Raw genomic sequence first — 72089 nt, 5'->3', positions numbered from 1 at the left:
TTTTTTATTCTTATTAGATTAGATTAAGGTGTTAAAATATACTTGATATCTCAAGTATTATTGACTAAAAAATCTCAATGTTCAAAGTTTGAGTAACTTCGTTTATGCTTCGTTTGTTTATATAAGCAAGACTAATAGAACGACGTATTTATTTTATTAAATTTATTTTCAGGTGCAATTCAAATATATATATATATATATATATATATATATATATATATATATTGGGTAATATCCGAATTACCAAAACCCGACCACTACCCGAATTTAATGGGTCGGGTAACGGGTATTTTTTTAAACATGAAAACCCTGAATTACCCGAAACCTGAAAAAATTACCTGATCAACACCCCTAGATATTGCAACACCCTCATCTTGTAGTATCATATTGTGTAGTATAATACATCTGTACATTACGTCTCGTGTTTTATTCGTCGACATAAACTCCACCGATAATTTTAATATGTCCCAACATCCTTTAAGGACCCCAAAAGCATGTCTTACGTCCTTTCTTGCCAAATCTCGTGCGGCCTTAAACTATATATTTTCATCGTTTATGTTGGAATAGTGTCTAAGGCTGCAACTATATTAGGCAAGTATTTGACCCGATTGTGCATGGTCCTTTTGGGTTGCCTTCACCATAGCAACATGATAGGATGATTTATTATGAGAGAATAAATATTATTTATATATATTATGAGAATAATATAAGGAATAATAATATTGTTATTTGATTAATATAAGTCATAAATTAATTAGTATTAATTTGGTGACTTAAAGAGATTAATTAAATAAGAGGGTATAAACTGTCAATTGTTTGATAGTTACACTTTAGACTGTAAATCCTTAAAGGATAAGGGTTGGACGGATTCTAGGGCTTAGGATAACTCAAAATCGTCCAAAGCTTATCTAAGGTAAGGATTTGGACTGCTTTAAGGAAAGATTATCCAGCTAGGGTTTAAAGGTGAAACCCTAAGAGTCTACAAGTATAAATAGACCCCTTGAGCAAGGGAAATCGGCATCTCTTCAAAGAAAAAGAACCCCTTGCCGATTTCTTCCCAACCTCTCTCTCAAATCATCCTCTTTGCTAGTTGGTGTTTGTAAGCCATTAGAGGAGTGACAATTGTGACTCTAGAGCTCCAAGACAACAAGATCAAACAAGAGATTCAAAGGTAAACTTCTTGATCTGATTTTGTATTGTTCTTATACCTAATTAGTCATTAAAAGTCTTGGATTCAAAGCATGTTTAATTAGAAAGCCTAGATCCAAGCATTAGGGTTTTGCATGCGCACATAGGAAAGTTCTTATGGCTAAAACCCATCAGTGGTATCAGAGCCTAGATTGGTTTCTATTAAATTGTTGCTTGTTTGTTTGAATCTTATTTGCAAAATTCGTTTTTTGTGTTTCTAAGTCATGGACTCGGCGAGTCCCATAGTGGACTCAGCGAGTTGGCCTGACTCGGCGAGTCCATAATGGGTACCCGGCGAGTCCGAGCGTCAGGAAGGGCTAGATTCGGCATTTTTTCATATTTATCTTATGGAAACTTGCATTTATCATATTAGATCAACCCTAATCCGATTTTTTGATATATATGACTATAATCTTTATCTAATTAAAAATATTTATCAACTAATAAAATATTTAATTTCCTTATATGATAATTAATTAATTATTTTGATTAAATTGGTAATTATCTTGCAAGAAATCTTGAATAAATCAAACATGGATAATTATGGAATTAATTGTTAATTAAAGTTATTTGTTATTTGATCCTCCATGTTTTAAATGTTTAAAACTTGTCCTCAAGTTTTGAAATTTATGATTTGTGATTAAAAGTTTTAATTTAGACAATTTAAATTTCAAACCCTAGATTTTTTAAAGGTTAAAATACAACCCTATACTAATATAATATTACAAGATTAATATATATATATATATATATATATATATATATGTATATATATGTATGTATGTATGTATAACTAAAATGCTAGTCTTACCATTAGTAGACCTCATTCACGAAGCCGATCTATAAGGTGGGTATAAGGTTGCGGCCTATAAAATGGCGCTTAATGGGTGTACAGTCACACCCACCGCTTGCTTGATCGGTGGAGGGTCGTTAGCTGAACGGGTAGGATAGGGCAACCTCATCCTCTCATTAAAAGTATAATATGAAATACAAAGTAACTACATGTTTTTAAAATTTCCCAATCTTAGTTACTTTAGGAAAAGTGAATTGATGCAATCCCATGAAATTACACTTTGCACCCTTGCTAAGAAATTAGTGGAGCGTGTGTGGTTTACCGGCACACTAATTGGTTCTAAGCAAAGGTGGCAAAGGGTAATTCATTGTTTATCATAGTTCGATGGAGCGTGTGTGGTTTACCGGCACATCGAATAGGTGATCGTTACAATGAAGGCACCATGTGAATTTGCATGGTAATTCACACCCGCTTTGTGATCCTCGGTATCCCAGTCACAAACAAGAGGGGCATATCGAGATTTAAACATGCCATTGAATAGTTTCAATGAATCTCATCCGAACCTAGGAATTCTCAATACATTTATGACTTTAAGTTATGTTTTTATGGTGGAGAATTAGTGAATCGTCATTCACTTACCTTCATATTATTTGCATGTTGGATTACGACATCCCTTTTCTAATATGTAAATATTGTTGTTGGATCCTAGCCTTAATTTTTCTTATTGGGTGATAATTAGGGATTCATATTCTAATATATCTTTGTCCTTTCTATTTGTAGATGTCGAACGCAAACAACGTTGCTGCTAGTTCTTTCACATTGATGAGCCTTTGTCAAAAGGTCACTTTCGATGGGATGAACTTTAGCGAATGGATAAGATACATTCGCACTATTGCTTGCTATGAGGATAAGGAGTATGTCCTCGATGAGAAGCTCGAGAAGATCAACCCTAAAATTGCTACTCCGGCTGAAATGACCGCTTTTGAAACTCATGAGAGCGATGCAACGAAGGTGCATTGCATCATGATAACCACTATGAACTCCGAATTCCAAAAGTCCTATGAGGACATGTACCCGTATGAGATGCACCAAGACTTATTGGAGAGATACCACCAAAACGCGAGACAAGAGCGTTATGAGATTTTCACTAACATGATTTTCGCTAAGATGGGTCATGGAGAGTCTCTTACCGTGCACCTGCAAAAGATGCAAAGGTATGTCGACCGTCTTCGCAAGTTGAATGTTGACTTTGGGGAAGACTTGGCGATCGACATGGTGCTTCACTCTTTGCCTCCTAGCTACAATCAATTTAGGATGACCTACCATAGGAACAAAGAGGAGGTCACCCTAAGCAAACTCCAAGGTCTCCTGAGGGTCGCTGAAAGCAACTTCAAGGACAAGTCTGTTGCACCAACTCCCAATCCAACCGCTACTCCTTTCTTGGCTATTGGACAAGGAAAGGGAAAGAAGAGGAAGGCTTCATCTAAGAACTATCGCAAGGTTAAAAGCCCGAGATGGTGCCTCTTCTAGTGGGACCAAAGTTGATCCTGCTAAGCCATGCCCTAACCCAAAGGAGGCAGAGTGCCACCACTGCCACAAGATAGGACATTGGAAGAGAAGCTGCCCAGAGTACCTGCAAGCCATCAAGGAAGGAAAGATCAAGCCGTCTTTCGCAGGTATATACACAATCAAATCTAACGATTCATCTCATGCTATTTCTTGGGTTCTTGATACCGGTTGTGGTTACCACATTTGTTCAAATGTGCAGGGACTAAGAAGAAATAGGGATGTGGAGGCTGGAAGAATTAATCTAATCATGAGGAACAGAAGATCGTCGCCTATAACCAAGATTGGTGTATATTCTTTAGTGCTTAGGAATGGTTTAAGTTTAGATTTGAACAATTGTTGCTATTCGCCAAAAATGGCTAGAAACATCATTTCATTTCATGGTTTATTTAGACAAGGTTTTAGATTTTCTTTTAATAATGAGAATGGTTCTATTTTGGCTTATCTAGATGGTGTCTTTTATTTTGAAACTATACCATGTAATGGAATTTATGAAACTGTTATGATTATTGATAACTTAGGAAATGATGTTTTGAACATAGATTCTTCCAATAGTATGGATAGAGCATCTTTGTGGCATTGTCGTCTTGGACATGTGAACAAGAAACGCATAGCCCAACTCCAAAAGGATGGAGTGTTGGATTCATTCGACCTTAGGGAAGATGACACATGCGAGTCTTGTTTACTTGGAAAGATGACCAAGTCACCCTTCACAAGTACATGTGAAAGGGGTGAGGGTCTATTGGACCTAATACATACCGATGTATGTGGACCGTTTAGATCAACCACGAAGGATGGGAACCGCTTCTACATGACTTTTACCGATGACTATAGTAGATATGGGTATATCTATTTAATCAAGCAAAAGTCATAAACTTTTGAAAAGTTCAAAGAGTTCAAGAATGAAGTGGAGAATCAATTGGGCAGGAAAATCAAGATGCTTCGATCCGATCGAGGAGGAGAGTACCTAAGTCTTGAATTCCACGATTATCTCAAGGAGTGTGGAATAGTTTCACAATTGACGCCTCCTAGGACACCGCAGTTGAATGGTGTGGCAGAAAGGCGTAATCGAACCTTATTGGATATGGTTCGCTCTATGATGAGTCGTGCTTCACTATCAATCTCTTTTTGGGGGTATGCCTTAGAGACTGCCGCCCATATCCTTAACCGAGTCCCTACTAAGAAGGTTGCCAAAACACCTCACGAGATGTAGACAGGGAAAGCTCCCTCGTTGGCACATATCAAGGTTTGGGGTTGCGAGGCTTTCGTAAGACGAGATACTCATGACAAGCTCGAACCTCATAGTGAGCGATGTATTTTCATCGGCTACCCACATAAATCCTTTGGATATCTCTTCTATAGACCGAAGGACAATGTTGTCTTTGTTGCGAGGAGAGGAGTTTTCCGAGAGCGAGAACTCATAAGCCAAGGAGACAGTGGGAGGCAAATCGAGCTTAAAGAGATTCAAGAATCGATAGATGAAGAAACCTTTACCGCTGGCACTCAACCCGAGGAGGAAACTCCGGTTGAACCGATTGACGAGTCCTTACCTCTTAGACGTTCCGAAAGAGTTAGAGTTCAACCCCAGTTTTATGGTTTTCATATTACTACCAAAGGGGACACGTATATTAGTGATGGTACACTAATAAATCTTAATGAACCTCATAGCTATAAGGAAGCCATGGCAGGCCCGGAGTCTGCAAAATGGAAAGAGGCAATGGATAGCGAGATCCAATCCATGTATGATAACCAAGTTTGGAATTTGGTTGATAATGTGCCCGAACGTAAGACCGTTGGGTGCAAATGGATCTTCAAGAAGAAGACCGACGCGAATGGAAACGTACACACATATAAAGCGCGATTGGTCGCGAAGGGCTTCACTCAAACTCCCGGAGTTGACTATGACGAGACCTTCTCACCAGTTGCGAAGATAAAATCTATTAGAGTGATGCTAGCGATTGCCGCATTTCATGATTATGAGATTTGGCAAATGGATGTCAAGACCGCTTTCCATAATGGGAAGTTGGCTGAGGATGTTTACATGGCTCAGCCAGAGGGGTTTGTGGATCTGAAGCATTCGAATAGAGTGTGTAAGCTTGAGAAGTCCATTTATGGACTTAAGCAAGCATCTCGCAGATGGAATCTTTGCTTCGATGAGAAAGTCAAAGAGTTTGGATTTGTACGAAGCGAAGATGAATCTTGTGTATATGTCAAAGCCATTGGGAGTATAGTAAGCTTCCTCGTTCTATATGTCGATGACATATTACTCATAGGAAATGACAACCCGACTTTACAGGAGGTTAAGTCCTGGCTCGGGAAGTGTTTCGCTATGAAGGACCTCGGAGAGGCTTCTTACATTTTGGGAATAAGGATAGTGAGAGAAAGAAGTAAGAGACTAATAGGACTTAGTCAGAACACTTACTTAGAGAAGGTACTAAAACATTTTAGTATGGAAAACTCGAAGAAGGGAGAATTACCGATACAAAGTAATGCCAAGTTGAGTAAGACTCGAAGTCCGAGTACCGAAGCAGAAATAGCATAAATGAGCCGAGTACCATACGCTTCCGTAGTTGGCTCAATCATGTACGCTATGACTTGTACTCGCACTGATGTAGCCTTTGCTTTGAGCATGGTTAGCAGATATCAAGGGAATCCTGGCAGAGCCCATTGGATTGCGGTAAAGAATATCCTTAAGTACCTTCGGAGGACGAAGGAATGGTTCTTAGTCCTCGGAGGGAGTGATGACTTGAAGGTGCGAGGGTATAGTGACGCCAGCTTTCAGACCGACAGGGACAACTACCGTTCGCAGTCGGGCTGGGTCTTTACCCTGAATGGAGGAGCAGTGACTTGGAAAAGTTCCTAGCAGGAAACTGTAGCTGATTCAACGTGCGAATCAGAGTACATTGCAGCGAGCGAAGCGTCGAAGGAGGCAATATGGCTGAAGAACTTCATCGGTGATCTTGGAGTTGTACCTGCCATAAAGGTGATGGGTTTTGGTTATAAGGCATCCTATGTGCTCATACAAACCCTAATGCTTGGATCTAGGTTTCTCAATTGTACATGCAAGTTATCCAAGGCTATAAACCCTAATTCTAGCATATGGAAATCGATATTAACATATAATTAGGTTTAAGATATTACCTTGATTGTTATGTAGTAATAACAATCCCAATTCCTCCTTGAATTGACTTTGGAAGGCTGAGAGTCACAAGTGTCACTCTTCTAATGGCTTACAAACACCAAGAGCAAATGGAGAAGATATAAGGAGAGAGGGGAGGTATAAGAATTCGTCCCTAAGAAGCCTTGGGAAGGTCTGGACGAAATCAAGAGCCAAAGGGGGTTTATATAGGTGTAGAGATAGGGTTTCAGTCCTTATCCTTATCTAGTTGCTTGCTTACCAAGCAACCCATAAGATAAGCCTTGAATCCTTATCATAGTCGAATTCTAAGGTCCTTATCACCTCAAATTCGTCCAACCTATCCTTAAGATAATCCTTACCTTATTTTGTAACTATCACATAATTACAATTCAGCCCCTCTAGTTTAATTAATTACATTTGACCACAAAATTAATTCTTAATTAATTATTGACCAATATTAATTAAACAAATATGATTTCTCCTTTAATATATTATTCTTATAACATATTAATAAATCATAATAACCTCTCTCTCTAGTTATTTCTCCAATCAAGTTGCTTTGGTGAAGGCAACCCAAAAGGACCATGCACCATCGGGTCAAGTACATACCAAAATAGTTATGGACTTAGACACTAATCCAACAGTCTCCCACTTGGATAAGTCTAATAACTATTATGCGTATGACTTCAGATCCTGATCTACAATCGTAGCTTTCCAAAGCCGCTATCAACTCTGATCCTATCAGATACGCGTGTCCTTAGATAAGGGATCATATATTCCTCCATTCTAGATATCATATGAGATATGATTTCAAATCATTCTCTTTGTACTATATCTCGATTCCCGATTTATGACGACTGACTAATTGAACAAATCAAATTAGCCCTAGCCCGGCCGAGCATTTACGTTTGTCATCACTAAATCATCGAGGGGCCCAAAGATATCACTTTTATCCTACTTTGGATAAAAGGAATGGGTAAAATATTATACAATGCTTGCTTGCACTCACTTACCGAATTACACACAACAATATGTTTTATAACACCAAGTTACTAGTGCGTTTACATATTATCAATGTGCAACCGATTTGCAAGATACAACTCACACATCTCGGTTTCAAGAATATAAGATGTTATCGTCTCACCAATCACTCGTGATACAATCCATGGAGTGATCCAAGTGAGCATGGGTTTAATCCAATGCTCAAATAATATTCATAAGCACTCATGAACGTTGCAGCAAACATTTGCTTATGTCTAATACTCTTTTAGACATTCCACACACCAATTCACGACAATCTTCATTCATATCTACTTCCAACATATGAATGACTATGGCCCGTTCGAATAATTCGATTATTCTTAATAAATTCAATTATTCTGGAAGTCAAAACATGCAAATGTGAAACACAAGAATAATACTAATCTCATATGGCCTCAAACCTTTGAGTATAAATAAAACTCCTTTTATTTATCACCATATCGATTACTCATTATTTGTCGTTTCGGGTAATCAACTTCTTACTTGAATTATGACACTTGTCCCATGCTCTCAGCATGCACACAATGTTTACCTATGGTTCTTACTTTGTGAAATAGATCAAATTGAACACACTTCCAATCATTCTCATTTCACAACTCCAAATCCTTTTTCATAAGTGTAAGAATATCAAATTCTTGCCACTTATAGAATATGTTAGATTCTAACATTTTATGCAATGATCCTTTCGTAATGTCACTGCACCAAAGTCACAAAGACTATTGCCAATGATATTATAAAGTCCTCTAACGGAGATTGTTACAAGACAATTCCTTAGATATGATGTCTCTCACTCAAAGTACATTCTTTGAACATCCTTTTGCATAAAAGTTTCTAATCTATACATAGATTTTCAATATTCAATTCCCAATATGGATACATTTCCATATTTTCCATATGACAACTCATTCTTAATAGAATCTCATCTATTCGTAATGATGTCGATATGGTCCATCCAATATGGAAACATTTCCATATTTTCCATATGACAACTCATCCTTAATAGAATCTTTTCTAATAATGTCGATATGGTCCATTCAATACCATGCTTCCAACCACTCACAAGCAACCAATCCTCGTCAAATTTTGGATTGTCCTTTGATAGTTGTTTAATTATTTTAGTCAAAACCAATTCTAGTCCCTTTTCCCTCTAAATGCGCTCGACATTTAGAAAATTTTAGAATGGTCAAACATTAAAGCATTTGCAATCGATCCTATACCCGAAGCGTATGGGACACGACGCATAATGTTTTATTTGCTATGTTCTCAAAATTCGAATTGTGAAGAGGAATTCCGTAATCATAATCGAAATTTTAAGAACACACTATGTACCCTTGACTAAATTTATTAACATTTCTCAACCTAATCCTTTAGATTTGAAATGAAGCATAATATTCTCTCCCTTAATTATAGCAAAACAACTTTACAACCCTTACTACTTTGCAAGGTATAACTCTTGTTTTCTATAATTAATATTGCCAACTTGCAATACGTGCCTTAATAATCATACAATCATAACATTTATGCTCCCACTATCATAATGATTATTATAAAACATAACACTTATGCTCCCACTAGCTTTGACATGTCTTTAGAAACATCTTAACTTTCAGAAAAACAATGCTTATTGAATTTCTTAAGTTCATGTTTCTAATACTTAGTGCTTTGATAATCTTTTATCAAGGCTTCTTGAACTTATACACCTTTGCCTTAGATAGTTTATATGTGTGTCTAAACAATTGAGACTAATTGCCAAACCTCACAATTCAAATTATGGAAAGGGATACCGTAACCATAATCGAATTCGAGAATGCAATTTTACAATCACTATCTTCTAAAAATCTTTCTTAGTGAAAGAATTTCGTCACAATCATTTTCAAGAAGGAGGAAATCTTATGACACTTAGATTTAAATGGTGTATTTGTTCCTATCCATGTGAATTTGTCAAAACCAAATTTTACGACAAATTCAAACTCATATGGATCGAACTCTCTTAATCTCGATTTCTTGCCTTATGGTAGCACAGCTGCCCACCATGTCTTCCAAGTAGTTAAGCAGCTCACCTTTTCTTATCAATGTACTTTTCATTGATCAAGTTCCTTGCCTTTTATGCATTCAAATGAGAACTCATAGGACTCACATACATAATTAACTCGATTGGACTGGCACAGAAACAAAATAATGTCAACACGATAGGCTGTAAACCTCAACTCGTGTGCTAGTGATGATTGATAAGGTTTATTTGATTTGTTCTTGAAACCTTTCAAGACCATTAAGACTCCCACTGACTCCTTGACATATAAGATTCTCTTGTCAAAACATTTCTTGACAAACAAATATTCAAGAGTTAGTGTAGCTTTTATCAAAACTCTTCATAAATTGGTCCTAGTTAGTCTTTGTCTTATTCAAGACATCACAAATTTCCACATTTGATGAATGTTACAAACCTTCTTGATACTTTTCACTCAATGTCACAATCTTAACTTTAAGACTTGTTATTGGAACGAAGTATGATTGACTTCTTGATTTACCTATTTCTTCAATCCTTGATTCCTCTTCTTAAACATACAATTGTACTAAGACTCACTTAGAGGATCAATTGAGATATGGTTCTTAATCATTAAGACTTATCATAAAGCATAAAAGGTACTCTCCCTTCTTCTTAGAATGGAGAAACTTTTATCTTTCTGTCTACTTGATTCTTCTTATTCGCTCTGCTATTGATTTAAACTTTTTCAATCAATTCATAATTACACTTAATCTTGTAAGTATAATCATATTTACTAAACCTTTAGTAAATCATGACGAATATCATTGTTACTCTTATGGTGGACTTGATCAACACGCAACTTTGTGTATTCGATCTCCAAGTCCTTCACTTGACACTTTGTCAATGAATCAGTCTAATTTCCAAAATATGAAATTTCTCATTCATCGTGCAACCAAGTTGCATGATTCCGGGTTTCTGTCCAATTGAAACTTGGGCGATGAGAAACTCTCCCTATTTGGTAAACTCTCGACTTTCCATAAATAACATAATAAGAACCAAATCCATTATTGCTAATAATAGAAACATTCAAACATCAATTTTTCATATACACCATTGCAAGGATAAATAAATAAATAAAATCAAAATTTATTTTATTGCGGAATTTTTTTTTGTCCTTACAATGCAATTCATTGAAAAACTATGCTAATACATCTTTCTTAGCAATCTAATTCTAACTCTAAGTAGTAGCTCAAGAATCTAATCTTCGAGAAATGCGATCGAAATCCATTCCTTCATGGTTAGATTCTGCTCACTTCTTCCCTTAAGCTTCCTTTCTTTTCTTCGATTCTACAAAACATCAATTGCAATCTTATCACATTATGTATTAAGAATCTAGAATAAAAGCGTAAAAGAGTTAGTTAATGGATTTTACCTATATTAGAGCCATACGTTTCGACTCTCCCATCTCTTAGATCTCTTAGGTAAATAGGGCAGCTTCGTCTCCAATGCCCTTTCTCTTGGCAATAAAAGCAAATTGATTCTTGTAACGACCCGAAAATCACGACTAAAAATTTCTTTTAAAAACATTACTAAAACTGGATTTATAAAACGTATCATAAGTCAAACATAACTTTCGAGTATTAAATTCAAAACATAACATCATTATCAGAGTCAAACATTCCCAGGCTAACTGACTATGGTGTGTGCTCTGCAATCTTCCCGAGCTCCTCTTCTGAAAACCGAGTACCTGAAACCAAAACTGAAAACCGTAAGCACGAAGCTTAGTGAGCTCCCCCAATCTACCACATACCACACAAAAACATATAAAGCACATACTGGGGCCTTGCCCCCTACATCGAACCGAAGTCCGAAGCTGACATCGGACCGAAGTCCGAAGCTAACTGACTGGGGCCTTGCCCCTACATCGAACCGAAGTCCGAAGCTGACATCGGACCGAAGTCCGAAGCTAACTGACTGGGGCCTTGCCCCCTCCATCGGACCGGAGTCCGAAGCTAACTGTCTGGGACCTTGTCCCCTCCATCGGACCGAAGTCTGAAGCTAACTGACTGGGGCCTTGCCCCCTACATCGAACCGAAGTCCGAAGCTGACATCGGACCGAAGTCCGAAGCTAACTGACTGGGGCCTTGCCCCCTCCATCGGACCGAAGTTCGAAGCTAACCGACCACAGCATATCATAACATATCAACTGGCATAAACTCACATATATTGCATACTACATCGGGCCGTAGCCCGGAACACATAACATATAAATCCTGTCTGAGCCACGAAGGCATCAAACATACTAACTACTGGATCATATCAACATCTGAAAACTACTGCTAGCTAAACGGGTCGGCATTGTGGCCTTAGACCCGTTCCTACTGGAAAGAAACTCACCTGAGACTGCTGAACTGATGCTGCTAATCCACTTGACTACTACTTGACCTCTGACTCCAAACTGCTGCTCCACTAACTCTTCGAGCTTCAAAAGCCAATAAAACACTTAGTCCAACTGACCTCCAAAGGTCACTAGGTCAACTCTGGTCAAGGTCAAAATCCTGGTCAACGTCAACCTTCCAGGTCAACCCTACTCGCCGAGTCTACCTACTGACTCGCCGAGTTCATACGCTCAGGGTCTTTCTTATTCGCGACTCGACTCGCCGAGTCAGTCTATGACTCGCCGAGTCCAACTAGTTCCAAGACCTGTCCTGTCCAACTCGCTGAGTCACCACCCGACTCACTGATTCGAGTCTCAACTCGAAGGGTTTAGGGTTTCGCGATCTGACTCGCCGAGTCCAAGAACAGACTCGTCGAGTCCTAGACAATCTTCAACCAACTCGTCGAGTTGTTCGTCCAACTCGCCGAGTCCATGCCTAACTTCAACCGACTCGACGAGCTGTTCATCCTACTCGTCGAGTTCCTCCTCATCTTCAAGCTACTCGCCGAGTCCACTCGAAGGACTCGCCGAGTCTATCCAGTCCTCAATCCATGCAGTGGCTTTTCGAGCCAAACAGAGCTTCCAACTCATAGATCCATACTTCTAGGGCCTATCCCCCACGTAAAGTGGCAAACTTTACGTGTAGATTAAGAGATCTAGGCTCAAAACACACTAGGGTTTATGGCAAACATACTCCTTCAACATACCAAGGGCTGATACTTTTGGGGATTCAAGACAAAAACCAACATGGATCTGAGGTAGCAACCTCAGATCTGAACCTCCAACTCGAATTGGTTACATATCATACCAATAATGAGCAAAACTCACACATAAGAATAGATCTAGATGCAAAGGGAGTCCAAGCAACAACTTATTACCTCCAATTGGTCTGAAATGACTCCTCAATCCCAGATCTACAATCCCTTCTTGCACCTCCAAGGTCTTTCTTCCTCCTCCAAGCTTTAGTGCACTCTTCAAGGCAAGATCTAGCTCAAAAACGGATATGGCGGCTAGGGTTTGGTGTTCTGGGGTAAAGAGGCAGTAAAGGGACCCTAGGAAGGAGATTGAGACGCTTAAATAGGCTCAAAGTCCCGGATTTAGGGTTTTTCCTCGTTCAGACCCAACTCGTCGAGTCTCCTTGGCCGACTCGCCGAGCCGGTCGCTTACACATCGACCCGGATCCCGCTCGGACTCGCCGAGTCCCTCCATGGACTCGTCGAGTCTCTCCTAAAACTTGAGGTCTTCTTTCTTTTCTTGACTTTCCAAACTTTGGGGTGTTACAACTCTTTTGGAACATGACATGGAACTACTTTAGACATTGCCTTTCTCTTATGATCAAACCTTTCGATCATAGCATGTCTTTTATTGCCATCGTCTATATCCATAGAGGTCTAGAAGGCAGATTCACCAATCAACTTTGCTTTTCTATTGCGCCAAACCATTGCTGATTCAGCAGCAATAAGCATATAGGTGAGATCTATAAGGGTCACGTCGCGGTTCATCATATAGTACTCTCTTACGAACTCACTATATGAGTTAGGAAGTGACTGAAGAACCCAATCAATAGCTATTTCCTCACAGACAACGGATCCCAACATTCTTAACCTATCAATGTGTGACTTCATCCCTAGGACGTGTGCACACACCGACTTTCCTTCTTTATGTTTATTTGCCAAAAGGGCTTGAGTGATCTTGAACTTTTCAAGCCTTTGAAATTGTGGGTTAGGGAGAATAATTGGAGGATGTGGAGGAAGTGAAGCATGATTTCTTGTTCCTCGATCGAATCGTGGAATACCATTTTCATGTGGAAAGCTTGTTCCACGGGATTTGGGAATACCATAGTTGTCGAACTTTGACATCTACAAAATGGGAGAAAACGAATTCAAGTTAGTTGATTGATTGAGTCCTTAGTAAATCACCCAAATGAAATACTAAGTCTAGGACCCAACACAATATTCTACAACTCGGGAGAGGGATGCCGTAACCCAAATTGCAGAACATTTGAAGGTAAGTGAATGACGATTCACTAATTTCCACCATGAAAAACAAAAAAAAATTAAGTTTTAAATCTATGAAAACTCCTAGATCCTTTGAGATTCATTGAACTTTCAATGGCATGTTTAAATCTCGATATGCCCCTCTTGTTTGTGACTGGGATGCCGAGGATCACAAAGCGGGTGTGACTAACCATGCAAACTTACATGGTACCCTCACATGCTACAGTCACCTATTCGATGTGCCGGTAAACCACACACGCTCCACCGAACTATGACAAACATTGAGTCACCCTTTGCTACCTTTGCTTAGAACCATTTAGTGTGTCGGTAAACCACACATGTTCCACTAACGTCTTCGCAAGGGCACAAAGTGTAATTTCATGGAATTGCATCAATTCACTTTTGCCTAAGTAACTAAGATTGGGAATTTTATGAAAACATTTAGTTACTTTAATAATTCATTATACTTATAATGGAAGGTTTCGTCCTATCCTACCCGTTCGGCTAACGACCCTCCACTAGTCAAGAGTGTGGTGGGTAAGAGTGGATACCCATTCAATCGCCATTTTATAGGCAATTTCCTTAAACACCCCTTATAGACCAGCTTCGTGAATGAGGCCTACTAACGGTAAGACTGACTTTTACTCATACATATATATAATGTTAGACTTTTAATGTTATATATATAGTATAGGGTGTATTTTACACTTTTAAAATATTAGGTGGTTAAATTTAACAATTATACTTTTAATTCAATTAAATTGTAAACCTAAAGTTTTATGGATTTATTAAACCTCTTTTAATTATACACCTTAATTAATTAATAAAACCATAAGGGTGTGATTTGAACTTTTTCAAAACAATACTAGGGTTTTAGAATTTAACATTCCTAATTAAACTTTTAATCAACTTTTAAATTCCAAAACTTGAGGGCAAGTTTTGAAACATTTCAAAACATTAGGGTTTAGAATTTAAATATACATCAAAATTAAACTATTAATCAAAATTTAAATTCCGAAATTTGAGAGCAAGTTTTGAAACCTTTTTCAAAACATTAGGGTTTTAACTATTTAAATTTCAAAACAACAAAACTTTTGGGTTCAAATTTAAAATATAAAACCTAAGGGGAAAATATGAAACATTTCATAACATAAGGATCAAAATAACAAATAATCTAAATTAACAATTAATTACATAATTATCCATATTTGATTTATTTAATGATTTCTTGCAAAACAATTTACCAATTTAATCAAAATAATTAATCAATTATCACATAAAGAAACAATTATATTATTAATTGATAAATATCTTCAATTAGATCAAGAATATAGTCAAGTATATCATAAAATCGGATTTATATGGATCTAATATGATAAGGTAACTATCCCAAAGCAAAAACAGCAAGAAATCCCTAGATATACTCCATCTGACGAGTTGACTCGTCGAGTCAAGCTTGGACTCGTCGAGTCTGCATGGACTCGGCGAGTTCAGCTATCGACTCGGCGAGTCCAGCCTCCAGAAACTCAAAAATCGAATTTTTTTGAACATGTAATGCATCAATACAATTGAAACCAGTCTAGGCTCTGATACCGCTGATGGGTTTTGGTCATAAGACATCCTATGTGCTCATACAAACCCTAATGTTTGGATCTAGGTTTCTCTATTGTACATGCCAGTTATCCAAGGCTATAAACCCTAATTCTAGCATATGGAAATCGATATTAACATATAATTAGGTTTAAGATATTACCTTGATTGTTATGTAGTAATAACAATCCTAATTCCTCCTTGAATTGACTTTGGAAGGCTGAGAGTCACAAGTGTCACTCCTCTAATGGCTTACAAACATCAAGAGCAAATGGAGAAGATATAAGGAGAGAGGGGAGGTATAAGAATTCGTCCCTAAGAAGCCTTGGGAAGGTCTGGACGAAATCAAGAGCCAAAGGGGGTTTATATAGGTGTAGAGATAGGGTTTCAGTCCTTATCCTTATCTAGTTGCTTGCTTACCAAGCAACCCATAAGATAAGCCTTGAATCCTTATCATAGTCGAATTCTAAGGTCCTTATCACCTCAAATTCGTCCAACCTATCCTTAAGATAATCCTTACCTTATTTTGTAACTATCACATAATTACAATTCAGCCCCTCTAGTTTAATTAATTACATTTGACCACAAAATTAATTCTTAATTAATTATTGACCAATATTAATTAAACAAATATGATTTCTCCTTTAATATATTATTCTTATAACATATTAATAAATCATAATAACCTCTCTCTCTAGTTATTTCTCCAATCAAGTTGCTTTGGTGAAGGCAACCCAAAAGGACCATGCACCATCGGGTCAAGCACCACTGTCGTTGCCGTCACAACTTCCACCTTTGTCACCACCTCCACCTGCACCTTCTCTCACACCACCCCTACTGTAACATCCCAAAGTCAGAATCAAGAGTTCGGGGGTAAAAGTGTAAGTTGGAAGAAAGGAACTCGGCGAGTAGGAGCTGCAACTCGTCGAGTCTAAGCGGGTGTCGGGCACATGTTAAGTGACCAGACTCGCCGAGTCAGAGGCTGGACTCGACGAGTCTGTGCTGGAATGAAAAACCCTAATTCCTGGGGTTTGCACCCTATATAACCCACCCCAGCCTCTTTAGCACCCCCTTTTATGTCCAGAAGCTTTCCACATCGTTTCCAAACCCTGATTTGAGAGTGAGAGGGATTTAAGTGTTTTGTGGAGCTTGGTGAAGAAGGATACTTGAAACAAGAGTTTGTGGGATCATAGAGGAGCGAAGTGGATCTGATTTCCTTGCTTGTTGGCATCAGATTAAAGGTAAAAGTTGTTGCCTTGGCTTGGTTGTGCTTAGATTGTTCATGAATGAAGTTTTAGGGCCAAATTGTCATATATGAGTCTCTTTTCGAGTTTTAGGTTCAAATCTGTGGTTGCTACTACAGATCTAGACTGGTCTTGACTCATGAATCTGGAAAGTGATAGCTTTAGGGCTTATTTGAGAGTGTCCTTGCCTTAAACCTTCATTTTAGCTTGTTGAAACTTACATGCACGTAAAGTTGGAAACTTTACGTGTGAATCAGGCCCTTGGAGTCCAAATCTATGTATTGGAAGCATTGGAATGGCCTGAAATCGTCTGGATGAAGATGTCACGTCTGGACTCGGCGAGTCACATAGGTGCACTCGACAAGTTGTATGAATATGTGCATGGACTCGGCGAGTTGGAAGAACAACTCGGCGAGTCTGTTGAAGATTGTCCTGGACTCGACGAGTCTGTTCTTAGACTCGGCGAGTCTGGTCCTAAGGTCCTAACCTTTTTGGTTGAGCGGTGAATCGGTGAGTCAAGGGACGACTCGGTGAGTTGAGCAGGAAGTGACTCAGAGTTGGTTGGACTCGGCAAGTTGAGTCGTGGATTGGGAGTTTCTGAGGATAGGGACTCGACGAGTTGGCGGGTTGACTCGGCGAGTAGAGTCAGTCAGGAAGGTTGACTTTGACCGAGGACTTTGACTTTGACCAAGAGTTGACCAATTGACTTACAGGGGTATTTTGGTAATTATTGGTATTTATTGAGTTCAGTCTTTTGGTATTATCAGTGGTGGATTTTGTGTCGGAGGTTGGAGCAGCGTGATCTTATCTTTTCAGTCAGCAATTGCGAGGTGAGTTATCCTCACTATATCGACAGGGTCTAAGGCACCAAGGCCGGCCCTTTATCGGATGGAAATTCGGGTAGTTGTTATGTTATTGCTTTGCTATATGTTTGCATCCTAGTAGTTAGGATGGTATATGTTAGAGACCTGGTTAAGGTCGGAATCCTGGAATATAGGATGATGCTATGCTAGTGACCGGTTAGGTCGGAATCCTGGTAGGGATGTGTTATGTATGTGGTCTGCTAAGATCGGTTTGATTAGTTGAGAATTGATATATGATTATATGTTTATGTGCACATGGTTGTTGGACTGGGGTTGGGTTGAGGCGGGTCCTGCTTTGTGCTGTAGGCCAACATATCCAGGGTGGATTAGTTATCCTGAAGGCCCAGCGAGCGGTCCGGATAGGCTGTAGGCCCTGCGGGGGTGGACCAGACGTGCCGAGGCTCGGAGAGTGGACCAGGCCGACTGAAGGCCCGGTGCAGGCGGACCAGTCATACTGTAGACTCAGAGAGTGGACCAGGTGGGTTGAAGGCCCGGTACGGGCGGACCAACCACACTGCAGACTCGATGTATATGGCTAGACTCAGAGGGTGGACCAGGTGGACTATAGGCCCGGTGCGGCGGACGAGTCACACAGTAGACCCGAAGTGCATGGCTCATCTGTTCTGTTATGATATGACATGTTATGTGTATGGTATATGTGGTTGGTATTTTGGGGGTATCTCACTAAGCTTTCGGGCTTACAGTTGTGGTTTAATGTTTCAGGTACTTCAGGGGACTGTGGCAAGGCAAAGGCGTGATCGTACCGCTCCTCATGTTTTGGTTTTATGATATGGTTCTGGGAATACTCTGATAATAAATGTATTGAAAAATTTTTTGTAATAACTTGATGATGTTGGGTTGTTTTTGAAATGTTTAAATTGATTGGAATTTTTATAGCGTTACACCTACCCCCTACCTCCGCCACCACCACCACTACTTGTGCCACATCCACCACCATTTCGGCCGCCTCTACCAACATCGTCGAGTTTTTTTTATAAAGACTTTAAAAAACAAACATTTGTCTATGAAGATTAGAGAAATGGAAAAAAACATAACAAAAAAACAAAAACAAAAACAAAAACAAAAAAAACTTTTGTACCATATTTTATTTCACCTGCATTTAAAAAGACCAAATACATTTACATCATCGAAAACAAACACTATCTTATTGCTGGAAAGTACTCGAAGATACCCGATTGAAGAATTTTTTTGATACGCATTAGTTGAAAATGTTTTTTGTTGGTCAATATTATATTTGTGATTTTATATATGTTAGTTTGAAGTTGTAATCTTTTACTAAGTGACTAATTTTGTAATAGTTTTATTTGCTAACACCTCTTAAAAATATAGAGTCGATGGTATGAAAATATAAAAAAAGCAAAAAAAAAATTAAGTAATAAATAAATATGGATCGTTTCGTTCATAAAAAAAATTAAACATAAAATAACAATGGTGTAACTAATGAAAAAGATTGAAAAAATAAATTTGCGTACATAATTTCATGGGAACTAATTTGGGAGGAAAAACGGAAATTTACAAGATTTTAGCTAGAGATATTTTCTTTTTAATATCTAAAATTTTAAATTAGGGGCAATATTGACAACTCATGAATTTTGAGTGGACTAAACAAAAGTCAAGGTAAAAAAATCAATTCCTTAATACTAATATGGTAAATATTTTCGAAGACATACTAAAAGTAAATAGTTTTTTCAATGACCTTATTATGGACAAAAACTCTAGTTTTGTCAAACATCATTTTTTACCAACTAGTTTTTTATATAATAGAGAGCTTTTCAATCAGTACGTTAAATATAACCTAACGTCTAGTTTCCAAGTTTAACGAAAGAAAAGAAAAAAAAGTAAGAAGAGAAAAAAGAGAAATGAAAGGAACAAAATTCTCTTTTGTTTTCCCGAAGTGAATAGAATTGAAAGAAAAATTAATCATTTTGCTGTTTATTTTTAAATCATTCCAAATCAGAAAAAAGTTTAGAAGAGAATTAAAAGAAAAATTAATCATTTTGCTGTTTCTTTCTAAATCATTCCAAATCGAAAGAAAGTTTGGAAGAAAAGTGATTCTTCCAATTTTTTTTCTTTTAATAAAACTTGAAAGTATAAAGTTTTTTTATTTTCTTCTTATTTTTATTTATTTATTTATTTATTTTGTTAAGTTTAACTTGAAAAAAGAATGTAAGTCAACCAAATCGAGGACAGGATTGGTGATTCGGTAAATGGTAATACGTGGGGGCATACACTACTAGATTTGGTCAACCCGAGGTGAGACCCCAAGTCACATGACGCGTATAAACCGCGTAACCATTAAATACCAACAAACCTCAGTATCTTAATTATTTTATCCATTCCGCGTTTTTCTAATGCCGACAGAATTTTGGATCTAAACCAAAAAAGTATTCCACGTAATCTTGGAATTGATTGGAATCATTATCTAGAGCTAATATAAAACTGATCTCTAATATTTTTAGAACTACAAATTTAATTTATTCATAAGCTGTTTTTAATTTCATCAATATTTTATATGGGACTTGAGCCATCGATTTTAATTTTCAAGTTGCGAATGTAATCTAGAAGCCTTTTGGTTAATTATAAACGATAATGGTCGATTTAGTTTTTGGTTTTGTTTTTTTTTTTCTTATTTTTTTTTTATTTTTTTTAAGATGTAGTGAATATCTAACCTTCTTTATGTCATAAAAGATATCTTCCACACAAAAAAGAAAAAGTTTTTTTGGATGTATAGTCTAGAAAAGCTTAACTAAATGCTAAAAATATATTTCTTTTTTATTTGCAATGTTTCTTTTTATTAATGTGTAATTTACTACTAGTACACAATATACTTCTTTTTAGGTTATACGGAATAGGTACTCAAAAAAATATGTCCCACCACCGTCTTAGCTTTACAACATTCTCACTAGGGGTGACAAATTGGGCCTTCGTGTCATGTTTTTGTTTGATATGACACGACAATGTTTTATGTAATACGAACACAACACGACACGATCTCGGGTTTTTTTTAACTAATACGAAACCGAACCGATTAAAAAACGACAAACACAACACGACACGACAAATATAACATGAAATAACAATTAATGTATTTAATTAATATTTATTCGTGCATAACACGACAAACACGAAAAACACGACAAAAAATGTTAAATCGTGTCAAATTTTGAACACGAAGTCGTGTTTTTTACACTTGACATGAACACGACACGAACACAAATTCGAATTTCAGTTTCGTCTCAATTTCGTTTCGTGTCGTGTATTTTTGTCGTGTCGTGTCATCAATTGTCACCCCTAATTCTCATTGAACCTTCCTCACTTTAAGAAATACCCGCCACTATATTATACTACTATATTAAATTTATTTTTAGAGAAATAACACAATTGTTCTATGAACTTTTTATGATTGGTCATTTTAGTCCCTAAATTATTTTCATGGCTTTATGAGGGAACCAACTCATGAGTAACATGTTTTTTTAGTCATTTTTACTTGTTTTAGCCAGTTTGAGTGATACTCATCTCCATCTCTCTCTCTCTCTCTCTCTCTCTCTCTCTCTCTCTCTCTCTCTCTCTCTCTCAAGAACACAATCTAGCAACGTCCCAGTGATGGTATCTGCTAGGTTCTTCAGCTCAAATTCCTTAAAATTTGCGTTTAATTCGTCAACACCTTGATCCAACGAATACAAGCAAATCAAAACCTGGTGGCAGGTTTCTAGTTTTGGTTTAGTATCTTGTTTACTAGATTCTACAAACTCAAATCAAACCTTCTCGATCATTATATTAACAAACTCTCCCATCTTATAAATACTTAATTCTTCATTACTCCTCCATATCAAGTAATTAACAAACCAACCCACTTGAAGTTGTTTTCATATTCTATACTTCAAGATCAAGTAACAATAAGATAAAAATGTCGAGCATTATTAACAAGTTGATTTGATGTAAAGGTAAGCATTTCATTCATTCTATTGTAATTTTCCCTAAAGAAGAACTGCTGCTGATGAATGTAAATGTGACAACGACAGTGGCATGGGAAACCGAAAAGCCACTGTTAATTGAAGAAGTGGATGTGGCATCACCCCAGCAAATGGAAGTTTGAATCAAAATCTTCTTCAACTATGTAACATCCCGAATCTCAGGTATAATATTTATATATTTATTTTGGGATTGAGTGAGTGACTTGACGAGCTGTGTGCCCGACTTGTCGAGTAGGGTTGGTTTGGTCGTGTGGGTTTAATGACTAACTCGACGAGTCAGAGAGCCGACTCGCCGAGTTAGCGTTGTGTGAGGAAACCCTAAATCCCCGGGTTTGTGTCCTATTTAAAGGGCCTTAAGCCCTCATTTCCACCTCACCAGCCACCTTACATCCTTGAGAGAAACCCTAATCGTCCACTTGAGCTAGAAAGTGAGAGAAGCTAATCTTGTGATTATTAGTGCACTTTTGAAGGAGAAGTGGAGATCATCAAAGCTTGGATCAAGATGAGGCTTTGGATCTAGAGTTTCATCAGGGTTTTGCTTCAGTTGGAGGTAAAATGATGCTAACTTGATCATTTCCTTATGGGATCTTGGTTTAGGGAGTTTCTAGCATTTTCTCCCATCCTTTTTGTGTCATTGAGTCCCTTGAGCATGATTTGAGGTTGAAACCTCACATCTAGATTGTTGGAGTTCCTGTGAGTCCAAAGACCCGAACTTTATTAAGCTAGAGACAAGATCTTGTGCATCTAACCCTTGTTGGAGCTTGTATTGGCACTATGGAGCAAATATGCCATGCATGGACGTAAAGATCGAAGCTTTACGTGACATTCGATCCTTAGGGAGACTAGATCTAGAGTTTGGAGTGGTGGATCTACCTTAAAACATCTAAATGAGAATACAGACTGAATGGAATCGCCGATTCAATGAGCTGACTCGACGAGTCGGCTAGGGTTTTCCCCGATGAGTCTGGACAAGGGCAACCCGGCGAGTGAATGAGACAAATCAACGAGTTAAGTTGGTTTTCGCGATGTTCTGAGGAACAATGGGGACTCGGCGAGTCACATAGGTGCACTCGGCGAGTCAAATCAACATGGCAGTTGACTCGAGTGTTGACTTCTGTTGACTTTAGGGTTTAGTCAATGGAGGGTTAAAATGGTCTTTTACCCATCCCATGCGTTAAAGAGGGACTATCACGAGTTTATTTAGATTTGTGATCTTTAAGTGTTAATTAGAGATGTTTATTGCATGTAGGCGGGGGTTAGACTGTTCGAGGGGTATTCGGTTTCCTTTCTTGCGTATGAGGTGAATCTTCTCACTATACTTACCTAGAGTGGTAACCTTTGTGTGACTGGAGGGTCTTATGTGCTTATATTGAGTATTGTGATATCCTACATTATGTCTTTGTGATTTATGTTGTGTATTATTATGAGCTTACAGAGTTAGGACCGAAGGGTCCATCCGATTTGTGGGACCGGAGGGTTCCACTGAGACACATTGACCGGAGGGTCTTATCTGAGTATAGTCATGAGAGGCTAATGAGCTATGTGTGGTATTTTTGGGAACTCGCTAAGCTTTGTGCTTACCATGTTATGTGTTATGTGTTTCAGGTACTTCTCAGGATCACGGGAAGGCGCCGACTTGATTGTACACACCGATTCGAGACTATGTGGATGATTCTGGGATAGTGACATTTTATGTGGATTTGTGTTGATACTTGAGACAATTATGTTTTTGAGAAATATATTATGAGTTTTCATGTGTTTTAAAAATGAAAAATTTGGTTTAAAAATTGACATCGTCACAAACTGCTTACTTATGGGAAGCCGAGGTAATCAATCTACTAGCCCTCTTACATGAACCTCTATCAAAACTCAAATCTTGAATATTGGTTTTCGATGAACGTTTCAAGGTTAGAATCTCATGTTTTGTAATGTCCCGAAAATCATGTCCAATAAATTTCATTTTAAAACTATAATAAAACCATAGTTGTCAAACCATTCATTCAAAACATATTTAATCAGAGTATCATGTCTAAACATATGTTATCAGAGTAATACATCACAGGCTAAAACATCATGGTGTGTGTGATGCAATCATCCCGAGCTCTTCCCTCCGCTACTGGAAGTACCTGAAACCAAAACTGAAAACCGTAAGCACGAAGCTTAATGATTTCCCCATACTACCACATACCAGACATATAACCACATACTGGGCCCCCACCTGCTGCTTCCGGACTTGCCCGACATCGGACTCGCTCCGGCATCGAGCCCTGCTCGGTACACATATTTGTCTCTCATAGGCCCCGCCTATCTCTGGGCCTAGCCCGCTATACACATACAAACATACAACATACTAGCACATAAAGAAATGTACTCTACTGTACACCTATTCTAAGGCCTCACCCATCTTGGGACTTGCCCCTATTCTGCTACCGATGAGTCGTGGAACCGCGTCCACACTCGTCTAGTGGTGAGATACGGTACCTCGCCTACACTCACCTCCTTACCAGGCACATACATGTATCACGAAGACAACAAGTATACTCTACTATGCAACATATAACATCCCTCGGGGTTACCCCGACATCGGACCCTGGTCTGAAAACATACTACCGACACATGCAAAAAAAATCACAAAGACCTCTAGCATACTAACATACCTCGGGCCTTGCCCGACATCGGATCGCAATCTGGATCATATATCATAAAAACGCCTAGGGCTAACCCCCGAGTCTTCCTACTATACACAAACATAATTGGCCGGCATTGTGGCCGTAGACCCATGCACACAATGAGGAGACTCACCTTTCACTGCTGAAGACCTGTTGATACCCCTCTGGTTGTTATCTAAGAGTCCCCAAACTGCTGATATGTCGGCTCCACGAGCTACCAATACCAAAATATCACATAGACTGAGTGAATAATCCTTCTTAGGGTAAAATGACCATTCCACCCCTAGTCCAACTTGGTCTGTCTCAAAGGCCCAAGACATGATATAAAAAGGCCCAACACTAGGTAGGCTTCCCAAGCCCACACATGGCCCACTAATGGCCTAATTTTATAAATTTGGCCCAAACCCTTTAATGGGCCTCACCCTAAGCCCAAATATATAATTGGACCATATTAACTAACTCCTAATGGCCCATCAAAGCCTAAATACCCAAAGATTGGCCCAACCCGAGGCCCAAAAACGCAAAGCCCAAATCTGATACGTACGCGGGGCGTACATATATGTACGCTAAGCGTACTGGCTGATGGCTTGTACGCTGGGCGTACAGTGTACGCCGTGCATACCTACCTGTACACCCAGCGTACAACCTTGTTAAGCCACTTCTTCCATTAAGTGCTTAATACTACAAACCATCAGCTATCATCACATATCCAAGTCCTCATTAATGTCTTAATCCATAAATTCGACTACTTGGTGGCTTGCAACCTACCAAAAGAGCCTAAACTTGAAATATAACAACTTACTTCCATGGAAATAGCTAGATCTCATGCATGAACCCATTAAGACACTCAAGATGGAGACTTTATTGCTTATGGGACCCTTCTAGCTCTAAGGGTGGCAACCCTAAGATCAAACACGAGATTTCATCAAAAGATCCATCCTTTGGACTAAAAGAGTCCATAAATCCTCATAATAGAGATCTAAGAGAACAATCATCAAGCTCATAACTTTATACCTTAAAAGGGTTTAGAAAGAGGCAAAAGTCCTAGATCTACCACTTCTCCCTTGATCTACCACCTTGCTTTGCTCCTTTCTTGCTTGGAAAATGGTTTTACAACACTAAAATGCTCACTAATGGCCACCAAAGCTTCAAGAACACTCGAGGAAAGATTAGGGTTTCATGGTGGCTGCCCAAGGGTGAAATGGAGGCTGACCCTTGAGGCTTATCATTCCTTTTATAGTGGTATACCCTAAAATTTAGGGTTTCTAGACTCTGGACGTACGTTGGGCGTATGTATAAAGCACCCGCGATCCTTCTTCTTTATACGATGGGCGTAACCCAGCTTACGTTAGGCATACTCTTGCGCTGGTCACCTTGCATGCATGGTCCTTTCTTGCCATCTTTCTCCATTAAGGACCAATATTGCCAATAACTTGAAAGTGCTATAACTCCTTCGTTCTAAGTCCGTTTCCGACGAACTTTATACCCATGAAAAGGTGGCAAGAAGCCCTACGCTCCTAATTGTGCACCTAAGCCTTAAAACCTTTCGAATAAAACACGAGACCCATAAAAGACCGAGTCACTTATACCCTGGGCCTCCGAAACCACAACCGAAGTACTTTTTAAAATGAGGTGTTACAACTCTCGCCCACTTAAATTGGACTTCATCCTCGAAGTCCGCTACAGCTAACTACCCCGTAGCCTTTGACGACGTTCCGATACGATGCATATTTTGTCTGCTTGGTCCAATCCTCGAAGGACCGCTTTCATTGGCCTTCCGGCCGATCTCTCTGAGCAACATGCTAACCCTCGAGGGGTATCCTCTTGAGAACCATCCAATCGCTCATATCCAATCAACAATCCTTTCGGTACTCCTTGAGTACTTATGCTAGACATCCAAGGGTGATTCACCCCTTTTTCACTGCACGATCATTGGCATTCCCAAGGTAAATTCCATAAGCAAAACCCTTCTCTATCTTTGTGTGGGACAACCCTTCGCTGCTACTCACTGAATACTTCCTTTTATCACTCCTCAATGTTGAACGCCCAACCCAACGAACAAATCAGATAATCCTTCGAGTAAAAGATTCATCCTTGCAACGGTTAGAATCATACGAGAGATGCGCAACAGATTCAAACCCTCTACTCTGAGATTATTCAATCCTGCTGTTAGTGACTTAGCACCTCTCATACAATTAAATGATCCCTACAATAATTCCCTTATCGCTACTCCTGTCTGAAGATCCTGCTATCTCCTGCCCACTTTCTGGATGAACCGAGACCACCCTGGTCCCAACTAATATTCCATTACCTAGATTACCGGACTCCCACCGGTTACTAAACCCAAGCTCAAACTATCAATCGCTCCCAGTGACTTCCGAAGAGACTTCGGCTATCTAAAACTGCTCTATCTACCTTGCCACTCTGGCTCCCAGAGTCATGGGATCCTCGATCCCCTATCTTGACCCTAAGGTCTCTACCAGGTCCCACATTCCCTGCTATAATCACACGGTCCTCGCCCACGGGTCTCACCCAAACTATATCTCAAAGTGACATCCCCCAAAGGTCTCTAAAGGGTTTAGAGCAATACATCATTCCTATGGTGTATGTAACGTCCGTAGATCCGGGCTAGTCAATTTAGAGATAATAGGGGTCGAAAACGACTTTTCGACAAAAGATTATTTAGAATAAATAATATTAACCAAGTTTTATAATATGTCTCATGGGTTCCGTACATATAAAGAACGCCGAAATCCGAGTTATAACGAAGAGGTTATCGCCGTCGAAGTTTTACGACAAAACCGGCACGGCACCGGGAGACGTAAATAGTGAATTTTTGATAAAGGACTTTTTAGCCTTAACGATCCAAATAAAAGTTGTAGTATATGTTAAACTGATAACATACAAAAAAAGAATGCCTAAATCTGACTTCGTATGAGGAAGTTATGAATTTTCTAAGATTTGGCATAATAGTGCACAACCCGAAACTCGAATTTTAGTTCGACTGGTTTTTGGCCTACGCGACCTAAATGATAAATGAAGATCTCATTAATAGGAACTCAATGGTAAAAAGAAGGACGAAAACAGAGTCTGTATGTAGAAGTTATGAATTTTACGCGGACATTTAACAGTATAATCTCCTCGTACTGTTAAATTTAAGATCAGTCGAGAATTAGCCAACGGAGTCAAAATGAAAGTTGTAGATCTTATTTTTACCTACGCGTGGATATAAATAACGTCAAAAACGGAGGTCGTATGTGAAAGTTACAGATTTTAGAAGTCGGAAGTGTACTGTGTGAAAATGGGTGATGTGGCACAATCTTGGTCATTACTTTCTCCCCAAATCTTGCCACTAGATGGTGACATGTGGCACCAAGTTCAGCCATTTTCACCCTATAAATAGAACCTCTCCCACCCTCATTTTCTTCACACATTTCCCATTGTTTCTTCTTTTTACTCTATCTCTAAAACCTCTCTCTAGCCCCGATACCCCTCGAAAAGCCTAAGGAACCTCCCTAGCACGAGGCGGAAGCCCCGGAGTGCTCAACGGCCCCGAGAGGAAGAGATTTTCGGCTCGGGAGCGCTGCTCCAAGCAAAGCCCGGTTTTCTATAAAACTCGTTGTAAGTGAGCTACGCCTACGCTATTTTTAATATAGTTTTTATTTAATTATATTAACGTTATTAGGAACTTATAATAAGTACTTGGGCTATTATTATGGATTATATAAGTATTGTTTAACGCTTATATAATAGTAATAATAGCTAGACTATGAATTAGTCTCGCCGACTAATAGACTAAACTCTAGTGGTAATAATACTAAGTTTCGTCGAAGGAAATTATTTTTTTTAAGAAGCGGAGCGCTGTCTGAGTTCGGAATCACCACCTTTTCAAGTAAGTGCATAGTCCCTTTCATGAACATGATTTTAATACAAGTATCGATTGAAGTATTAAATATATGTTTATGTGCGAATTATTTGATGTTGCCTGAGATGCTTGTTAAAGAACATACCTGATTATATATGCTGATTTAGGATAAAGAGTAAACCTAAATTAATTATGAGGAATATTGGGTCGTGTTTTCTTACGAGTACAAGAGAATTATACTCAGAGAATAAAATCTTAGTATATGTCATTAATCCGGGAGCATGGATTAGACATAGTCATTGTCCCTAGTCCGAGAGTATGGATTATGCATAATCATTCATCATTAATCTGAGAGTATGGATTAGTCATTCGTCCCTAGTCCGAGAGTATGGATTAGGTAAAGTCGTTCATTTCTGATCCGGGAGTATGGATTAGGTAAAACGGCTAATCTTAGGTCCGAGAGTATGGATAGTCTCGTTGTGAGGATCGACGGGGTGGGATAAGAGCTGTTTATATATATGGTGAAATTGTTTATTTTGTGAGTTTTAAACTATATATATATATATATGGTATAACATTGTGGGATTGAAATCCATATGTACTTACCAGGTTTCCCAACCTGACCCACTCAGTTTATTTATATCACAAGTGTTGATATGAAGTCACAGTACACTGAGAGATTAAGGAGATATAAATCACTAGTGGTAATGAATGTAAGTTCTGTTTATGCTTATGTTTCTGTATTGACAATGACATCCAAAATGTTTAAAAATGAATAAAAATACTTTTCTTCGGAAGTGATTTGATAACGTATTTATCATGTTTTACTGGGAACAAATTCCGCAACATTTTTATTAAAAGAGGTACTCTGATTTTTATAAAGCATAAACAAAATCGGTCTTTTCTAGCCATGAAAATGGGGATGTCACAGTTGGTATCAGAGCATTAGTTTAAGCGAACTAGGAATATGGATTTATTTCTAGACTTAAACTTAGAATGCTAAGTGATGATTGTGAGGTGTGAGCACTAGCTTATTTTAGGAATTGTGCCTAAAATGCTTTTATGTGCTAAATGCTTGTGCCTGATATGTTGTTATTTGTTCGGATCTATGGTTTATTGCCGACCGGATCTGGAAACCTTATGTGTTTAGGATTCTAAGCGTTTAACTACGATATTAGAACTAGCATATAAACGTTTCGGAGTGATAAGGATGATTTAAACGTCAATCCTAAATAAATATCTAGATTCACCTTATTCGGTGTATAGATCAAGATGGCAAGGACCCGTAGCGGAAACGTGAATGCAAATGGGAACCGAGATCAGCCCCTAGTGATTGAGCAAATATCTGTTGTAGTAGCCGCTCCTGAGCCAATCACAATGGCCGAAGTTCAAGCGTTGATCCAAATGATGTTGGATCGTCAAATGGAGGAAACAAGGTGTTTACTTCAACAAACTCGAGAGGAAATTACGATGCCTATCGAACAGCCCGAACTGAATGATGGGCAGTCAGAGGAAGGGAACTACAGTGGGACCGTTGGTCAAGCCGATGCACCAGTGATTAGAACGATTAATCAAGATGACAGAATCGAGAGGAATGGATTCAAGTACAAGACGACGTCCAGAAACCCTCTTGAAACTATTAGCCTCATTTTTGGGTCTCAAAGGTTCTTTAAATAGGTAGGCAATTAGGGTTATGTAACAAGGAAACCCTAATTTGACTGCTTAAGCCCTAAGCAACCCATGGACCCCTTCTAGAACATGCCTTGGACGAAAATCATATGGGCTTCCCATAGATTTCGTCCAACCTATATTCCAAGGTGACCCATAGCCCAATTGCAATTATCTTATAATTACAATTCCAGTCCCCAAAGTTTAATTAATCTCTTTTAGCCACAAAATTAATTCTTGACTAATATTAATTAAACATTATGATTTCTCCTTTAATATATTATTCTCATAATATATTAATAAATCATAATTAATCCTCTCTCTCCTTAATTCATCCTACAAGTTGCTTTGGTGAAGGCAACCCAAAAGGACCATGCACCATCGGGTCAAGTACATACCAAAATAGTTATGGACTTAGACACTAATCCAACAGTCTCCCACTTGGATAAGTCTAATAACTATTATGCGTATGACTTCAGATCCTGATCCGCAATCGTAGCTTTCAAAAGCCGCTGTCAACTCTGATCTTATCAGATATGCGTCCTTTAGATAAGGGATCATATATTCCTCCATTCTAGATATCGTATAGACATGAGACATGGATTTAAATTATTCTCTCAGTCTATGTGTTGTTTCCCGATTTCCGATTTATGACGACTGACAACAGGCTACAAGTGAACACATCAACTTAGTCTCGGCTTGGCCAAGCGCTTAGGGTGTCATCACTAAATCATCGAGGGGCCCACAGATATCGCTTTTATCCCACTTTGGGTAAAAGGAATGGATAAACTTTGACTTAATGTTCACTTGCACTCACTCACCGAATCACACATAACAATACGTTTTATAACACCAAGTTACTGGTGCGTTTACATATTATCAATGTGAAACCGACTCGCAAGATACAACTTACACATATCGGTTTCAAGAATATAAGATATTATCGTCTCACCAATCACTCGTGATAAAATCCATGAAGCGATCCAAGTGAGCGTGGGTTTAATCCAATACTCTAATCTTATAGCAGCACTCATGAACCCTACAACAAACTTTTGATATGTCTAAAACACTTTAGACAATCTACAGTCAGATTCATGACAGTCTTCTTTCATTCCTACTTCCAAAGAATGAGCGACTGTGGAGGGTTTGAATAATTTGATTATTCTAAAATAATTTAATTATTCAGGAAGTCAAAACATGTAAATTGAAACACAAGAATAATACTAATCCTATATAGCCTCAAACTTTTGAGTATAAATAAAACACCTTTTATTCATCACCATATTGATTACTCATTATTTGTTGTTTCGGGTAATCAACTTCTTACTTGAATTATAACAACAATTGTCTCATGCTCTTAGCATGCATACTATGTTTACCTATGGTCCTTACTTTGTGAAATAGTATAATTGAATAACATTTTCAATCACACTCATTTCACAATTCCTAATCCATTAGTGTAAGAATACAAAATTCTCTCCACTACTAGAATATGTTAGATTCTAACATTTTATGCAACAGTCCATTTTCGTAATGTCATGGCACAAAAGTCACCAAGACTCGGCCAATAAAATTAAAATACTCTATTGGAGATTGTTACAAGACAATTCCATAGATGTGAAGTCTCACATTCAAAGTACATTCCTTTGAACATCTTGATTGCATAAAAGTTTCTAATCTCGATATCCAACTCCCAATATGGAAACATTTCCATATTTTCCATATGACAACTCGTTATAAATAGAATCTTATCTATTCATAATAATGTCAATATGTTCCATCCATGACTATACTTTCAACTGTCCACAAGCGACCAATCATTAGCGAACCTTAGATTGTCTTTGGCAGTTGTTTAATTATTTTTAGTCAAAACCGGTTCTATTTCCCTTTTCCCTCTAAATGTCGTAGGCATTTGAAAATTTTAGAACGGTCAAATATTATAGCATATGCAATCGATCCTATACCCAAAGCGTATGGGATGCAATTCATAATGAAAACATGATACTTTACCAATTTCTTACTATAATATTGTCATAATATTTCTATTTGTCGTGTTCTCAAAACTCGAACTATGAAGAGGGATGTCGTAATCACAATCGAACTTTGAAAATGCAAATAATAAATATACCCATGACTAAATTCAATTAAAATTTCTCGATCCAAGCTTTTAGATCGGAAACTAAGTACAACATTCTCTCCCTTAATTATAGCAAAAACAACTTTTCTACCCCTGCAACTTTGCAAAGTGAAACTTTTGTTTTTCTATAATTAATATTGCCAACTTGCAATACTTAAATAATAATCATGCTCCTACTAACATGATGATTATATCCATTCCATCATAACATTTATGCTCCCACTAGCTTTGACACGTATGTAGAAACCAGCTAAACTTCTAGAAAACAATACTTATTGACTTCCAAAGTTCATTGTTTCTAATACGATATGCTTCGATAATCCTTTATCTAAGTTTCTCAAAATCACACACCTTTACTTAGACAGCTCACATGTGTGTCTAAACTAATTCATAACTTATTTTACTAAGTCGCAAATGTTTAGACGAATTTCCGAATCTCACAATTCGAACTATAAAGAGGGATGCCGTAATCATAATCGAATTTGAGAATACAATTTACAGAATCGCTATCTCCTTAAAATCTCTCTTAGTGAAAGCGTTTCCTCGCAATCATTTTCATGAATGAGAGAAACCTTATGACATTTAGATTTTATGGTGTATGTGTTCCTATCCATGTGAATTTGCTATAACTATAATCGAAAGATAATGTTTGTGACAAATTCAAACTCTTATGGACAGAACTTGTCCATTCTTAATTTCTTGCCATCAAGGGTCCCACCATTGCTTCCAATTTATTTAGCAGTTCACCTATGCCAGTCAATTTACTTTCATTGAACAAGGTGTTTGCCCTTATGCAGTCAATTGGGAACTCGTAGAACTCATATGCATAATCACTCAACTGGATTGGCACAAAAATAAAAAAATTTCAACACGATAGGTTACAAACCGCCAGTCGTGTGCTAGTGTTTAGTAATCAGTTTACTCTTGATTAGTTCTTGAATCTTTTCAAGATCTTCAGACTCCCACTGGCCTCTTGACATATTAGATTCTCTTATCAAGAAACATTTCTTAATAAACAAATATCCAAGAGTTAGTGTGTGTCTATATCGAGACAAAACATTTCACACATTTGGTCTTAGTTGGTCTTTGTCTTCTCCATGACATCACAACTTACCAATTTCAAACGTGCAAGAGTAAGAAAAACAATTTTTTCTACTTTACATTTGATAAGTGTGTGTCACTCAATTCACAATCTTGGAATATGATTCTAAGGCTTGATTTTGGAACGAAGTATGACTCATCCTTTTGATTTGACCATTTTAACAATTTCCGATTCCTCCCTTTAGCCATACTAGTGCACTAAGATGTCCTTAGATGATCAATTGTGATATGGTTCTTAATCATTAAGATGATCATAAAACTGATATAAAAGTATTCTCGCTTCTTCTTAGATTGGAGAAACTTTTATCTTTTTGCCTAATTGATTCTTCTTATTCACTATGTCATTCATTGAAACTTTTCAATGATTCAGAATTCCACTTAATCTTGTAAGCATAACCACATCTACTAGACTTTTAGTAAATTATGATGAATAGTCTTATTGTTATTTGTGGTGGACTTGACTAGTGCACAACATTGTGTTCTATTCTTTTAGTCCTTCACTTGACTCACATACTTGTGTGATCAATGAATTAGTCTAAATTTCCTAAGTACTAAGATTTCCATACATCACATGATTCAAATAATATGATTCCAAGTTTATGTCCAATTGAAACTTGGGTGATGGGAATCTTTCCTTACTTAGAAACTTTTGACACTACCATAAATAACATAACTAAGAATCACATCCATTTATATAAATACACAAACATCAATTTTTCACAACGATTTCATTGCAAGGATATATATAAATAAGACAAATCAAAAAATTTATTTCATTCATAAAAGCAGCGGAAAACATGTCTTTACAATGCAAAATCAACTGAAAAACTATGTAATCAAATATTCCTAACAACTCTATCATAACTTTCTAAGGGATCTTCGAATCCATGCGATCGTGATCCATTTCTTCGTGATCAGACTCATCTTACTCTTCCATCAAGCTTCCTCTATTTTCATTGATCCTGCAAAACATTCAAATGTAATCTTATCACATTATGTATTAAGAATCAATGATCAGGAACTTAATGGAGTTAGATAGTGGATTTTACCTGAAGTAGAGTCAAATTTCTTGACTCTCCCATCTCTTAGATCTCTCAGGTAGATTGGCCAGCTTCGTCTCCAATGTCCCTTCTCTTGGCAATAAAAGCAAATTGACTCTTTTGGAATAGCACACGGAACTACTTCAGACTTTGCCTTTCTCTTATGATCAAACTTTTTGACCATGGCATGTCTTTCGTTGCCATTGCCTATGTCCATAGAGGTATGGAAGGCAGATCCACCAATCAACTTTTCTTTTCCAGTACGCCAAATCCTCACTGATTCAGCAGCAATAAGCAAATAGGTGAGATCGATGAGGGTCACGTCGTAGTCTATCATATAGTACTCTCTTACGAACTCATTATATAAGTCTGGAAGCGACTGAAGAACCCAGTCAACAGCTAGTTCCTCACAGACAACGGCTCCGAACATTCTTAACCTATCAATGTATGACTTCGTCTCTAAGATGTGTACACACACTGACTTTCCTTCTTCATGTTTACTTGCCAAAAGGGCTTGAGTGAGTTTGAAATTTTGCAAGCCTTTGAACTTGTGGGTTAGGGAGAACAATAGGAGGAGGTGGAGGAAGTGAAGCATGATCTCGTGTTCCTCTATCGAATCGTGAAATATCATCTTCATGTGGAAAGCTTGTTCCACGGGATTTGGGAAGACCATAGTTGTCATACTTTGACATATACAAAACGGGAGAAAAAATTCAAGTTAGTTGATTGATTGAGTCCTTAATAAATCACCCAAATGAGATATTAAGGCTAGGACCCAACTCAATATTCTACAATTTGGGAGAGGGATGCCGTAACCCAAATTGTAGAACATTTGAAGGTAAGTGAATGACGATTCACTAATTTTCCACCATGAAAAATGAAAAGAGATTAAGTTTTAAATGTATTGAAAACTCCTATATCCTTTGAGATTCATTGAACTTTTCAATGGCATGTTTAAATCTCGATATGCCCCTCGATTTGTGACTGGGATGCCGAGGATCACAAAACAGGGTGTGAATAACCATGCAAACTTACATGGTGCCCCTAATGTTACAGTCACCTATTCGATGTGCCGGTTAACCACACACGCTCCACCGAACTATGACAAACATTGAGTCACCCTTTGCTACCTTTGCTTAGAACCATTTAGTGTGTCGGTTAACCACACACGCTCCACTAACGTCTTCGCAAGGGTACAAAGTGTAATTTCATGGGATTGCATCAAATTCACTTTTACCTAAAATAACTAAGATTGAGAATTTTGTAAAACATTTAGTTACTTTATACTTCATTATACTTTTAATGGAAAGGGTTTTCCCTATCATACCCGTTCAACTAACAACCCTCCACCAATCAAGGAAGCGGTGGGTGAGAGTGGACACCCATTAAAAGACCATTTTATAGGTCATAACCTTATACCCCCTTATAGATCGGCTTCGTGAATGAGGACGACTAACGGTAAGACTAGCAGTTTAAGTTATACATATATAATATTATACTTTTAATGTTATATATAGTATAAGAGTGTATTTTACACTTTTAAAATACTAGGTGGTCTAATTTAATATATTACACTTTTAATTTAATTAAATGTAAACCATATCACTACGGATTTATTAACTCTCTTTTAATTATACACTTAATTAATTTAATAAAACCATAGGGTGCAATTTGAACTTTTTCAAAACTTAGGGTTTTAGAATTTAACATTTTAAAATTAAACCTTTAATTAAAATTTAAATTCCAAAACTTGTGGGCAAGTTTTGAAACATTTCAAATCATTAGGGTTTAGAATTTAAATATTTCAAAATTAAACTTTTTAATAAAAATTTAAATTCCAAAACTTGAGGGAAAGTTTTGAAACATTTCAAAACATTATTAGGAATATTCTAGATCACAAATTCAAATAAAGCAATTAACAATTTTTTGGTGATTATCTAATTTTGACCTAGTCCAATTACATGCAAAATAATACACCAAATAATTCAAATAATCAATTTTTATCATATAAGGAAGTAATTATTCAATTAATATGAAATTATCTTTTATTTTGGCAAGGATAATCACCCAATATCATAAAAATCCGATTTCTATCAATAAAAAACATTTTGGTAATTATCCCATAGCAAAAAGGCAAGAAAATCGCAAAATTTGCTCCATCTGCGACTCTGACTCGTTGAGTCTAGCTTGGACTCGTCAAGTTCACTATGGACTCGGTGAGTTTAGCCATGGACTCGGCGAGTCCAGCCCCTAGAAAACAAAATTTTCGATTTTAATAATGAATAATCAACTATGGCATCAAATACATCAAACAAACAGCCCTAGGTTCTAATACTACTGATGGGTTTTGAGCACTACATCATTCTTATGGGGTACATGCAAACCCTAATAGCTTTGGATATAGTTTGTCTAATGAACATGCAATTGAATCATCCAAAGCCATAACCCTAGATCTATCATAATATGAAATGAATTAAGGGTTTAGAAATTACCTTTGATTGTTATGTAGCAATAACAATCTATTCCTTGGCTTCAGAAAGCTTAGTGCCTCAAGTGTTGCACCTCTAATGGGGTCACAAACACCATAAGCAATAAGGATGAAGAATGAAAGAGAATGAGAACCCCAAAAACGTCTAGAAACCCTCTTGAAAAGATTAGCCTCGTTTTTGGGTCTCAAGGGTTCTTTAAATAGGTAGACAATTAGGGTTATCTAACAAGGAAATCCTAATTTGACTGCTTAAGCCCTAAGCAGCCCATGGACCCCTTCTGGAACATGCCTTGGACGAAAATCATATGGGCTTCCCATAAGTTTCGTCCAACCTATATTCCAAGGCAATCTATAGCCCAATTGCAATTATCTTATAATTACAATTCCAATCCCCTAAGTTTAATTAATCTCATTTAGCCACAAAATTAATTTTTGACTAATATTAATTAAACATTATGATTTCTCCTTTAATATACTATTCTCATAATATATTACTAAATCATAATTAATCCTCTCTCTCCTTAATTCATCCTACAAGCTGCTCTGGTGAATGCAACCCAAAAGGACCATGAACCATCGGGTCAAATATACCAAAATAGTTATAGATTTAGACACTAATCCAACAGTCTCACCTATCTAGGGCTATGCAGGACCAACTTCATCCTGAAACTCAACAAACTATCCTTCCTCGATCTCTATCATGCTAACTAGGAGATACGCCCCCCCCCCCCCCCCCCCGCCCACAATCCTGTAACTAGCTGCTAACGAAATGCTACGACTATATCACAACCTTACTACTCTTCCTGCTCTACCTAACTACTGGGGAATGCTACGGCGATCCCGCAGTCTTACATCCTGGCTAAACTCGTGTCCTTCCGAAAAAAATCTCCCGCCTGTTCCCAACCAGTTATCAACTATCGCGAAAACACGAACTCAATGTTGGGAAGTTTTCCTAAACTCGCAACTCGCGCGCTCCTCTAACCAAACAGTCACTTGGGCTGCTTCCCTTCCCAACAAAGTTGCGAACTCATCCTAATTTTGCACATGCTTCTACTCTTGACCACTGGGATAGTTCTCCCCTACTTTGACTCAACTAGATCCCTACAACTCCCAGCTTGGAAATAATTCCCAATCCTTCTCTCCATCCAATGTTCGATCTGCTAACAACCCACGCTTACCACTTTGACGGCAATCCCTCGCAACATGGCCCTGCCTGCTATAATTGTAGCATACAGAAGAAGATCAGCAAGCACCATTTCCACAAGTGCGGCCCTTCCGATTCCCAAATCTAACATCATTGGACTTGAACCGCTTTGGCGCAGGCTGTGACTGCGCAAGGGCCTGCCTCTACTCCCTCGTATGAAGCTCCATCTCTACCTCCCGCCGCCTAGCGGCCTACTGCAAATCTACCAATGAACCATAATGTTGAGTGGATACAAACTGTCGGATGTCCATATTAAGCATGCTCAAGTACCGAGTCATCTGAGCTTGCTCAGAAGCAGCAAAATCAAGGCAAAACATGGCTCTCTCCGTAAACGTCTTGGTGATCTCCATCACCGACTCGGTCCCATGCCTTAAATCCAAGTACTCCTGATCCAACCTCTCCCACTCTACCAATTGAACATATCTCGAGCGGAACATGTCAAATAACTGCTCCCATGAAACTATAGCTCGTTGCTCTAGGGTGTAAGAACTAGTAATCAACCTCCACCAATCCTTCGCTCCAGACCGAAGAAGGTTTAGAGCGCACTTGACCTTCTGATTAGCTGGGCAAGAGCACGTAAAGAAACATCCCTTAATATCTGACAACCACCTCATGACAATGATCAAAGTCCCGGTACTGGAAAGCCCTCCCAGCACCAATCCATACAACAACAACGACCGCGGTGGCTGTAGCAGCAACAATCTCAGAAAGTGCAGTGTATCAGTCATCAAAGAACTCCATCATAGTGGTCTTAATAGACCTAAACAACTCCGGTATCTGACCCCAGAAGATGGAAACAACCTCCTCCTAAATGATCTCTCTAACCCGGTCCTCAGTCAATGTTGGCCTATCTTGGCCACCCGCTCCTGATCCTAATCCGGATCCTGCCTCAAATCGCCTCGTAACCACCATACTGAAAATAAACAAGGGCGATGTCAGATAAACGCACATAATAACATAGGGACCGAATCCTAACAAAACCCAAGGGGTTGTGACTTTTCTGCTACGTGTACGGGTCCTATGCTTCCGGTAGTACAAGCCCATACTACCTTCCACACCTACCGATATTTGTCTCTGAAGATCATCACAACAACACTAACGACACTCACTAGAATACGCTTACAACCTATTCTTACTTCCTAGAGAAATTATAGACATCCCTCGACTAGTTGGCTGACCCCACATAACTCATCCAGGAAACTTCCACCTACCCTGCAGCACTCATGTATGCTAATCAAACATAACACTGGATCATACAAACATTCGAATAATTGATTTTACCCTAAGCCCACAACCAAACAAGGAATAGGAAATAAGGCTAAATCAAACATTATCATGTTAATCTTGGTTATGTATAATTTTGATGCATACACTAAGCAACTACAGTAATGACGTCAATTTCATATAAGTAAAACCCTAGGCTATCAGGCATCATATAATCAGACATTTCTATCATACGATTCCTGAAGATCCCTAGCCTATCACTAGCATGATGTTCTAACATCTCACAATATCAAATAACAGTGTGGTAATTTGGGGTCTACTTACTAGCTTCGACTGATCTCACACATCGCATCCTCTCTTGATTATTTTGAAATCCATTTTGAAAATCATTTTTAAAACCTTTTCAAGCCCTTAGTTTGAGATTAGATTCGCACGGGTGTTTTGCCAATTCACTCAAACCAAGGCTCTGATACCAACTTGTAATGACTCAAAAATCACAACAAATTTAAACTTTTAAAAACAAACCATAGTCATAAAATGTTTAAAAAATATTTGTTTCCAAATTGTTTATCCATATCAGAGTATCCCCAAATCATAAAGCCATAAAAAGAGGATGTGTACGGTCACGCCTTCGCCTTCCCGTGATCATCAAAAGTACCTGAAACAATAACTAAAAGTCGTAAGACAAAGCTTAGTGAGTTCCACCAAAGTACCAACATACAAACAGATGACATATACAACAGCATGTCAGGTCCATTCAACCATCGGGTTGGACTACCCCAGGCCCAGTAAACCTCCTGTTCCAGTCATCCTCGAGATGGAATACGTCAGGTTGGAATGCCAATATACAACGGGTCCAGTAATCCTCGGGATGGAATGCCCTTGGGCCCTCAGTATGAATATGGCATGCCAACCACCCTCAGCTCGTGTTTGAAATGCTCCCGAGCCCTCAGTATGAGTCTGGCATGACAACCAACCCTCAACTCATATCTGGAATGCTCCCGTGTTTATTGGCTACAGCACAAAGCAGTACAACCTCAACCCAACACAATATGTCGATATATAACAGATAACAAATATAGGCAACATACAAAAAATCATGCAGACAAAAATCACAGGTAGTCCTACAGATCTAACAGTCTATGCATATCAACAACTATCATATAATCATGCATATATATTCCATACTCATCATATCAATGTATAACAGGATATCAATCCAATGGGCCGTCGTCCTTGATGCCTTTAACTCGTAAGTATAGGACAAAAAACCCACCTCAAAGTCTGAACAATAGCTAATGAGGTCCCGGGTCCGGATCTCAGCTCTAACTGTCACATATTCATCCAAATGACCAATTCTCAAACACCATTCAAATTACCCAAAATACCCCTTCATAAAACTTCGTCAGAGTCAAACTGGTCAAAATCAATAAGGCAACTGAGTCAACCCAGCAGAGTCGAAACAGAACGCGTACGCGGGGCGTAGTCCAAAGTTATGTGGGGTGTACATAATTCTTGACCGCAGACGAGATAGTTGACCACGTACATGTTGCGTACTCAGGTTAGACAGGGCGTACGCCCAGACTTCTAAAAACTTCATTAAGAGCTTAATGCCTTAAGCTCTTACATCTAACTTTTAGATCCAAGGCTAAATCATCCTCAAGAGTCATAAAGTTTCCAACTTTAAGACTTTGCATGTCCATTAAGAGTTTAACTCAACATTTTAATACATTAGGACCTTCTAAAGAATGCATGGAGCAAAACCAACCATTAAGATCCTATTTTTAAGACTCGAGACCCTTCTTAAGGTTTGAAAGGACGGTTTAATGGGTCAAGAACATGTCATGCTCAAGAATCACCATTTTGGGACCAAAAAGCGTCTTAAAAGAACAAATTCTAGATCTTCAAGATGGAGTGATCAAGATGCACAATTTTTACCTTTTGGAGCTTGCTAACAAGAAAGAAACCTCATATCCAAAGTGGTATCAAGCTCCAAGTTCTTCTCACCACCTTTTTATTTCTTCGATAAGACTTCTAAACACTCTAAAGGCTCCAAAATGCTCTCTTTCTCTTAGGGTATGCTTGGGGGTCGATTTCACAGAAGGAGCTGGATAAGAATGAGATATGAAGCTATAATGAGGTTTAAATATGAGCCAAACCGTAAAAATTAGGGTTTGCATGAAATGACCCAAAAATCATGACTAAAAATTTCCTTTAAAACATTACTAAAACCATATTATAAGTCATAACATAAATTTGGAGTATTAAATCAAAACATGATCTTATTATTAGAGTAAAACATCCCACGCTAGCTAACTATGGTGTGTGCCATGCGATCATCTCGAGCTCTTCCCTCCGCTACCGGAAGTACCTAAAACCAAAACTGAAAACTGTAAGAACGAAGCTTAGTGAGTTCCCCAACCTACCACATACCCTGCATATTCACATAGTGCAAATATTGGGCCATGTCCGCTACTTCGGGCCTCGCCCGCTACAACGGCCCCGCCGCTCCAGGCCCTGCCTGGCTTCGAGCCCCCTCGGATACAAATCTATTTCTTTTAGTCCCTGCCTGTCTCTGGGCGCCGCCCGCTAATTATATACAAACATATAACATATCACATAACACATAATCCATAACTACTCTACTGCATTCCTATGCTAAGGCCTTGCCTGTCTTGGGCCATGATGTGTGTAAACTCAACTAGTTTTAAACCTACTTTTAATTATAAAATGAACACACAAAGGCAGTGGACCTATCAATTATGGCAAAGCTAAATAAGTAGGGTATCGAACATAGGGAGAGGTAAATTAAAACTAAAGACTAATTTTATATAAATTGAATAATAAATAGGGGTTTTCTCTAGTTTTACAAGACTAGAAACTTACTACTATTACTTAGACTAAAAACTAGAAAAGCAAAGATTTAACTAAATTCAATAACGAAAGGAGCTTCTGTTTAGTTCAACTCAAATGATCCTATGGTTGATATTATGGTAATAGTGCAATGGATTAATTCTTCTATTGGCTACAGATTCAAGTGATTAGATTCACGTTCGTTGCACTAATCCTTAGAGAACAAACAGTGGCCAGTTGTCTAATTTAATTTAATTCACTAGATTATTTATTCGGGTTAATTTAGACTTGTAATAGCTAACTAATTTGGTCCTTTAGTTAACCTCTTGTTGATGGTCATCACACAAGCTCACACATGAATTTACCTAATTTTCTATTAATTCTAGTTTCACGTTGATTAATCCTAGACATATGATAAAGTGGTCACATAAACATATGAGGTTGACAATTAAAAGATATTCATACTATTTAATTATCTTCCTATTAACAGAAAAATAGTTATCATTCACACACAAGGTTCTTTAACAAGCTAAAATCAACAAACTCACCAATATTGAATTAATCCTACCATAAATCAAACCATAGTTTCAATATTGTATCCCCAAACAGAAGTTTAAGAGTTTTAGCTCATGATTGAGGTATTTAACAGCAATAAAACGAATTCTAATTGTCTAACCATGATTGAAAACAATAGATTAAGTAGAATGATGAGAATTTGCCTCAAATCTCCTTCGGAATTGAATTCTAGGTTGTATCTTCGATCTCTAGGGTTCTTCTGACTCTCCAATCGTAGCTCTTCTCTCCAAAAAGGTTCCAGAATCCCTTATGTCGATCTGGACAACTGTTTTTATAGATCGGAACCGACTCGCCGAGTCCAAGACCGACTCGTCGAGTCCATCCCTTAATTCCCTTACACGGTAAGTCACATAGTCTTTATCCTCTCGAATCTTCGATGCTACTCATCAAGTAGTCGACCCTACTCGCCGAGTACCTTGTATTTTTAGCCTTTTTCTTCTTTGTTCAACTCCCGAGCTCCCAACCGCTTCTCCTGCTTCCTTTTGCTTCCGAGCTTCGCTTTTGGACTGAAAACACAATTCAAACACTTTTAAGTATCTTTTGTCCATGATATGCAATAAATTAGCTAATAGATGATAAAAATCTATACTTAATATGAGGCTAAATATGCAAATATCAAAATACCCCACACTTGACTTTTGCTTGCCCCCAAGCAAAACTGAATTTTAGCACATTAGAATCACATAGGACAACTCCAATCCAACCCAACCATTATGCCAAGACCGCAACGCATGCATTTGTGTCTAAAATTTTCCTAAACCACCCCCCCAATATTCCAAATACTTACAATCCTCATATACATTCACCCACTTATCCCGAACAATGCTCATTTTATGCATCCCTCCGAATCCATCCGCAGAAAACCTCCTATCCTCAAGGTGTTTTTGGTTGAGCAACCCACACATACATAATCTAGAATTACAATTTATGATACCACTATGGATCTCTTTTGAATTCTTCACTTCCTTGGTAATTGATCTTTGATTTCTTTGAATTCACCACCTTGTTGTTTGATTTTTGGTATCTTCAATTTTTGAACTCATGGAATTTTGCTCTTTTGATCTTCACTTTAGTTGCTCCAAAATTCTTCAAACATTTCTTGGCAATTCTCTCTTTTTTTTAACATGTACCTCACTTTTTTCACTCAAAACCCTACATGCTTAAGCAGGGGCGCTCAACTTCAACCTTTATTGGTTAACGATAATAATTTTCCTGGATACATTTCTGGTACACGATGCTAAACATATTGCATCCTTCGGGCTGAGCGAGGTCGTGTTTTTGTCCCATGATTTCACTGGAATATGGAAGCTACAAATGCACTAGAACGTATATAGGCTCAACTAAACATTTGGGTCTTCATACAATCATCAACATAAATCTAACATGGAATCCTAATTACTTTTTTACCAAAAAGTCAAAGCCCTGGTCAAAGTCATCCTTCCAGGTGACTCGACTCGTCGAGTTGTTCTACCAACTCTCCGAGTCCACGCTCCTCAAATCCCAAACAACCCCGACTCCACTCGTCGATTCTAGTGAGAGCTCGACGAGTTCGCCTTCATCTAACACTTCGGGACTATCTTCAACTGACTCCCCGAGTTGTTCTACAACTCACAGAGTCCATCTTCATCAGCTAAGGAGATTGCCTTGGACTCACCGAGTTCCTCCTTGAACTCGTCGAGTACCATGATCTTCATGTCCATCACGGACACAGACTGGCTGAATCCTTTTCTAACCATACTCACTGATCTGACTCATAAACGGAAGGATTTGGGTTTTGCGACCTGACTCACCGAGTCCATGAACTGACTCGCTGAGTCCTCCTTGTGACAACTCTATTCTGTCGCTTTCAATCTATTCCAACACTTCCAACTCATAGATCTGGACTCCTTCTACTAGAATTCCACGTAAAGTTGCTAACTTTACGTGCATGCAAGGGGTTATGAGGCTAGAACACCAAATCCAAGCTACAATGGAGGTCTAAGCCATGAAAGGAAACCATAACTAATAAAAGCTTCTTCCTCAGAGCTCCCAAGGCTCAAAGATGCTCCGATCTAGTCTTTATTCGTCCTCAAAGGCTCAATACTCGGGTTGGCCTTGGAAATGGTCCCAAAAGTCTCATAAAAGGGACATGAAGAGATCTACGAAACCATAGATCAAGGTAAGAGCTTGATTACCAGAAAGTGATGAGGAAGAGGGACTCCTTCTGGATCTACAATCACTCCTTAGCTCTTCCAACTCCTTCTTCTTCTTCTAGACTTCAAATCACTCAAGAACACACAATAATTGCTCACACTTTCATGGAGGACACTAGGGTTTCACTTTGGACAGTGGGGGCTATAAATGAAGCCCTAGAAATGAGAATGAGATGCTTAAATAGGGTGCCAAGTCCCGAAATTAGGGTTTCCCAACCCAGACCAGACTCGCCGAGTACACTAGCCGACTCGTCGAGTCGGTCACTTAACCTTGCACACGGATCCCACTCCGACTCGCCGAGTTCCTCCTTGGACTCGATGAGTTGCCCCTTAGACTTAGGGTTTTCCTTTCCTTTCTTGGTCTTTCTGATTCTGGGTGTTACATTGCATGATCCTCACTTACACCCTGCGTACGAGGTGTACGCCCAACGTACTATGGCACGCCCTAGTACGCTTAGCGTACACACGTATGCTCAGCGTACTCCCCAAACTCCAAAATTACCAAAATTCCACTATGGGCTCTTTTGCACTCTTTCTTTTACTTAGGGACCAAAATGTAATATTTAATCATATAAAGGGTCGAAGCTGAAAATACCTCAACATCGAGATGTTACATTATAGTGAGAAAACTCACATGAGTTGACCAACAGAAGCTCAACAACAAACCTTAGCCATAGAACATCTAACACAAGCTACCTAATGCAAATTCCATGCTAGATCTTAGCTAAACATTCAACTCTATCATAATTTGGCCAAAAGTCAAACTTGTCAAAAAATCAACTAATCGGTGTTATGCTTAGTGTAGCACATATCTAAACTCAACGTAGGCCCTTAGCGTAGCTAGCCTACTCTCAGCGTAATATTAAAAGACAAAATAGTCGAATTCCACTATCCCTACGCTCAGCGTAGCACGATGCTACGCTCAACGTATATTATTCACAAAACCAACCTTTTGGTTAAGTTCTTAATCCGCTAAACTAACATCCCAAACATTCCAAAAGTGCATTATACTAAAAAATGACTCATAAAAATCAAAACATTATGGACATGCATGCCCTATGCATATCCTACACCATTCTAGGTCAAAAATAGTGAAAGTATGACCTTGAACCCATATATGACACCAAAACAAATCCAAAGTCCATAACCAGAAGATAGAACACCCCAGTTACATTCAAGAATGATAAAGTTGCAAACTTTATCTAGAGTTCTTCCTTGAACTCCAACCAAAACCTCAAAAGGGACTCAAAGACCATAAAATGAAAGATCTAGAAAGCTTGAATCATAAAGTTGGGAGCTTGATGACTTATAATGGTCCTTAAGATGCACAAGAACCTGGATCTCTTATGGAAACACTCACTCAAGCTCCAAAGAATGATGGAATTCCTTGAAGACTCCCAAATGGCACCCATAACAAGCAAAGGAGGGAGGAGAGGGGAATGAAGGTTAGGATTTCGTTCTCTAGAAGATAGAGGTTGATCCTTAAAACCCTTAAAAGTTAGAGATGCTTAAATAGTGCCCCAAACATGGAATATGTGCAAACAGCGGTGCTACACTTAGCGTAGACATACATACACTTAGGGTAGCCCTATGCTTAGAGTTGTTTGCCTACACTAAGCGTAACATCAGGATTTGAAATTCATCATTTGACACTAGAAAAAGGGCATCGCGGATAACAGGTGTTACATTTATATGGTTGAAGTACTATTTGTTAAATTTTTTGAAACCTTAGGAACCCTCTACGATGTTTTTTGAACTTAGGGACTATATGTCAGATTCCTGAAAAACATAGGGACCATTTATGAGGTTTTCTCTTTAAAAAATAACATATAACTTAAAAAAAAAATATATGTATTTCAAAAATATTAAAATTTTAATTTAATAGACACTTTATTTTTTATTAATAAAATATGTAAAGCCCCCATTGATTTTAACATAATTAAAAAAGTTTAGGAACTAATTAATTCAAAGTTTGTAATCCTAAAATAATTACTATTTTTATTTTTATTTTTTGTAACGGAAGGGGGAGAAAGAGGGCAGAGCGGTAAAAACGGATGCAACGAATTTGATAAACCGATCACGTCCGGAAGCCAAGCTGGTATATAAACCCTATTCTTTGTCTGAAAACCATTGATTACAATCGACAACCCTATTTTCTCTCCATCTCTCTTTCCACCCACACTTTCAACCAATCTCTCTTTCACTCCCAACAAATGGCCGATCAGCTCACCGATGACCAGATCTCCGAGTTCAAGGAAGCCTTCAGCCTATTCGATAAGGATGGCGACGGTATGTTTCATTTCTTATCGTTTTTGTAAATGGATTCATTGATTATTGAATTTTGTTTGAATGTTTTTTTTTTCATGATGACGGAGTATGTTCATGCGATTTTCTTCGATTTTTTTTAATAGTTAGTGTATATGTTATCAGTTGTATCTATGTTTATGTCATCAATTTGGGGTTTAGGGACGATAAGCTTTTCAACAAAAAGCTGACTTCCCCCTCTAAGACGGCAGATTGCATCATCACCACAGTGTTTAATTGGGTTCTCAATAGGGGTAGTTTTGGCGCTTGTTAGTGGCACAATTGGGTTTGTTTGCCCATTTAAAATTCTGTAATTTCCTTGCTCTGTTCCTTTTTCCTTTTAGGCAGGGCCTGTTTTTTATATAAATTCGCCGTTTCTAAAATAAAATCAATTTGGGGTTTATCCTGGTTTAGGTGCGAATTTTCCAATAAATGTGATGTAAATCATGTGTTTTAGAGCTGATTTTGTTGAAAACATTGTTTTGTTTTCGTGTCTTAGCGCTTTGCATCGACGAAATATAATAAATAAACATCAGCAGGAAAAAAAAAGAGAAAGGCAAATTAAAAGACGTCCTTACCGATGAAAGATTCCTGTACAAATTGCCTATTCGGCCGTTAGTAAATATAACTGGATATGAATGAAATTGATCATGGTTTTTTCATCTTGTTAGGAAGTTTATAACTTCCTTTGAAAATATGCCTATATATGCCTGCTAGTAATATTGATGAAAAGCATCATGATACATAAGTTTTGTACATCTCGTTAGGAGGTTCTTCATCATATTAAATGATTGGACTACATACCAATTGACTAATCAAAAGTTGTATATATTCTGAGACGAAGGAAGCACTTAATATACGATAATAAGGACCCCTAGCAACATATTCATGTTCTTATCTCTAAATGCTGGGATCGTATACCTCAACAAAAAATCAACACAATCATAGCCAACTTTTCATCCACCTTCTGTCTCTTAGAAAAGAAACCAATAATCACTTGTTTTAACTTCTTCAATCGTGTAAAAAAAAAAGTGACGATGTTGTGATATGTGCAGGTTGCATCACGACAAAGGAACTTGGAACTGTGATGAGATCGCTTGGGCAAAATCCAACAGAGGCCGAACTCCAGGACATGATCAACGAAGTGGATGCAGATGGCAATGGAACCATTGATTTCCCCGAGTTTTTAAACCTCATGGCAAGGAAGATGAAGGATACAGACTCCGAGGAAGAATTAAAGGAAGCTTTCAGAGTCTTTGACAAAGACCAGAACGGTTTCATTTCTGCTGCTGAGCTTCGTCATGTCATGACAAACCTCGGTGAAAAACTCACTGATGAAGAAGTCGATGAAATGATCCGTGAGGCAGATGTTGATGGCGATGGTCAAATCAACTATGAGGAGTTTGTTAAGGTCATGATGGCCAAGTAATAATATTTATTAATAGCCCTAGTTTTATTTTTATTTTTATTTTTGTTTTGTCAGTATCTAGTTGTTGGTTTCTTTCGGGCCATGCATGGATATCCTTCTTGTTTAATTATGTATCTGTCACAAGTTTATATATTTTTTTTTATGTTGTTGATTCCGATTTCATTCCAAATGCTCCACTTTTGCTTTCTGAAAATGATATCGAGTGAGATGTATGTAAACCGGAAATTATATAATCACTTTTTTAGTGTGTTGTGAAATACATAATCGCTTTTTAACGTGTCGACGAATCTTGTGACTTTACTGTGTTGTGAAATAAAATATATAATTGCGTGCCAAAAGATGTCAAGTCTGATAATATTTTATTATAGCCTATGACTACAACCACGTGGACCCTAAATCCATCAAGCTTGACGGTGACACTACGCACACCTGCGCACGTTAGCAGCTACCCCTACGACCCCACTACTATACACCTCAACATTTTGTCCCTCACTGGTTACAGCTCCACTACCAGAGTAAGAGCATCTCTATTCTCTGCCTCTGATAACCTCTTCCAAGTTCCAAATTCATCTCTCAAATCGTCTCTCATTGCACTTGGATTGGATTAAAAGATCAAAGGTACAATTCGTAAAATGCATCGTCTCTTCTTCTTTATTGCATTCCTCCTTATCAGTCAGTAATATCTATGCGTCTGATCTTCAATTGTTTCCTTGAATGGACCCATTGTCAAGCATCGGATTCGATTTACTGACTTGGATCGTGATTCGCTAATTCATTTGTACCTACTTTTTGATTTGATGCATTTCTCAGATTTTTATTATTTGGATCCTGGGTGAACTTGGACATTAATCCCCCGAATTAGTTTTAGCTGATCCGTACAATGAAAATTTTGATATAGTTGGGGTCTCCTTATCGAAACATGATCGGAAAACATGAAACAGTTATACATCTGTGAAATTTAATTTCAGACATGGATAAGTGGCTCATCTACGATATATGTGTCTACGTTTTTCGTTCTCTGAGTTCTTCTCTCCGGCGTTGACTTTTTCATATCAACGGCGTTAATCTGCAGATCTAAAATTCATATGGATTCTTGAATTTCATGGAAAAACAATCGAACACCCAATACTATCAGAATGTAAAACAGATATTGATTTTGTTGGCAATTTACCACAAACATTTCTCGATTTGTACCCGTTCTTCAAGAACACAAAACTGATGTGGGTTTCGTTTTTAATTCATCAACGAAGTTTCTTTGAAATCCAAATCAATTTTGAATCAGGACAGATAGCTAGCATGATTCAAGTCAAAATCCAAAGCGATTAGTATTGCATTTTTCATGTGTATGATAAAATGAAATCTGTATCAATTATTTGGATCATTGAATCTGTAATGTTGGATTGACGATGAAATCTAGCATTCACTCAAATTACTATATTACAGGTCTCAAATGGAGGCAGACAGAATAACCACAACCACCCATTGGTGTTACACTTGCAGGCAATTAGTCACTCTCACAACACAAACCAGAGTTTGTTGTGAATGTGAAGGAGGCTTCGTTCAAGAGCTTGAAAATATCCTAACCACAACCACCACCAACACCACCACCAATGTGGAAGAGCAAAACCGCCACTCAGGCATCATGGAAACCCTCTCAAACTTTTTCCGGCGACAAGAAACACAATCCAACCACCAAGATCACCAACAACAACACATGGTCTCTGAAGACAACAACATTAACAGCACGTGGGGCCCGTGGCCTATTTTCTCCGGCGACATGCCGGTCAGAATCCCCAACAATGGCGGTCTTTTTGAGCTTTTCAATGAAGTGCTCGGACTCCGGCGAGAAAACGGTGCAGACATCTTTGTGGGCCCCGGAGTCGAAGAATTCTTCCAACAGTTGAACAGTCATGATTCCGATGTTCCTCCACCACCTCCAAAATTATCAATCGATGCATTGCCAACTGTTAAAGTTTCAAAGAAAGACATTCGGTCTGATTCCCATTGTGCAGTTTGTAAAGAGAAGCTCATATTGGGGTCTAGTGCCAAGAAGTTGCCATGTAAACATTTGTACCATTCAGGATGTATTGCACCTTGGTTAGCTCAGGTGAACTCATGCCCGGTTTGCCGCCGCGAAGTGGTGGCAGGTGGTGGCAGTAGGAGGCGGAGCCGGGTATGGCATAGTCGGTTGTCTTTCTTGTGGCCTTTTGGATCACAATCTTGAACTTATTTGCAACTTTGCATCCCCTTTTGTTGTCTTTGTTACTTGTGCATCTACAAAACTCGGGCATAAAGATCGGTTGAAGTTGTTTGTTTTTCTTGAAGAATATGTTAAATTATAGTATGACAAAATGATTCTCAAAACAATCCAACAAAAGCAAAACAAACCATTTTCATTATCATTAATCAAAGTCAAACCCTCATAAACATACCAACAAACAACACACAATTACACGATCACATGATCTCAAACATACAAGAATATCAAAACAGAGCTTCTTCTTCTAGTTTGTAAGCTCCATGATAGCAGAAACAATATCACCATCTGCATCCTTTAGAGCCTTTACAGCCTTTGATCTGGTAACCCCAGCTTGTGTCATCACCAGATCAATGTCCTTGGGCTCCACCCCACTCTCATCAATTTCATCTTCTTCATCATTTGCAGCAGCCCCTATTGCCTCCTCAGAAGCCATGCCTGACACCACATTACTCAAATTTGGTGCTTTAAACTGCTCAGCTGCCTGACTCTGCAACTGTGAGCTCAGATCCTCTATCTTTGCTTCACCAAATATCACATACGTATCAGAAGCAGGCGACTTGAATACATCTGGTTTTGATATCACAAACAGAATCTGCAACCCCATAACACTAATCGATCAATCAATCATATCAACAACCAATCAATCATCATGAAAAAGATAACCAAAGAAACCAACATTTTTGCTCTTTTTCACAGTGACACGACTGACTCCAGGAATGGGCTTCATCCCGAGTTTTAACATAGCCTTCCGACTCTTTTTCTCACTTCTACTTTGCTTAGATCTACCACTTGCATCTCCTAAACCTGTGCTTGTAAAACAAATTCATCAATCGATGGTTTACCTATGTGACACTTAAAAGCTCATCAGTTTCTTGAAATGGAATCAGTACATCATTTTTAATTACACCGTCTCACCTTCAACATCATCTTCATCATTGCCATCATCATCATCATCTTCATCATCATCTTCGTCTTCAATCAGAGGTTCCTCATGCTGCAAAATTTATCGTTTTAAACATTGGTGACGACCCAAAACCAAAAATTAAGCATACAATTCTAGAAACCTACAGTAACAGTGAATGTTCGTTCACTTGTAAGAAGAACAAGTCTTTACAATCTTCACTGGGTCGTAACATATAAATAAGGAAAACTAACAGTTCATATGGTCAGTAATTGTCAACACTACAAATACACAACATTGAGATCTCTTTTTTGGGGGAAAGGGCAAGAACGAAAAAGTATCCGATAATGAGATCAAAAACAAGGTTCCTAGGATGATCTGATAGTGATATGTGAGCATCACGTTGCTAGATCCAGCTTTTTTGCAGCTGTTTCGATTTCATCAGTCCATTTTGCTACCATTTACATAGATTAGCATAACTAAAAACCGACATATCAAAGTGGATATGAAGCTAATGAAGTGAAACAATCAAAGGTTGTAGTGGAACCAGAAGAACAATAATATAAGAATCAAAGATGAAAAATTTACAATTCCTGAATACGAAAAGAGATCTTACAGCAACCTTTTGTTGTTCGAGAATGGCAGCAAGGAGTTCTTCCTGTGTTTGAGCAGTCATGGTGAGCACCGAGGAGCGTGTGTGGGAAAGAAAAGCAACGAATAGATCACAAAACCCTAAAAATCTCCGAACACCAAACACAAACAGTTTTGGAGAGCAAACAACAGTCCCTCTTTTTTATATCTGGTAAACTGTTTTCAAATTTAGGGATGTTTTCCTTTTTTAAGCTATTACGTGATTATTCATAAAAAAAAATGTTTTTTAAAGTGTAGATTAACACGATTTTATATATATATATATATATATATATATATATATATATATATATATATATATATATATATATATATATATATATATTTACTATCTTATAAAACAAATCTCATTATTTTTAAAAATAGATTGAATAAAATAATAATATTTTTTTAAGACGTCCAAATCATTAAACTAATTGTACAACTAATCACTAATAAAATAATATTAGAATTTAAACAAACTGCTATAAATCTTCTCTTCCAAGAGTTTTGACCAGATCTTTTTTCATCCAACTAAATACTTAACACCCTATAATTTGGTCATTTCATGAATTTTCTTTATTTTTAATATGACATGCTTCCTAAAACAAACTAATGATTGAATTGAAAATAATCATTCTTCATCGAAAAGATTTAATTGTTGAAACAAACTATTTGTCACCCGCCGCTTTGCGCGGATAAACGGCTAGTATATATATATATATATATATATATATATATATATATATATATATATATATATATATATATATATATATTAGGTTACAACCCGTGGAAACTACGGGAAAAATATTTATAAAATAAATAAATTATTAATAGCATTTATGATTTTACAAAGACTTTTTTTTATTGATTCTTTAAAATGAATATTAATATTTGTTTGAATATCAAAAATTACTTTAAGTTTTGATTGAAATCTATCAAAATCCATTGGATATACGTTTGTTCGGATTTTTGTACCCTATTCAAATATGACAAAAAAAATTAGTTAAGAAAATTTAAATTTAATAAAAAAATTAAGTTAGAATTTAAAATATAACTTATTAAAACAATATTATAAAAGTGGATTTACCATCTCATCTATCTATCAAGATCATATCTAGTGATTTTACTATATTTGGGTTTGTATCCGAGAATGATTGCCACAAACGAATAATATAGACTTTTAATGTGTAATCATCTTTCATATTATCCAATTCGTTTATGAAATTGATGTTCTAGGCATACATTGTCACTGTATTAAAAAAAAATACAAAACATAAATACATTAACGTGGATTCTACTTTATGTTTATTTGGAAAATGTTTTGCAAGACAACAAAATATTCTCAAACAAAACACACATATGTAGCTTAAGTAATTTTTTTCTTGATTGAGAAATAGAGCAAAAAGGATAACATAGAAATGTTTTAAGTAAGAAGTACATACAGTTGGTAGATATATCCGACTGATTACAATGTTGGAGAACCTTTGCTCTTGTTTTCAGCAAAGGAAGAATGACAAATGTTCGTGTAAATTGATAGTCAAAACATTTTTAATCTTACATAGAAGTGAATTAAGATGACAAGTGGGAAGTAAATCAACTCAAATGTAATTTAAATTAAAAAAAATAAGATATCAGAGGTCATCACTTCCTGATTTTCAGTGAGTTGATTGGAGTGAATAAATTGTTTTGTAACCACGAAATTTCATACAAATTTTAGGAAAATGAATTTGTTTATTTAATGAATAGGGACCATTTATGAAACTTATTAAAAGAAATAGGGAGCATATACGTAAATTTAAGAAGTAAGAGGGAAAAGTAAACGATAATGAGTAATACAGTTCCTTATTTATAGGATTATCACTTCCTTATTTTAGAGGATTTTGACGGAGTTGATTATTATAGAGAAACTTTATTAGAGTGAAAATATGGTAAGTTTTAAAATCATATAAAATAGGATATTAGTTATAATGTCACATGAACATCATATGTAATGTAATCGGCATATTAATGAAGGAGGGCAAATTAGGAATTTAACATTGAAGGAGGATTGTTTTTGAAAGCTACACGTGGTGGTTAGGATTGTTTTATTAGAATGGTAGATATATATATATATATATATATATATATATATATATATATATATATATATATATATATATATATATATATACGGGAAAAGGGAATATACATTACAGCCCCACCTAAGCTTAGGTACTAAACCTCTTGAAAATACATTGTTTTACTATATAAAGATTACGGTTAATGGATTCACGATTAATACTTCAAGATGTAAATTCAACATCGACACAATAGGGATTAGGGTTTAGAGTTTAGGGTTTAGGGTTTAGGGTTTAAGTTTAGGGTTTAGGGTTAGGGTTTAGGGTTTAGTGTTTAGATTTAGGGTTTAGGGTTTAGCTTTAGTGTTTAGGGTTTAAATTTAGGGTTTAGGTTTAGATTTAGGGTTTAGTAATGTTCACTTGGATGAAGTAATAAACGATAATTGAGGAAAGAAAACGGAGATGATAAAACGATAATGAAAGAAAGAAATGTTATGGAGAATGATATATTTACCAAGTGAAACCAAATCGGGTATATTTTGCATGTTAAAATGACAAATTTTAGAGGTTTAATATCTAAGCTTAGGTGGGGTTGTAATGTATATTCCCTATCCTCATATATATATATATATATATATATATATATATATATATATATATATATATATATATATCCCTGTCTTAATAAAACAATCTTTTTTTGCTTAAGTGGCAACTTCTCCAGCTACAAAAATTCTAAGTAAACTACTTAATATACCCTTAAGCTTTTAAAACTCTAAACTCTATCTCCGCATTCGTTAATTCCTCAAATCACGCCTCCATTTGCTTCGATTTCAATATATAAACTCCATGATTCAATGCGGTAATAATTGATATGATTAAAATAGCTACGAAGAAATTAAATTCGAATCATGTGTCATGGAGTAATTTGATCATATGTTCATCAACGCAACTGAAATGAAATTATTTATAAGTTGAGTATCGCATTGTTGATATACACAGATAAATCAAATCAAACTCTTCAATCACTTTAACTTCTTAATTCATGTTCATGTATGTACCAAACATCTTATTTTAATTTTGTTTCTGCATTTGTTTGCTTTTAGTTCCAAGATATAGAAGGAGATGATGAATAGTGGCATATGTTGAGGTGGAATTGAAAAAAAAAATCTGATTTGCAGTTGAAGAGCAATTGTTTGTTAATATGTCTCTGTGATAATTGATAATCAAAGAAGTAGAATGGATTGTATATTTATCCTTCTTCTTCCAGAAAAGAAGATCAACCACTGCATTCTCGATTTCATATACAAGTTTATAAAAAGTATTTTGTTTCTGCCGATCATTATTCATATCTATTTAATTTAGGTTCGTATATGTATCCTTCTTCTTCCAACTTTGTTTCTAACTACATACTTGATCAAAATTGCTATGACTTCATGTTTGGTTGATGAAAATTGTACTTTTTAACTTCGCATATTAAGTGTTTGATGAAATGTCTGAATAAGTTAAGTTCGCATATTGACACACATAACATAATTTTTTTTGGTTTTTATTCAAAATGTCTGGGTAACACGATTATGTACAAGTGATGTGGTTGAAACAACCATACATAGCCAAATTAGGTGCTTAACCCATTAAGTATAAAGAAAACAACCCCTTACCTTTATCTATGTGTCTTGCTTACAACAACAAATTATTCTAATATGTTGTTGTTTAATATCTTGTGTGAGCTTTCTTATCAAAGATAATCTGTCTACAATGTCAAAGCCAAATTTGTCTACCCTGCACAATAGAGAAATCAGGGGGTTCCTAAGGTCTAATGCATTTCCTACTTCCTTGAAAAATTCAAGGCCAGCTACCATTCTTACTTCTCTAAAAATCCATGATCTTCAATTTCTAATAATTTTCTTAGATTTGACTGCATGGTAGTATAGTAAAGTTATTTCATTGGAATTTGCTAATTTATTTGTATTTAACAAGTATAATAGTAAATTACTTTCATTCGCATTTGTCTCAACTTGATTAGAAAATTCTTTTAGTTATGATAATCGGTTTTTTGTTTGCAGGGCTTTATGTGCTTATATACCATTTGTAGCTAAAGGAGGTCAAGTATAGTTGGCAACAACTTGAGTTTCATAAAGGTGTTGCAGTTTATTCACATTTAGTTGCAGGTTATCAACACAAACTTATGGGTTCGATTCAGTTTTCCATTTTTCTTATATCATATCTTGAAGCTATTATAGGATTTTATATTATTATTGTAATTTTAGCATTTTACTTTCATATTGTTATTTTAAATTATAACATCATACTATTTTATTTTATTTTATTAGAGCATTATCCAGGTTGGTAGGATGAAACTTCTATGGGGGCTCTAGACATGCAAGAATAAGCAATGTACCCTTATTTTCCAATTTAGTTTATTTTCATTTATTGTCGTTGCCTTTAATTTAGAGCTTGTAATACTAAGAGTGAAACGGTTTTACTGTTATTAAAATTGGATTTTTTTTTGAAGAGTTTCCACTTAGATTATTTGTATGTTTTCTTTAGGAAGACAAAAGTTTCGGTGATTATACATAACATTTTTTTTTGCCACAAAAAATAAATTAATAGAAATCTATCATCTTAAGAGCTACTAATTCAAACCAATTCTTTGAGCAAATTCATTCTTGCGTGTAATGCCTATAAGTGCATTTGAGCAGGTAAAGATCCAATGACATAGTATATATATATTTATCATCGTATCTTTGAATTTCTTGGTAATTGGTCATATAGTTTTTTTTTTCAAAACAAATGAAGCTATTAGCAGGTAAGTTAATATTTTAACTTTATACAATTTACTCTTACTATGATAGGGGTTATCTCAAAGTCAAAATATTTCCTTCACTTCACTCCACCCTTAATCCAACTTTCCGTTAACCATTACAATTACAATCTTCCTTCTTAATAAAATACTCTTCTTTTGCACATGCCTCTTTCCCGTTCATTTTCAACCAAAAGTGTTTTTACTTTTATACCCTTCTACTACCTCTTATTGCATCACTTTATCTACGTCATATACAAAACATTGGGTGGCTCTTATTGCATCACTTTATCTACGTCATATACAAAACATTGGGTGGATGCTTAAAGCTACTTTTCATATTTATAGGTGTATGTTTCTAAAACTTAAAAAATATTCATTGAAAAGTTTGAATTTTTACGTTTGTTGACAATCGTTGCTAAACGGTTTCTGTTATCTAAGTGGATAAAATTGTTCGTGTTAACTATGTAATTTAAGCTGTTTGTGCTTTGACTAAAATGTCATCAGTGTTGATACTCTAGTTTATTGTTGCTACAGTTCTTTGCCCCTGAAGTTGTTGTAATTCCTACTATTAAAAACGTGGTTGTAATGAAATGTGATTGCTAATTTGATATTAATTTGTTTTGTTAATTTCTGTGACACAAGTGTGTGTGTTTATTGTGTTATAGTTTGAAGAGAAAACTTATGGTTATTTACTTAATAGGTGTGAGACCCGTGTATTACAAAGGTTGATTTAAAAAAAGATTAAACATTAAATTAAAATGTAAACAGAAAGTATTTTTTAATATACAACTTTAAAATAAAAAATGAAGAAGCGTATTTATTGCAATTTAATATAATATATATGATATTTAATACTTTACATATATACGTATGACTTTAATTTTAAAAATTAAAACAAATAAAAAATTTACAAGTGGATAATATTTATTTCAAAAATACCATAAAATGACAAGTATCAAAACTCATAAGAGATTAACATGTGACAAAACCATTCATTTATTAAAAAGGATGTAAAATATCCAATTATTTAGAAATCCATGTAAAATTTTCATTGCTCATTTAATTGTAATATGATCGTGTAAATCATTTATCATATAAATCAAATTTTTTTACTTATTAATAATTTAAACCTTTTATAAATATTTCACTCGTGGTTTCCACGGGTTGTAACCGTGTATATATATATATATATATATATATATATATATATATATATATATATATATATATATATATATATATATATATATATATATATATATATATATATATATATATATATATATATATATATATATATTAATTGTATGTATGGTTCGGCTGAAATTAAATACAAAATAATTTGGCCTTATTGGTTTCATATGAACCAAAAGGTTTGAGATTTATAAAAATCGTTTAATTCGCGGAATATAAAGTTAAAGCACCATTTAAATCGGAAGAAATATATTAAGGGTGATGTTTGTGGTGACGATCATTTTTTATAACAAAACTAATTCTTTTAAAAATCATATATATTGACCAAGGGTCAAAATATTAATACATGTGATTATTTGGACTCTACTGAAAGCTCCACAATGAACACTCAATTTCAGATTTGCTTTTTTATTCGGGGTTGCGGCCCAATCTTCAGTGGTCATGAGGCTTAGGGCCTTGGGAAATGAAGAATTTGGCCCTTCTCGGATGTGGGTGTTATGGTTTGAGTGATCCAAGTGTTCGATTGTGTTTTCGGAGGTCAAGGGTATAATCGTAATTTGATAATTCGGTCTTTTATGGATTTCGGGTTTTGTTCAGGAGGTTTTAAGGCTTGGGTGTGTTGTTAGAAGCGTAGGGCTTCTCGCCACCTTCCGTGGATATAAGGTTCGTTGGAAACTAGCCTAAGATGAGGAAGTTATGGCATTTTGAAGATATTGGGAGAATTGGCCTGTAACGTCCCAAAATTCAAGGCTAAAAAATTCTTTTAATAAAACATTACTTAAAGCAAATTCATCATTTCAAAACGTAAGCAGAGTATTAGTTTCCAAAATACATGTTCGTTATCAGAGTAAACATTCCCAGGCTGTCTAATCTATAGTGTGTGTCATGCGATCACCCCGAGCTCTTCCCTCCGCTACCGAAAGTACCTGAAACCAAAACTGAAAACCGTAAGCACGAAGCTTAGTGAGTTCCCCACCCTACCACATACCATGCATAACCACATGCTGCACATACTGGGCCACGCTCGCTATCCTGGGCCTCGCCCTCCTACCTCGGGCCTCGCCCGCTATAGCGGCCCCGCCACTCCAGGCCCCGCCTGGCTTCGAGCCCCGCTCGGACACATATTTGTTTCACTTAGGCCCCGCCTGTCATAGGGCCTCGCCCGCTAACACATAATAGCACATAATCATACTGCAACACATAATCTAAACATATACAATGGATAATGTCCTAAGGCCTCGCTTATCCTGGGCCTCGCCCTTGTCCTGCTACTGATGAGACATGGAACCCCATCCATGCTCCTGCTGATAGTGACATACGGACCCGGCCCACACTCACTCCTTCCCTAACTTGGGCCTCACCCCTGCTCTGCTGCTACTGAGATGTGGAACACCATCCACACTCTGCTATTGGTGAGATACGGGACCTCGCCCCCACTCACCTCCCTACCAGGCACATACATGTATCACACAGACAACAAGTACAAACTATCATATAAACCAATCCTTGGGCACCCGCCCGCTATCAATGGACCTCGTCCGAATATCACACTAGCATACCATGCCTAGGGCTAACTCCCGGGTCTTCTACTCATAACTACATGGGCCAACGTTGTGGTCGTAGACCCATTCATACAAAGGGAAACTCACCTGCACTGGCTGAACTTGCTGATGATCCCACTAGCCGCTGCCCGACAACTCTCTGAACTCCTGCTCCACCCGCTCCCCGAGCTACCAATAACAATGCAACACTGAGTCTAACTGACCCCCGAAAGACTACCAAGTCAACTCTGGTCAAAGTCAAATTCTTGGTCAAAGTTAACCTTCCAGGTCAACCCTACTCGCCGAGTCACCCCAGTGACTCGCCGAGTTCATATGTTCAGAGTCCTTCTTTTTGCGACTCGACTCGCCGAGTCAGTCCATGACTCGCCGAGTCTACCGATTTCCGAGTCCTAACCTGACCAACTCACCGAGTCTCCAATCGACTCACTGATTCGAGTCTAAACTTTGGGGTTTTGCGACCTGACTCGCCGAGTCCAAGACAACCTTCAACAGACTCGCCGAGTTGTTCTTCCAACTCACCGAGTTCCTGCCCATCTTCATCTGACTCGACGAGCTGTTCATCCCACTCGTCGAGTTCCTCCAAATCTTCATGCTACTCGCCGAGTCCACTCAAAAGGACTCGCCGAGTCCATTCAGATCTCCATACATGCAGAGGACTTTTGAGTCATGCATGGACTCCAAACTGTAGATCTACCCTTCCCAAGCCTATTCCTCACGTAAAGTTGCAAACTTTACGTGTAGAGAAGGGGATCTAGGAAAAATACACCATAAACTAGGGTTTAAAGCAAAGAGGCCCCATACTCAACTCAAGGACTGAAACTTTATGCTTTCCAAGACCAAAATACACTTAGATCTGAAGTAGCAACTCCAGATCCAGCTTCTAACTCAAATGGATAACTATCCATGGCTTAAAAAGCCCCAAATCTCACAACCAAAGAAGATCTACAGGAAAGAAACGACTTATTACCTTCAATAACTCAGAAAGTTTCCCCAAACTTCAGATCCAAGGCCAATCCTTGAAGCTTCAATGTTTCCCCTTCTCCTTCTTCCTTCAAACCACTCCCAAAATGGCTTGGAAACTTGAATGCACAACAATGGAGGCTTAGGGTTCGTATTCTGGGTGAGAGAGGCAGTAAAGGAACCCTAGGGAAGAGGATGAGACATTTAAATAGGCTCCAAGTCCCGAATTTAGGGTTTTCCTCGCACATACCAGACTCGCCGAGTCCACTTGGCCGACCCGCCGAGTTGGTCACTTACTCCTCGACCCGGATCCCGCTCGGACTCGCCGAGTTCCTCCTTGGACTCGCCGAGTCGCCCCTAAAAATTAGGGTTTTCTTTCCTTTCTTGGCCTTCCAAATTTTGGGTGTTACATGGCCCCTAATGGAAATAGTTGGCAAATTGGTCCCATGCATGCAAGGATGGTATACGCGTGTCTGGCTGGGTACGCCCAACGTAAGCTGGGGGTATGCCCAGCGTAATGGTCAGAGTGTCAGCATCTTTATGAGCTCAAGGCTCTTTCATTCTCAGCCTCCATAGCCTTCTAAGCCTCATTTTGGAAACCCTAACCTCATTGTGAGAGATCTAAGTGTGCTTTTGGTGTGTTCTTACTCATTTCCAAAAAAAGGGTGCTTGGTGCTAGCTTGTGGTTCAAGGGAGAACGTTTAGATCCAAACTTTTGGCTTCATTTCTAGCTCATTTAAGCTCGGGAAGTCGTCAGGGCAGCAACTAGGGATTTCTTTTAGTGAGCTTCTACATTCGAGGTGAGTCTCCTCACTATTTCTATGGGTCGAAGGCACCAATGCCGACCCATTTGGTTTATGTGTTGTAAGAAGACCCGGGGGTAATACCTTGGCAGTTTGTATGATAGACCAAGAGGCGGATCCTGGAAAACTGTATGCAAGACTAGAGTCTGAACTCTGGCAGTTACATAGTTAAGTAATGTAGATTGTATGTTAGTTGTCTTTGTGATGCTTGCATGGAAGACCCTGAGGTGGCTCCTGGAACATGTCTATAAGGCCCAATGTTGTGGCCCTCGGCCTTGCAAGGAAGACCACGAGGTGGCTCATGGCATAATGGCAAGACTATGGTTGGCACATAGCACTTTTATTGGTTGATTGGATATGTATGATATCGTTTGGCTCATGGTTATGAATGGTATGTGGTATTTTGGGGAACTCACTAAGTTTTGTGCTTACAGTTTGTGTATGGTTTCAGGTACTTCCTGTTCAAAAGGGAAGGGTCCGGCTTGATCGCAACGCACACACTTATGTTTTTCCGCAACTTATGATTTTGGGAATTACTTTGATAATTGTTTTAATTTTGAATACCTTGATGTTTGAATAAATGTAAATGGATGTTTGAATCTATATATTAAAAATGAAATTTTTACCTTTGATTTTTGGGACGTTATACACAATATCTAGCGCAAGGAAACCAAAAGTATAAAATGTGAAAAGTGTAAATATGTGTTGATTTTCTATACAAGGTTTCTCATGTTTTGTAATTTTGCATGAGACAATTTTTAAAACAGTATGTGTAACGTCCGTCGATTCAGACTAGTCTATTTAGAGACAATAAGCGTCAAAAATGACTTTTCGATGGAATATTATTTAGAGTATATGTCATTGGGTTCTGTACATATAAAGAACGTTGAAATTCGAGTTATAACGAAGAAGTTATGACCCGTCGAAGTTTTACGGCAAAACCGGCATGACACCGGGAATCGTAAAAAGCGAGATTGCGATAAAATACTTTTTAGCCTTAGCGATCTAACCGAATGTTGAAGTATACATTAAACCGAGAACCTGCATAAAAAAGAACGTCCAAATCTGACTTCGTATGAGGAAATTATGATTTTTCTAAGATTTAACATAGCAGTGCACAGTCCGGAATTCAAATTTTAGATTAATCGATTTCTAGCCAACACAACCTAAATGAGAATTGAATATCTCATTAATAGGAGCTCAACGATATAAAGACATACGAAAATGGACGTCGGATGACGAAGTTATGAATTTTTAACGGATTTTATCTGTCTAAGTCTGTTAAAATATAACTTTAAAAATAAAGTCAAATTTATCCGACGGGGTCTAAAAAATAGTTGTAGAATATATCATCACCTACGTGTGGATATAAAGAAGATCAAAAATGGAGCTCGTATGCGAAGGTTACTGATTTTAGAAGATAATTAGTTGTTGGAGTAATCTGCGAGTGACACGTGACACAATCTTGACCACTGCTTCTTCCCCACACTTTGCCACCACATGGTGACACTTGGCACTCAACTCGACGAGTTGGAGGCTTAGAACTCGCCGAGTTGGGCCATTTTCTAGCCTATAAATAGAGGTGCAAATCTTTCATTTCTTCACACCATTCACAACCCTTCTCTCCCAAACACTCCCAAACCTTCTCTTCTTTTCCCTAGCACTTCCTAAGTGTTAGAGGCGAGTCCCGGAGCGCTAGAAGGCTTCGAGAAGAAGAGATTTCGGCTCGAGAGTTCTGCCTCCGCGGAGCTCGGCTCCTAGCCAAACCTCCTAGTAAGTGAGTTATGCTTATCCTACTTTAAGTATAGCTTATGTTTAAGTTCAATATCATTATTATGAACTTATAAACAATAAATATATTATAAAATATAATATACAAAGTGTTATTATAATATCTTTTAACTACTCGCGGTATGGAGAATCTGGTTTGAAGGGCCGCATAGGGTTGTTGGATTTCAGAAGTGCTATAATGTCAAAATGATCCTGCCCTATGATTCACAACCTGAATTCCCAACCATGTACTAACCATTTCCATCACACGCACTAGATGATGGGGAGTTTCTCAAACTCCCAACCCTGAAGTCCTCAATCCATCAAACGCTGAACCACTTCTTTTCCTTCTCGGAGGTCGCGCACTCATTCTGAGTCTGCGTGCTCCTACCTTTGCACACTCGGAGGATTCTCCTCCACTTCGATCCTGCTTACCCCTTGTTGCTCAATACTCAAAAAGAAATCCCAATCCTCACTACCATTCCATAATCAATTTGTTGAGGAACCCAAGCTCACCATAGCTAGGGATCTAACCAATCCATCTCTAACACTATACAACTCCGATCTAGCGAGGCATACCAAGTCCCTCCCAAACATGCTACCGCTACTGCATCCTATGTAACCTTTTCCAATAGGGCACATCCCCTCATTACCCTTCGAATAACCAAGGTATGCAGATGGCATATAGCTCGATCACAATCAAATGCTCAAAAATAAAATACTCATACCGATAATGATTCAGAGCCATAACAATATAATCATGCACAAATAAAAGAACTGAAAACAGAACTCGCATACCTGCAACGTCCGGTGCTGATCGCGTCTCTAAGGTAGTCATCTGAAAAGCTCTGCCTCCTACCGTAGGCGCCTCTGCCCAGCCCTGACGGCCATCTGTGATCCTCAAAGTTGCAGGGGCAGGTGTCATCACCCGTCCTGCTGAAAACAAACTGGGGCACTGGGCCTTCTTGTGGCCCCGCTGATTGCAGTGAAAACATATCAAGTCTGATCCCTGTGTCGTGGTAGCAGTACAATCCCTGCTGAAATGACCAGTCCGACCGCACTTGAAACAGCCAGACTCACCACCGCTACCACTCCTGCACGCGCCCCCATGCGCCCTGCCACACTTTCTGCACCGACTGCGGTCCTGATAATCCCTTGATCTCGAATCCGATCCCTTGGGCCTTTTGCCCGAACCTGCAGCTACTTGAACCTCATCTAGCTTCTTCTTCCGGATTTGCTCGAAATTAATTTCCCTTTCTCTAGCCCGAGAAATCATATCTTCTAGTGTCATACAGTTGGATCTGCTCACGAACTCCCTGATGTCATCCCTCAACATCTCATGGTATCGAGCCTTCTTCATCTCCTCATCCGCGACATACTGCAATACAAGAAGATCCCTCTCCCTGAACTTGGCGGTGATCTCCGCCACAGTCTTAGTGGTTTGCGTCAAATCCTGAAACTCCCGTGCCAACTCCTGCACCTCAATAATCGGCGAAAACTCCGCCCTGAACCTGGCCGAGAAATCGCTCCAAGTCATCGCGTCCAACGCGGCATCATCCCCCAAAGCATGACCAATATCCTCCCACCAATCCCTCGCTCTGTCCTTCAGAAGACAGGAAGCGAGTCTGACCTTGTCCCCTTCAGGACACCGGCTCGTACGAAATGCGTTGGCAACATCAGCCAACCATCTGCTGCTAGCAATGGGGTCCCTAGCCCCATGATAATCTGGTGCCCCGCAAGCTCTGAACTCCCGAAATGTCAAGGTACGCGCTCCCATCAAGGCCATCATCTCAGTACGGAAGGCTCCCAGCCTCTCATCCAAAATCTCCAATATACCCTCCTTGACCGTGCCAAAGATCATAGGAATCTGATCTAGCATACTGCGTGCAACCTCGGTGGATATCAACTACCTCATTCGCTCCTCGAGCTGCTCGGCTCCTGAGCCCAAGCCTGATCCCTCTCCGGCGCCTGATCCGCCCACTGGTCTCTCTCGCAACGTCACCATGTTGAAACACATAACACAACCACTATCAGAATACCCATCACTGCTACGAGACCAAACACACGCACTACCAGGTTCCTGGTCTTGTCTCGGCCTTTCCCGAATCGAGTACGGATCCTCTGCTTTCAGTAGTACGGGCCCATACTACCTTCCACATCTATCCGTACTTTCCTCAGGAATTGCTTTGACTCCACCAGGTCCCTTATACACTAATACTGCTCCCAGCACTATCTCATCCTAGGCTTACCCTAGGGAAACCTCTGACTCGACTCATACCAATCCTCAGCTACTGAAGGTCTTCTTGTGATGCAAATTAGCCATCACCTGGATACCATCACATGTGACGAGGCTCAGATAATCTTTCAAGTAAAAGACTCGTCCCTACAACGGTTGGACTCAAACAAGAGTTGCGCAATAGGACCAAATCCAGCACTCTGAGATTATTCAACCCTGATCACATGTGACGCGTCGTACCCACCTAATGGCTAACTTTCATCACTCAAAATCCCACAATGCACAAAGCAAGCAACATTCAGACAAGGGAAAATCTAACCGCGTCATACTCAAGCAATCATATCCACATAGCAAAAATCTAAACTAGCATGCAATGCAAACTCATAGACTCACACAAGCTCATAAACTCAGGCATAACCTAAACATGCTATCCTGCTACTGTCTAATCAGCACTACTATGCAGCTCAAAAGCACAAATAACAGGCACATAAGGCATCATCCCTAGATCCTTAGTCCTATTCTAGCATGTTGTTCTATTAACTGATAATCATAACATAAACTTGTATGGCTATTTTGGGATACTTACTTGAGCTCGGTTGATTGCATGCACCACACCCTTTTTCTATTTTCAAAGTTCTTTTCTTTTTGAATTACTTTTGCTTTTCTAAAACTGTTTTCTTTCCCAAAACCTTCTTTTACAAAACTGTCTTTTCATTTTGAAAACTTCTATACCAATTCCTCGGTTTGAGTTCAGACACACCCGAGAGCATGTCCGAATCCCTCAAACCAAGGCTCTGATACCAACTTGTAACGTCCCAGAATTCAAGGCTAAAAACTTCTTTTAATAAAACATTACTTAAAGCAAATTCATCATTTCAAAACGTAAGCGGAGTATTAGTTTCCAAAATACATGTTCGTTATCAGAGTAAACATTCCCAGGCTGTCTAATCTATGGTGTGTGCCATGCGATCACCCCGAGCTCTTTCCTCCGCTACCGAAAGTACCTGAAACCAAAACTGAAAACCGTAAGCACGAAGCTTAGTGAGTTCCCCACCCTACCACATACCATGCATAACCACATGCTGCACATACTGGGCCACGCCCGCTATCCTGGGCCTCGCCCTCCTACCTCGGGCCTCGCCCGCTATAGCGGCCCCGCCACTCCAGGCCCCGCCTGGCTTCGAGCCCCGCTCGGACACATATTTGTTTCACTTAGGCCCCGCCTGTCATAGGGCCTCGCCCGCTAACACATAATAGCACATAATCATACTGCAACACATAATCTAAACATATACAATGGATAATGTCCTAAGGCCTCGCTTATCCTGGGCCTCGCCCTTGTCCTGCTACTGATGAGACATGGAACCCCATCCATGCTCCTGCTGATAGTGAGATACAGACCCAGCCCACACTCACTCCTTCCCTAACTTGGGCCTCGCCCCTGCTCTGCTGCTACTGAGATGTGGAACACCATCCACACTCTGCTATTGGTGAGATACGGGACCTCGCCCCCACTCACCTCCCTACCAGGCACATACATGTATCACGCACACAACAAGTACAAACTATCATATAAACCAATCCTTGGGCACCCGCCCGCTATCAATGGACCTCGTCCGAATATCACACTAGCATACCATGCCTAGGGCTAACCCTCGGGTCTTCTACTCATAACTACATGGGCCAGCATTGTGGCCGTAGACCCATTCATACAAAGGGAAACTCACATGCACTGGCTGAACTTGCCGATGATCCCACTAGCCGCTGCCCGACAACTCTCTGAACTCCTGCTCCACCCGCTCCCCGAGCTACCAATAACAATGCAACACTGAGTCTAACTGACCCCCGAAAGACTACCAAGTCAACTCTGGTCAAAGTCAAAGTCCTAGTCAAAGTCAACCTTCCAGGTCAACCATACTCGCCGAGTTCATATGTTCAGAGTCCTTCTTTTTGCGACTCGACTCGCCGAGTCAGTCCATGACTCGCCGAGTCTACCGATTCCGAGTCCTAACCTGACCAACTCACCGAGTCTCCAATCGACTCACTGATTCGAGTCTAAACTTTGGGGTTTTGCGACCTGACTCGCCGAGTCCAAGACAACCTTCAACAGACTCGCCGAGTTGTTCTTCCAACTCACCGAGTTCCTGCCCATCTTCATCTGACTCGACGAGCTGTTCATCCCACTCGTCGAGTTCCTCCAAATCTTCATGCTACTCGCCGAGTCCACTCAAAAGGACTCGTCGAGTCCATTCAGATCTCCATACATGCAGAGGACTTTTGAGTCATGCATGGACTCCAAACTGTAGATCTACCCTTCCCAAGCCTATTCCTCACGTAAAGTTGCAAACTTTACGTGTAGAGAAGGAGATCTAGGCAAAATACACCATAAACTAGGGTTTAAAGCAAAGAGGCCCCATACTCAACTCAAGGACTGAAACTTTATGCTTTCCAAGACCAAAATACACTTAGATCTGAAGTAGCAACTCCAGATCCAGCTTCTAACTCAAATGGATAACTATCCATGGCTTAAAAAGCCCCAAATCTCACAACCAAAGAAGATCTACAGGAAAGAAACGACTTATTACCTTCAATAACTCAGAAAGTTTCCCCAAACTTCAGATCCAAGGCCAATCCTTGAAGCTTCAATGTTTCCCCTTCTCCTTCTTCCTTCAAACCACTCCCAAAATGGCTTGGAAACTTGAATGCACAACAATGGCGGCTTAGGGTTCGTATTCTGGGTGAGAGAGGCAGTAAAGGAACCCTAGGGAAGAGGATGAGACATTTAAATAGGCTCCAAGTCCCGAATTTAGGGTTTTCCTCGCACATACCAGACTCGCCGAGTCCACTTGGCCGACCCGCCGAGTTGGTCACTTACTCCTCGACCCGGATCCCGCTCGGACTCGCCGAGTTCCTCCTTGGACTCGCCGAGTCGCCCCTAAAAATTAGGGTTTTCTTTCCTTTCTTGGCCTTCCAAATTTTGGGTGTTACAACTCTCCCCCACTTAAACTAAACTTCGTCCTCGAAGTTTGCTATGGCTCACCGCCTGCGATCTGCCTCCAATACCCCACCAATTATTCCAACACTAGCTGCCTACCTTCGCTGGTCTTCCGCCCGATCATTCTGACTAGCATCAATCCTTGCGGATAATCATGTCGGTTCAACCCTTACCCTGAACATTTTGGAAACACAACTTACTTAATCGACAATCCTTCTGGTACACTCCGAGTACTGCAACTGAACCTATAGGGGTTCACCCCTTCTTTCCTCACGCGATTCCCTTGCCTTCCCAAGGCGATGCTCCAAAAACAACTATCTCCTCTGTCACTTGGTGTCGAGCACCCCTTGACTCAACTAACTGAATTCCACAATAAACCGCTTACCCGCACTACTACTAACTGGAAATTTCTGCCATTCCGCATCTGCCTTCCGGATGAACTGAGACCACTATGGTCCCTACCAACCTATCAATATCTGGATTACCGGCTCCCACCGGTAGCTAGTCCCAACACCTCCCCTAGTCGCTCCCAGCGACTTCCGAAGAACTTCGACCACCTATAACTGCTCAATCTATTCTGCCATTCAGGCACTACAAACCTGGGATCCCCGATCCCCAAAATTGACACTAAGGTCCCTACCAGGTCCCACCTGCGCTGCTAAAACTCACAGGTCTCGCCCACGGGTCCCACCCACCTCTATCCTTCTAGTCCCACTAGTCTAAACGCTCTCGCTCGGGCCTCGCCCACGGGTCTCACCCAACTATATCCTGGAGCGGCCTCTCCCAAGGTCTCACCTCTTTAGGGCTATACTGGCAGACTCCCTATCATCCTCATTCACTACCCATTCCTGATCCTTATTTGATCACTAGGAGGTAAGGGCCTCATCCCAACTCCGCCAACGAAGCTACTAAGGAATGCTACGGCTTACCCGTAGTCCTTCATCACCATCCATTGTTGACTGCTAGTGAATGCTACGGCTGCCCCGTAGTCTTACAACACTTCCACCACTAACTGCTAATACAAAGGTACCCATGTGTCATTAGCTCTCAAGATCCTCGTTTTGACTCCCTCGAGTCCTACGAGCGATTCACAACCTGAATTCCCAACCATGTACTAACCATTTCCATCACACGCACTAGATGATGGGGAGTTTCTCAAACTCCCAACCCTGAAGTCCTCAATCCATCAAACGCTGAACCACTTCTTTTCCTTCTCGGAGGTCGCGCACTCATTCTGGGTCTGCGTGCTCCTACCTTTGCACACTCGGAGGATTCTCCTCCACTTCGATCCTGCTTACCCCTTGTTGCTCAATACTCAAAAAGAAATCCCAATCCTCACTACCATTCCATAATCAATTTGTTGAGGAACCCAAGCTCACCATAGCTAGGGATCTAACCAATCCATCTCTAACACTATACAACTCCGATCTAGCGAGGCATACCAAGTCCCTCCCAAACATGCTACCGCTACTGCATCCTATGTAACCTTTTCCAATAGGGCACATCCCCTCATTACCCTTCGAATAACCAAGGTATGCAGATGGCATATAACTCGATCACAATCAAATGCTCAAAAATAAAATACTCATACCGATAATGATTCAGAGCCATAACAATATAATCATGCACAAATAAAAGAACTGAAAACAGAACTCGCATACCTGCAACGTCCGGTGCTGATCGCGTCTCTAAGGTAGTCATCTGAAAAGCTCTGCCTCCTACCGTAGGCGCCTCTGCCCAGCCCTGACGGCCATCTGTGATCCTCAAAGTTGCAGGGGCAGGTGTCATCACCCGTCCTGCTGAAAACAAACTGGGGCACTGGGCCTTCTTGTGGCCCCGCTGATTGCAGTGAAAACATATCAAGTCTGATCCCTGTGTCGTGGTAGCAGTACAATCCCTGCTGAAATGACCAGTCCGACCGCACTTGAAACAGCCAGACTCACCACCGCTACCACTCCTGCACGCGCCCCCATGCGCCCTGCCACACTTTCTGCACCGACTGCGGTCCTGATAATCCCTTGATCTCGAATCCGATCCCTTGGGCCTTTTGCCCGAACCTGCAGCTACTTGAACCTCATCTAGCTTCTTCTTCCGGATTTGCTCGAAATTAATTTCCCTTTCTCTAGCCCGAGAAATCATATCTTCCAGTGTCATACAGTTGGATCTGCTCACGAACTCCCTGATGTCATCCCTCAACATCTCATGGTATCGAGCCTTCTTCATCTCCTCATCCGCGACATACTGCAATACAAGAAGATCCCTCTCCCTGAACTTGGCGGTGATCTCCGCCACAGTCTTAGTGGTTTGCGTCAAATCCTGAAACTCCCGTGCCAACTCCTGCACCTCAATAATCGGCGAAAACTCCGCCCTGAACCTGGCCGAGAAATCGCTCCAAGTCATCGCGTCCAACGCGGCATCATCCCCCAAAGCATGACCAATATCCTCCCACCAATCCCTCGCTCTGTCCTTCAGAAGACAGGAAGCGAGTCTGACCTTGTCCCCTTCAGGACACCGGCTCGTACGAAATGCGTTGGCAACATCAGCCAACCATCTGCTGCTAGCAATGGGGTCCCTAGCCCCATGATAATCTGGTGCCCCGCAAGCTCTGAACTCCCGAAATGTCAAGGTACGCGCTCCCATCAAGGCCATCATCTCAGTACGGAAGGCTCCCAGCCTCTCATCCAAAATCTCCAATATACCCTCCTTGACCGTGCCAAAGATCATAGGAATCTGATCTAGCATACTGCGTGCAACCTCGGTGGATATCAACTACCTCATTCGCTCCTCGAGCTGCTCGGCTCCTGAGCCCAAGCCTGATCCCTCTCCGGCGCCTGATCCGCCCACTGGTCTCTCTCGCAACGTCACCATGTTGAAACACATAACACAACCACTATCAGAATACCCATCACTGCTACGAGACCAAACACACGCACTACCAGGTTCCTGGTCTTGTCTCGGCCTTTCCCGAATCGAGTACGGATCCTCTGCTTTCAGTAGTACGGGCCCATACTACCTTCCACATCTATCCGTACTTTCCTCAGGAATTGCTTTGACTCCACCAGGTCCCTTATACACTAATACTGCTCCCAGCACTATCTCATCCTAGGCTTACCCTAGGGAAACCTCTGACTCGACTCATACCAATCCTCAGCTACTGAAGGTCTTCTTGTGATGCAAATTAGCCATCACCTGGATACCATCACATGTGACGAGGCTCAGATAATCTTTCAAGTAAAAGACTCGTCCCTACAACGGTTGGACTCAAACAAGAGTTGCGCAATAGGACCAAATCCAGCACTCTGAGATTATTCAACCCTGA

The 72089-nt window shown here is 38.9% G+C and overlaps 3 protein-coding genes across 4 annotated transcripts; 2 read left to right on the top strand and 1 right to left on the bottom strand.

The window, feature by feature from the left end:
• The first annotated feature begins 46915 nt into the window (after positions 1-46915).
• LOC122194391 (calmodulin-7) lies at positions 46916-48752 on the top strand. Its single transcript, XM_023912732.3, has 2 exons — positions 46916-47146; positions 48217-48752. Exons 1-2 carry the CDS (start codon positions 47071-47073, stop codon positions 48588-48590), a joined length of 450 nt encoding a protein of 149 aa, XP_023768500.1. The 5' UTR covers positions 46916-47070; the 3' UTR covers positions 48591-48752.
• Positions 48753-48895: 143 nt separating this feature from the next.
• LOC111917073 (probable E3 ubiquitin-protein ligase RHC1A) lies at positions 48896-50942 on the top strand. The gene is made up of 2 exons (XM_023912728.3): positions 48896-49208; positions 50034-50942. Exon 2 carries the CDS (start codon positions 50041-50043, stop codon positions 50812-50814), a length of 774 nt encoding a protein of 257 aa, XP_023768496.1. The 5' UTR covers positions 48896-49208; positions 50034-50040; the 3' UTR covers positions 50815-50942.
• Positions 50943-50964: 22 nt separating this feature from the next.
• LOC111917072 (nascent polypeptide-associated complex subunit alpha-like protein 1) lies at positions 50965-52557 on the bottom strand. Of its 2 annotated transcripts, none has more exons than XM_023912730.3 (4): positions 52368-52557; positions 51766-51844; positions 51527-51654; positions 50965-51442 (listed from the first exon to the last, which is right to left on the bottom strand). In XM_023912730.3, exons 1-4 carry the CDS (start codon positions 52425-52427, stop codon positions 51095-51097), a joined length of 615 nt encoding a protein of 204 aa, XP_023768498.1. In that variant the 5' UTR covers positions 52428-52557; the 3' UTR covers positions 50965-51094. The 2 variants fall into 2 exon arrangements, with proteins under 2 accessions (XP_023768498.1, XP_023768499.1); XM_023912731.3 differs by having other exon boundaries at positions 52374-52557.
• Between the last annotated feature and the right edge of the window lie 19532 nt (positions 52558-72089).

The sequence above is a fragment of the Lactuca sativa genome, chromosome 8 (genome assembly GCF_002870075.4).
Source record: "Lactuca sativa cultivar Salinas chromosome 8, Lsat_Salinas_v11, whole genome shotgun sequence".
NCBI classification, from domain to species: domain Eukaryota; kingdom Viridiplantae; phylum Streptophyta; class Magnoliopsida; order Asterales; family Asteraceae; genus Lactuca; species Lactuca sativa.
This window is presented reverse-complemented; position numbering and strand designations above follow the sequence as displayed.

Bases quoted from the DNA above. Each gene is read 5' to 3' on its own strand.
- LOC122194391 (XM_023912732.3), top strand. From the start codon at position 47,071: ATGGCCGATCAGCTCACCGATGACCAGATCTCCGAGTTCAAGGAAGCC. The intron at 47,147-48,216 runs GTATGTTTCATT...TGATATGTGCAG, and splicing joins ATTCGATAAGGATGGCGACG to GTTGCATCACGACAAAGGAA.
- LOC111917073 (XM_023912728.3), top strand. From the start codon at position 50,041: ATGGAGGCAGACAGAATAACCACAACCACCCATTGGTGTTACACTTGC.
- LOC111917072 (XM_023912730.3), bottom strand. From the start codon at position 52,427: ATGACTGCTCAAACACAGGAAGAACTCCTTGCTGCCATTCTCGAACAA. The intron at 51,655-51,765 runs GTGAGACGGTGT...TTACAAGCACAG, and splicing joins TGATGAAGATGATGTTGAAG to GTTTAGGAGATGCAAGTGGT. The intron at 51,443-51,526 runs GTTGGTTTCTTT...ATGGGGTTGCAG, and splicing joins CTGTGAAAAAGAGCAAAAAT to ATTCTGTTTGTGATATCAAA.